Source organism: Varanus komodoensis, unplaced genomic scaffold (assembly GCF_004798865.1).
Source record: "Varanus komodoensis strain SLA01 unplaced genomic scaffold, ASM479886v1 scaffold3, whole genome shotgun sequence".
NCBI classification, from domain to species: domain Eukaryota; kingdom Metazoa; phylum Chordata; class Lepidosauria; order Squamata; family Varanidae; genus Varanus; species Varanus komodoensis.
This window is the reverse complement of record NW_025335761.1, coordinates 22,003,598-22,075,686: the sequence shown is the minus strand read 5'-3', so window position 1 is coordinate 22,075,686 and position 72,089 is coordinate 22,003,598. Positions and strand designations below refer to the sequence as shown.

The following is a 72,089-nucleotide window of genomic DNA, read 5'->3' as shown; positions in this document are numbered from 1 at the left end:
GACATCCAGCTCAGTTTTCTTTAGCAATCTGAAAGCAATAGTTGTGGTCCTGAAGCAGTGTTTAGAAGCCTTGCTAGAGGACTAACAGACCCACACTGAATTTGGAAAAAAATGGGATCCATGTCTACAGCAGCATGGGCAAATGTTTATTTAACTAGGTTTTTTTTTTTTTAATTTTTAGCCGAGAATGCACTGAGGTTTTATTGAGGTTATATGGTACTGGGGGTTTATTGTATTGGGGTTTTAATGTATGGCTAACTTTTTTGATGTTGTGAGCCGCCCTGAGGCTTATTGCGATGGGGCAGCATAGAAATGTGCTAAATAAATAAATAAATAAATGTTGGAAGCAGGTTTACCTAGGCAGAGGTCCCTGGTCTTCTGAGCTATATTCCACATCTTAATACAAGCCCTTTAACTTGTTGGATTTACATTCAAAAGGGTCTGAATGTTTGAATTTGGGACATGATAATGTATGAGTATATGGTTTGTCCTGGCTTGCTTGTGTGTGTCTGAAGCTGCTTGACCGCATCATCCTTTTAGAATGCATCTGAATTTTGCATGATCTGTGCAGTCAGATTCTGTTGAATGCATGATTCTTTTTAGCATCTAAGGTTTGCACTAGGTTAAAGAAAAGTAAATAGATGTAGGAGATGGTTAGGGGCTTTCTGCTGTTTTGTCCAAAAGTTACAATGACTCATGGCATCTTAAGGAACCATAAATTTACTGTAAACTAATAAATTTTCATGGACATGTGACCATGTATAGAATGTTTTTGATGTTGCTTTTCATGTAACGAGAATAGCACTTGCCAAAATAAAATTACAGGAGCCCTATCATATCTGATGCCCTTGGACTAGCTATTTTTTCCCATATCTGTTAATCCTCCTGCTGTCTCCCTTGAATCTTTCAGCATCCTGCTCAAAACAAAACACCAAGATGCAGCTTAGGATCAGGATACCTGAGACATTACCTTCTTCCTTACCAACCTGTCTGGTCACTGGGCGACATTCTCCTGGTGGGTCTCCTGAAACAGAGAGGAAAAGCGTGAGTGCCTGGAGGGTAAATTTTAAGTGCACAATATTTGGAACATTACAAAGTTATTTTCCTGAAAGCAAACAAGAGGTCAATTAGCTTGCCTTCTAAATCAATTAAATTATACTAAATTTTACAATGCAGAGATATGTGCATATGCAGTGCTTTTTTTGTAAAAAAAAAAAAAAGTGCCGGAACTCACGTCGCCGCCGGCAGTAAGCACTCAGTGCGCAACCACACACACCAATCTCAAGTCGAGCAGCATCCCAAGCCGGGGTGGCGGCGTGGACACAAAAGCAGCCTGCAGGCACGATGTTAATGATGTTTGCTGCTGACCTGCTACGCTGACAGGTGATTCAAAATCACTTCGTAAAATCCATTGGAAAAAAAGGTGCCGGAATGCCATTCCGATGCGTTCTATGACAAAAAAAGCCCTGTGCATATGTAACTTAGCGTATAAGAATTTGTGCAGTTTTTTGTCCTATTGGCTTGAGCCTCATATCTTTTAGCTACCTAGTATCTCAGTGTTCCCAAAGATGTGTCTCTGGCTTATCTAGAATCACGGGTAGATGGTTACGCTCACTCTACCTGCCGGTGATGAGGAGGAAAAGTTCATGATTCCTACTTCATCAAAAATAGGTGTTTAAAAGGGAAAAACTCAAGTGAAAATTGTTCTGAAAGCACTTGGAAGGAGATAGGATACAAGTGAAATTATTCCAAGTTGCAGAGACTGGATCAGTCAAATCCAAACAATATGCCAACAAAACAATGAGCCACAAACCAGAAATATTCAATGTATATGCCAATCCCCAAGAAAGAAGATGCAAAGTAGTACAGCAACCATTGCACTAATTTCCCTTGCAAGCAAAGTGATGCTTAGGGTGTTGCAACAAAGAATTTTACCCTACATGGAGCAAGAAATGCCTGATGTTCAGGCTGGAGTCTAAAAAGGAACAAGCACTCGAGATCAAATTGTAAATATATGTTAGCTGCTGGAGCACACCATAGAATTTCAAAAGAAGATCAGTCCATGTTTTATAAACTAAAGCAAAGTCTTTGACTGTGTCAAATTCAATGAGAAGCTATGGATGATCTTTGAACAAATGGGTGTACCTCAGCACTTGATTGTCCTGATGTGTAATGTAAATAATGGATGAGAAGCTACAGAAAGGACAGCATATGGAGATACATAATGGTTTCCTATAGGCAAAAGCATCAGACAAAGATGTATTTTATCTCCCAATCTGTTCAATCTGTATGCAGAACAGTTCATAAGGAAAGCTGGTTTAGGATCAGAAGGAACTAGAAAGATCATCCAGTGCAAGGATGCTTTACTGGAGACCAAGGCTGAGATCATCCACACTATTGCATTCCTAGTTACTGTATATGGGTGTGAAAGCTGACAGGAAGAAAATGAATGCATTGAAACATGTTGTTGGAGGAGAACCTTATGAATACCCTGTTTCTTATGACAGAAAGATGGATCCTAGATCAAATCAAGCCAGAACGTTCCCTGGAAGCAAAACTGAAGAAACTGAAGCAATCATAGATTGGATGCATCATGAGACTTACTGGAGAATACAATAATGGTAGGTCAATTTGAAGGCAGAAGAGGAAGGCCAAATATGAGCCTTGAGTTTATAAGAAATGAGCAGGGTTATAAAAGACAGAACTATTGGAGGGTATGCATTCAAAGGGTCTCCATAAGCTGGAGACAATGGCAGATAACAGCAATAAAATTATTGAAAAAAATGAATTATGTTTTGAACTTCCTATATCAAGGACCAGCTGAAGCTACCAAATGTTTTCAGGAATAAAGAAAAGAAAAAAGATTTTGGCATCAGTTTGATACTGTAATTGACAAATTCCGAAGCATACATGATTTAAATAGGCAGTTTTATTGCTATGGTTAGAAGTGGATGTGTGTGTGAGGGAATATGTGTGTGGATAAAATATACACAGACACACTTATTCATATGCACATATATAAGACCAATCGTTTGTTCTGGAGTGAAATATGAGGCCTGGGTTCAAATCGACGATCTCTGTTTTGTCTAGATTTCTTCAAACACAGAGTCTCCTCAAAGAAAGCCCTTTATTTCTCTAGAGCAGTTCCTCATGGCAAAATGGGGCTGTATTCCAATTATCTGCAGTAAGCTACACTGCATGGGATATATTTAGATGGCCTTTCAAATTAACTTTTCCAGGGTTGCCCACTAGTGCTATTTCTTAGTGGTTTTAAGCTGGCCTTCTGACTATTTGCCTTATAATTTTATGTTGTATCTTCAATTCTATACCCTAGGAGAATTCTGATTCAACAGTGAGCCACAAATCATCCAAATCTGATGTGGGCATAAAATAGATCTCCGCAGGGCTTTTTTTGTCATAGAACGCACCACCTTTTTTCCATGGATTTTAGGAAGTGATTTTGAAGTAGCAGATGAGCAGCAAACATCATTAACATAGTGCCGGCAGGCTGCTATTGTGTCTGTTATCTGCTATTTGATAGTGAGAGATAGCTGCTTGGGACTGCTGGCTTGGGATTGGTGTGTGTGCTTACTGCCACTTTGTTTTTTTGTTTTTGTTTTTTACAAAAAAAGCATTGGCTCGCCGGGTATTTTAAACTTCAGCTGTTAGTATTTTTGACCACTAATAAAGCAGGGGAGCTAAATTCCAACCCTACCCACTCCACTATGGGTGGATGGGTATGCTAAGTCCCATTAGCTCCATTGCTTTGTTTCTATTAGTAATTAATGCCACATAGTTAATGATTCATTGCTTAACCCAAGCTGGTGTCCTCAAATGTTCTGGACTACAACTCCCAGCATACCTGACCACAGGCTATTCTAACTGAGGGTTGCTGAACTTCAAAACATCTGAAGGTCACAAGTCTGGGGAAGCTGATTTGGCCAACTACAATATTTTTAGCATCACTTAGGGTAGATGAATTCAAAATAAAATAAAATTGTTCCTAAAGTAAAAATAAGCAACTAAACAGGATGCATGTAGACAATCCGTTAGTTTAAAGGTATATCTTAACATATATGCACTTTTTCAGCTGCTTGCTATATTTGTATATGCTGTGGAAGGTAGCAAGAGTGGATTTTTTTTTCATGAGCTGCAGTCTTCATAGTTTTACAGTCTAACTTGTGGTTACTACAGGCCTTGTTTGTAAACCAATTTGAAACTTTTTGGAATCCCCCTTTGTGAGTTCCTTGTGCTTTCTCTAGGGCCTCAAATAGAATATTAATCACAAGCGCACAACATCTGTCTGCAATCTGTACGAATCAGAGCTTAAGTTTGGGGAATCTGCAGCAATGAATGACAATATTATTATGACTTGAATTAGGGACTGGTGCCAAGATGAAGAACATGAAAACAAGTTTGAATAAAGTGCAGTTGAAAACATTACTGTAAATTCACAAAAGCCCGGTTCATATCTAACATGGGAATGCTTCCAACCAGGCACACATTTACAAGCATAACATTTGAACTGGACCAATTATGTATACACCCAGTAGTTCTTGTGATCATGGCAGATTTTTTTCCTACCTCTTACAGCAGGGGTAGGCAACCTTTTAAGGCCATAGGCATATTTGGCAATTTGACAACACCACAAAATGGTTACTGTGGGAGACTTGGCTAGTCACCAAGGACAAGTACCCTTCCCCAAAGCTTGAGTACAAAGCAGAGATCTAGCCTCAACACACTAAACCACTCCTTTGAACCCACACTTTTCAGCCCCAGCAGAAACTGAAAGCACAGCTGTCATGACAAAAATGAACAAGAAGGGTAGGGCACCTTGGCAAGTACCAAGAAAGGTGCTGGGAGGGACACTGGTGCATATGGAGACCATGTTGCCTTTCCCAACTTAACAGTAACCAGCATCTTTGTAACAAAGTAGGATCATCCATACTGAAACATGACCACAGAGATTACTTATCATCATTAGATTACAGAGTGCTATAAGCAAATAGTGGGGAAAATCATGTGGTGTCATGACAAAGACATAAGGAATACATTTAATCAACAATCTCAGATGTGCTAAGGAAGTAAGTTAGCCCATGCCTGAGCGTGTCCCTGTGAAAAAACTGTCCAAAAAATCCTTTTAAAAGGCACTGTAATGGATCACACTCTTCCATCTTCCCAAGCACCAAGAGTCTTGGAAATGCATGGAAAAATTGGGGAGCCTAGGATCTATCAGAGATCCCTGTGCTTCTCAGTGGGGTTTAAATCTCTCCAATCCTTTCTCATGAGCAAATATTACTTACATATTTACTTCAAACTGACAGCTGTCAAGACAAAGCAAAGTACTATGTTCCACCCTCCACACACATGTGGAGCCTCTCTGGGTCAATAACTCATAGTTGGTATCCCCAAGGGCATTACAAAGGTAAAACATTCCACTTTCCCTCTTGTGGAAACATGCACAACTGCATCTCTAGAACTGCCCAGTTCTATTTAAAAAATAACAAAACTATTTGTAAACTTTTGATATGCCATAAAAGAGGGGGGTTGCAAATCACTGTCAGTTTCTCCAGTGTACCACTTGGGTAACTGAAAGGGCTATTAGTGGCTACCAAATGGAGAACATGAAAAAGGATCTTAAAAAGGTAAAAGACAGAGGGAAACCATGGCAAGTCAAAATGGACCTGGATCACAACAGAGCAGGGAGCAAACCAATAACGAATGTCCCACCATACCACTTGCATGTCACTGGAGCTGCTGGTACAGGCATGTGCTCAGATGAACTCAGCAAATGTGACAAGAAGTTTCTTTGCTCACAGCTAACAATGGAGACCCCCTCTTGGATGCACACCTTAATGTGCTGAGAGGGTTTGGGAGTGTCAGAGAAGCCATGCTCAATACCACCAGGAGGCCAGCCTGTCTTACTAGGCTAGTCTCTTATCAGGGTCACCCAAGGCACAAAGCAAAGACACTAGGGTAAGATGCACCCATCCTCTTCAGGAGTAATGGTCACATCAGCAGCAGAGAAGGAATGATGTGGATAGAGAAACTTCTGAAGGATGGTTACTGGGCAGGAGCAGTAGTTGAAGGTGACACAGGTGAGGGATCTTTCACAGGCAATGGCAGTTATGCACAAGTTAAGTCTGGTAAGTACGGCAGAAGAAAGCTATGGAAAACCCTTTCTGCATTTTCTTACATTGAAAACCCTATGACGAAAACAATCCAAAATGAAACAAGAGATAGTGTCAGAAGATGAGACTCTCAGGTAGGAGGGCACTCAGCTAGCTACAGGGAAAGGGCAAAGGACAAGTATGAGTAGGCACTAGATTAAAAGAAAAAGGAAGTCTAGTGGTTAACATGCACAGAGGTGAATGGAAAGTTCAGTGCTACACAATGCATAACACTGGAACATGGACCATGAGAAGTATGAATCAAGGCGAACTGGAAACCATAAAGAAAGAAATGGAATGGTTAAACATCACAGTACTTGATGTAAGTGAACTACATTGGATTGGAATGGGACATTTTTAGTTAGATGAACACAAAAGTGTTTCATTCCAGAAATGACAAACTCAGAAGAAATAAAGTTGCTGTAACACTGAGGCAAGATGTTGTGCAAAGTATTATATTATACCGATCATATCAAGTATAAATCATATCAATCAGAATTCTCAGAAAACCTAACAACATAACTATAACTCGTCTGCACTCCAATAACAGATGCTGAAGAAGAAATTGGAGACTTTTATGCAGGTGTTCAAGAGGAAACTGATAACACAGCAAAACAAGGCATGCTCATCATCATAGGTGACTGGAATCCCTTCTCCCCACTTGAACAACATTCCCTGCATCTACCCTTCTGAAACTTTTCAGATTACTTCCATAGTGCCACCTGTTTGGTGCATATTATTTTCATACAAATAGCTCATCAAAAACACCAGGTGGGAGAGAGTTAAGTGACTCTTCCTCCCCCCACACACAACTCCTGCTACACAAAAAAAAAATCTGCATGGATCTGTCTGAAATTGAGCCATACACCATAAGGGTGTATGGTGGCTGCCAATCTGATGTCAAAAACTGTCAAAAACAAGAAGCTTTTAATCTGCCACTTCACTGAAGCTTCTGCTGCAGGATTCTATGCAGATTAAAATCAGCTTATTTCCATCCCCCCCCCCCAAGATGGCTTCTTTCTCTGCCTTTTTATGAGTCACAGAACCACAAGGTGGTGCTGCAATATAGTGGGATTGCAGACATCTCATTCCTATTCTGCCATTTCCAGATAATTACTTTCCTTGCTCTTAAAAGAGCTGCAGAAATCTTGGAAAGTGCAAGAAAGACCCTGGAGGACAATGTCCCACAAAGCAACCACAAGATATCGTGACTGAGGAATCATGAGTGCATAATAAATGCCTCATGTAGAGAAGTTTTTAATGATTTCTCCTTTATAGTCAATAGGAAAATGTAGAACGTTTTGGACTCTCCAAAGCAAGGTTTTGATTCAAAAAATGTTGAGTCTAAAAAGGTGGCCCTCAAAACAGTTTGGGAAGAATTGATGTCCTTTCCAAAGGGCTGAAATGGGGTCCAAACCAAACCTTGTCTTATGTGCACATTTATAGTAAGTAGGTTTAGGAATGCAACATCCATTTATTAACTAACTCCAGCCTGCCCTGCTGCTTCCCACATTTTCAAGCATAACCATGGTTGAAAGAGGCAAGGAGGAGATAGATGGTCACACAAAATCATAAGAGAGGCTTTTTTAGAATTGGTGTTTCTAGCTACAATAGATTTTCAAACTGTTATGGAAAACATCTCAAATAGTTTTCTAAAAAAGGAGATGCCACTTTGGAATACAGAAGATTCTCTTCTGTCTTTAGTGGACAACATGTCTTATTTAAAAGGGAGGCAAGGAAGAAAGTGAAATAGAGACTATCTGAGCAAAAGATACTGAAGTACAATCCTAGTGTGAATAATTGAAGTGGAATCTGGAATGCACACCACATTATCGGGGACTTTTGGAGACTGAATCTAATCGGAAGAACGGACTGTTACCTGAGAGGTAATGGAGAAGTCGTTGGTCCAAAGCTTTGCGTCTCAGCCCACTGTAGAACAGTGCCACGAGGGATGGGGGGAGAGCAACAGAGGGAAGTCCTCGAGGGAGGAGGCACCTTCACTCAATGCACAAAGTGCAATGGATCTGAAAACCAGGCACCAGTCCAAAGGCTAAATACAATCGCATGAAGCAATTGTTCAGTGATGCCAAGGGCAGCCAAGAGCTGGCCTCTGTGGACAAAATGCCAAGATTTCAATAGCAGAGATGCCAAAGAAGATCACAATCCCATGCTGACCTGGTTTGCATGTCAGGGTAGCAAATTGCTAATTAAACCACAGTTTGTTGGGATTGCACACTTCCACCCTTCTGAATACATAACCTTCAATTGCTGCTTGATGAGTGAATCCTGGCACCATGGTTAATTGTGGATTAGACAACCCAAAATTATATTATAGTCAGTGTCTTCCTCTGGCACAGATGCACAATCTGATAGCCAGTGTGACATAGTAGTCAAGAGTGCTAGACTGGGACTCAGGAGATTTGGGTTCTAGTTGCCATTCAGCTATGAAGCCCACTGGGTGACTTTGAAACAGTCACAGACTCTTAGCCTAACCTACCTTGTAGGTTAGTTGTCATTGTGAGGACAGAGTGAAGAGGAGGAGAAACTTGTAACCTATCTTGGGTTCTTTGCTAGAAGAAGAAAAGCAGGATATAAATACAATGCAATAATAGTATCTGTTATTTGGCTAACCCACAATAAACCAATTGTGTTTGGACATTATAAAGGAACCATCCATGGATTGAAGGTTGCATATGCAAAATTGTGGTGGCATGCACCATGACAAGATTTGCCACCATTATGTGTGAACCAGCTCATAAGTGCTTGAAGAGCTGTTCCCAGATGGCCTGCTAGACCACACTTTGAAACATTGTGATGTTGCTGTAGGGAGATCAGCAAGATCACTGAATGTCACAGAACAGGTATCTTAGGTCCAGTTCACACATTTTAATTAATTTGACTTCTATGGAGATTCTGGGGTACTTTTGTGCCCCTGGCATGTTTTATTTTTAAAAATTTACAAGGTAGGAAGCTGAAATTTGGGGATATTTTAGGGTAGGCACTTTATGACAATGTCCTAGAAAAAAGAGTCAGTAGTATTACTTATATGTAAATTACAGTACACAATGTGAGCTGGGAGGAAGTTAAAGAGACATTGTAGACTCCATGAAACAAAAGTTGTTGCTGAAAAGGATGTAGCATATGATCCACAGACATGACATTTAGACACCAAAGTAGTGATCCTCTAATTAGGCACTTTGGGAAACACCAGTTTCCAAATCCCCAAATATCCCCATGAGGCCAGAAGTGTTTAGGTTCTGGCCCAGCTAGATCCTTGATCAATCACTCCATTTTTACTGGGCTTCTCGATGAGTATTTGCACGTTTCTCCTTCTGTGGGCCTGCTCCATAAAGATACTAACTCAGGGATGCTCTGAACCTGATAACATGTTCCAGACCCAATTGATGTGTATCATTCATCTGATTCAACAATATTTCAACTGCAGTCTTGCCAAGTGTTCTTCAAATGGCCACATGATACCTTCACCATATCTGTCATCATTTCAGCTGGATGTCCTAATCAGCTATATGTAATAATGTAAACCTATCCAGATATTCATGTGATGCAGATCTCTCAGTGTGATTTTTCCTTGATGTAAGTATTTTTGATGTGCATGAAAATGTTGATACATTTGTTGGTGCTGTTGACTGTGGACTATACCTCGCACAAACCTCACTTTTTGAATCACTTAAAAGGAAATGCATGATGTGTCTCTTCGAGCAATGGTCATGAGAAATTTGGTTTCATTTTGGAAAACAAAGGATGAAAAATAAATTTACTCCTATTACTATGTAGATCCATTTACTTTCCCCAAGTAAATATGTATGAAGATGGCAATAGGAAGGAGTGGACAGTCACCAGAAATGGAGAGACAAGGATCACTGTAGCTAGAAATGTCAGTCAAAAGCTGTTAACTGATATTTCAGCATCTGTAGTACTCTGTTCTGTAAGGAGTAGATGGTTTATTCAGTGGCTTCTCAATAACAAATGTCAGTTGTAAACCTTTCTAGGGTGCACATCACGCTCGTATTGGAGCTCTGTCTCAACTGTCTGAAAGCCAGTAACAGAAAACGGCCACTTGATCTTAGCTTTGTAAAATCTAATCTCATCTATCTATCACATGCTTTGCTGGGTGGTACCTGACCGCCTTAACAGAAATTACACAAAGTCAACAACCTTCTTGGAAGAGGCTTTGTGTGTTAAAGTATTATTTACCCCAGTAAATAATGTCACCCTAATTAGAATTACAATAGCTGTCTGCTTCATTTAACGAAAAGGATACCCAGACAGGTATCTTTTGTTTCATCCATATGCATTCCTAGCGAGTCACAGAGGAACCTAGTGCACAATATAACAAGCGTGTATGTCTGTCCATCCTATATTGTGCTCATACAACTAGTAATAAGTAACTGTGTAAACATCCTGGCATGGTAGTATTCAGTTGCTGAGGCAGCAGGTGTTATTTACATTGCTGGCATATCATCAACCTAAATAAGTCCTCAGTGATTAAAGAAATACACCTCATCTCCATATTGAATGGAGAACAAAGAGCAATGGTTGCTTTGGCTCTTGGGAATGCTGAACTTTAGTTCTGAGATCCAATGTGCTCCTTCTATATGTGGAGCATGTACTAAGGCAAAGACATAGCTATGTTGGTACTGCCAGTAGACATGGGTAAAGGGGAAGCAGGGGAGTTCTGAATGCTGGTGCTCATCTTCACAGTCAACACAGACAAGAGATGAGAATCTTCCCAGGCTTTCCCAATACTTCCTCCATCTGTTCAGGGAGAGGAACTGGTATATTCACACAAGGCTTTGTTAATACTAGGAGTCCACCCTCTGGAAGCGTCATAAGTGTGTCCAGGATTGCTGCCTAGGACCTGTAGATGTTGGTGGGACTGACAACACAGTACCTACTCAGAGGTAAGTCACATTGAGCTGCTTATTTCCAGTTTTCACTTTCAAATATCATATATACTGGCGTATAAGTAAACCCTTAGAACTGAAAATTAGCAAAGCAAAAACTGGAGGTTGTCTTATATTTCCAGCATATAACAAACACCAGATAAACAGCCCAAAATATCTACCTTGTCTTATACGCTTCTATATACCAGCCTTATACACTAGTGTTTTTGGTAGATACGTTTAGGATTGTAACCCCTCTTTAAGATTTCATGGGAAAGGAAAGCAGCTGTCACTTCCCACAAAGAGAGAGAGAAACACACACACACACACACACACAGAGACTCAATTTAAAAAGCACCTTAAGAATTCATTAATACCACAGGAATCTCCATTCAGAGACTTTCACATTGAACAGTATCACCTTTGTGCAGGAGGAGAAAAGTTATGGAAAATCATCAACTGCACCATTACCTGCATTCAATAGGAGCATCAAGTGTGCATCTTTCACTGTTTGAAGCATTTTCCCTCTTGGGTAGCACTCCTCTGGCCTAAATGTGGCATAAAGCCTCCCAATGAAGAAGCCTGTTTCTACTCAAAATTTCCCCTTGTTGGCTTTGAGTGGCCATCCTTGGATCCTTACAGGTTAAGCCAGGCTTGCAAACAACCACTTGTCTGGTCATTTGACTCACACTAGTGAGTTAGAAATGACTCTTGAGTGATCACTGAGCATTATTGGTATTCCCTTGTGCCTGGATAGATGCTAAACATCCTCTGCTCGCTAGCCTCTCTCTTCAGATATCTTTTGACCCTTTGTCCTATAACCTACTAACCAAGGTGAACTCTCCTTTAGGTTACTCTAACTTCTTGATTCGGTGAATGGGGCGGCATAAAAATATTTCAATAAATAAATAAATAAATTCTTTCTGCCTCTGAAACAAAGGAAGTTTTACCTACTTAAGAGCTTGCATGTTGCTTTTGTTGCAGAATACTTCTTACTTTTTGTTTTTGGCTTTTGGTGATAACAGAATTGAATTAATACATCTCATGTAGGGCCAGCTAAAGAGGCCTGGAGCCAACACTCCATTAGCTCAAGTCACACTAAACTAACAGCACCTGCAATTAACAGGGGATCATGTGACTAAGTCATATAAATAAATTAAGGGGACAGAGCCCTCCTTAAGAGCCTTGTCACCTTTTAGCCATTCATGCATACCTTAATCACACTGGGCTAACACCACCTGCCTGGGAACAAAATGAGCAATTAATTAAACAAATGTACAGTAACAGAGTAACTATCTGCAGAGTGGGAAAGCTTCCCAGAGCTGTATCACTTAACTGGGGCCAGTGTTGAAAAGAAGAATTGGGGAGGGAGAAGCTCAATGGATTATGTGTCTGTCCATCATAAATAAGGTAAATTTCAATTACATGTATGTGCTCTTGCAGTTTGTACTCGGCTTGTATGCATGTGTGTATATGTGTAGTTTGTGTATGATTGGTGATCATTATTCAATTATCTCTACAAGTCGTTATAGTTTTCTGCTATCAAAAATACTATTCTGTGCCAATTGACTACTACTTCGTCCTAATCCCTGCTAGTTAGGGTGATGAACAATTCTTGATAAGTAACTATTGCTTGTATTTTGGGGACAGTCAAATTAGAAGAGATTGCAAGCATTTAATTAATGATTCAATCAATTAATGTAACAGCCCCTTAATTGGTGGATTGTATGCTATTGGAATTCCCTGAGTTGCACCACTGTGAAATCCAAACTGAGCTCAGTGATTTCAGATAAGGCACAAGCATGCAAAGAGCAAAATGCTGCAAACTCAGTGGACTGTGATGCTTGATAGTCTTCCAAAATCTCCAGTTACTGTGCTTTCCTTTAAGTAAAAGTTACTGTCTAGAGTAACACTTTTTGTTTGCTATTACCAAACTGCCAGATATTTGGTGGAAGAGAAAATAGTAAAAATCTTTGTCATATGAAAGATGCCCAAAACCAAACTACCGCACTTCCTTAGACTACATTCTCCCCAACTACTTACATTGACAATCTGTGTTTGGAGCCGAAAGTATACTAACATAATACTCTTCTGTTCCAGATTGAGGAACATCTATTGAGTGATGATGGTGCAAGATGGGAGAACCTCTTCCTTTGTCCCTTTTCAACCCAGGTTCAGAGCCTCACTGAGACATGCAGCTGACTGGATAACCATCGGTAGTCATTCTCACTTAGTTTAAACCACCTCACAAAGCTTTTGAGGGGATAAACTGGAGGAAAGAACCATGCATATTGCTTTGAGGTCCATGGAAAGAAGTGAGATATAGATGTAGCTAATGTATGCACCAAAAAAAATCAGAAAAAAATCAGTCTCTGCTTTATACATAACAGCAGAGGCTTTGACTATGTAAATCACAAGAAGCTATGGATTGTTCTGAAAGAAATAGGTGTGCCTGAGCACTTGATTGTCCTGATGCAGAACCTATATCATGGACAAAGAGCTACTGTGAGGACAGAGAAACAGAATGGTTTCCCATAGGCAAAAGAATCGGACAAGGGCATAATTTATCTTCCTATCAGTTGAACCAGTACTTAGAAAATATTGTAGGGAAAGCTGGATTAGTATCAGAAGGAGTGAAATTTAGCAGAAGACACATCAATAAGATATGCAGAGGATACCATATTACTGGCAGAAAGCAGCAATGAATCAGAATGACTTCAGATGAAGTTGAAAGAAAGTGCCAAAGCAGAACTGCTACTGAATATTAAGAATATGCCAATCAGGTCCACAGAAGAATTGCAGAGCTTTCCTGTAAATAATGATGAAACTGAAATTGTGAAAGATTTCACATACTTCAGCTCAGTCATGAATTCAAGGGGGACTATAGCCAAAAAATTAGAAGAAGTCTGAAACTTTGGTTGGAAGGGTGGCAGTGAAGGAACAAGAAAAGATCATCAAGTATAAGAGAGCTGTCATGAACAGGCCATTTTGGAGGGCTTCCATTCATAGGGTTGTCCACATAAAACAGAAAACAAATGCGCTATGAAACATGGACCATGGGGTAATTTGCACTATACCCAAACAGTGCCTCCTGATGGCTTTTACTTCTAGCCTATCAAAAATTCTGTGTGGACACTGGACACATTTTGCAGTTCAACGCTTTCATTTCAACTGATCTTACATACTGTGAATTGTTGTTGACTATTCATTAAAAATGTTTCTGTTATTTGAAGTCACTCTCAGAGATACCCAGTAGATTTAATGAACAAGTTTTAATGTATGTATGGGCATTTGAAGAACTACAGCACATATATTAACTTTATTTCCAGAACAGAAACTCAAGGTGGCTAGTAAAAACAACACCACATAACTCTTAACAACAATCTATCACTTTCCATGCACTTTTAAAGCCCATATTTAGCATAACAATCCAAAAAAGAATGACAATTCTTTATTGCAGGAATTTAAAAAATGAAACAATACTTTAAAATCAAAAGATCACTTGAAAACTCCCTCTGTGGCTTTTTTAACCAAATTTTTACCACCTGCCAAAAATGACACAGTGTTGGGACTTGACAAATCTCAACAGGCAAGGAATTTGCAGTAGGTGCAGCTATATAAAAAGCCCTAGCCCTACAGCATAGTCATAGTATTGAAGTATCTCAGATGACAGACAGATCATTAAGAAAAGGTCTTTAAAATATGGCCTCACCATACTACCCCCTTTCCCCTGTTAAAAAGGTACCAATCCACACTACTGCTTCACCAATTCACTTGGCTGACATGATACCAGAGGGCAAGGGTGTCACAATGAACATGAAAATGTGGTCAGTAAAGAGCTACCTGTTTTTCTTCAAAACATAGTACATACTCCTAGCTATTTAATAATTGCCTATGGGATTCAAGAGAAGTATTCAGTCGTCTCGATGTACTCTTTATTCTGGATTGGCTCCATTCATATCCAACAAGAGAACTACACAGCGTGAGCTTTGAAAACAACATAAAGCTTCCCTCTTCAGGAAAGTGGCAGGAGCATTTCCAACAACAACAAAACCTGTATTCTAACAGCAGCACCTAGTGGACAAAATGAAAGGAAAGCGGCGGCTCCACCACACCAGACGCCTCAGCCGTATTTCCTATGGACTGCTGGGTTTTGCTACATGCCTCCTGTTTTTGCAATGATTGTTACGTCCTTATGTTTACACGCCTGCCCAATTTCATTTTCTTTCTGGCTCATATTTTCCAAGAGAAGTTTGGAACAGCCAATTTTAAATGGACAAGTACAATATCTCACTGGAGAAGCCAGAGGAAAGACACTCTGCTACAGAAAACCTGGGCAGGTGAGTGGCTTTTCCTCACCTCACCCCAGGAGGAGCTATTGACCAGAGACTGAATAACAGCTGCTGTTATATGCCTACCCTCTGCTTCCTTCTCAGAAAGAAGAGTTATCTTACCCTTTTTCCTCAAAGGAAGCCATGATTGCTTAAATGATCCTTTGGGCTGAAAGTCAGTGATGAATCTCCTGAGTCCCAGTCCAGGACTCCACTACTATTGTCTAGACTGATGGAAGCTGTAGGCCCAAACATCACCAACTGCTGAGCTAAGGGAAGGATACACAGGCTTCTACCACCCCCAACCCCATTAAACAAACGAACGAACCAAGGGGCCTTAGGCAGTTCTTTTTTATTGTTGATGTTGTGACAGGTCCCATGTTCAGTCCCTGACTGGGGAAGAACTTGATCTGAAAGCCTGGAGCCTGTTGCAAGTCAATGTGCTAAGCTTGTTGGGTGAATAAGGCATGGAGATTTTCTGAGAAAAAGTCTACCGATCTTAAAAGTTAATAAATAAAATTTATATGTTATGTGTAAGGTATTTTAAAGGAAAAAAAGCATTTGTTATAAAATTCTTCCAACAGAATATTTTGTCAGAAATTCTTAATGCATCCATACGTGATATATATATTTGATTTCTTCTGAAAACTTATTACATTTATTTAAGGTGCAATCTTATGCGTGGGTACAAAGGAAAAGAAGTTCTAGCAGCTGAGATTGGTAGGTCTTTTTCCTGTCTAACCATGCATGGGATTGCGCTTTGATAGTCTATAAGGCGTGCCTACCGGATCTGACTGTGCTACTGGCCCAGGGCAGCTACTTTTACCCGACATTATTACCCATCCTCACGCAACCCTATATCCTTCCGAGGCGGGGACCTCAATTCCACTGTTTTCAGAAGCTGCTAAAAACACGTGATTCGTTCGCTGGGGCGGTACGCAGCTGGCCGCACCGCTTAAAATCCGTGCCAAAGGCTCTTGAGTCTCTAGCAATAAGATTTACAGCACAATTTTACCTAGGTAGCCGCCACGTAAGTTCTTTAGGGCTGCAGCCCTATGCATACCTTCCTGGGAGCATACACAACTGAACATAGTAGGACTTCCTCATGAAGAAACGCGTGTAGAATTATACTGTAAAACGAATACCGTCCCGCCCACTTACTGCTATGCCGCATGGCAAAAAAAAAACTACAATTCCCGTCATGCTCAGGGGGGCTTTGCGCTTGCAGACCATCCAATCGGAAGTGACCAATAAGGCCTAATGAGCCGTTGGGGGCTGGCGGCGGTTAAAATTTGAACATGGATAGAGGACAGAGTCACTGAAGAGGTTGGTGAGTATTCGGTTGGGCTTCGGCTATGCGCGTGCTGGCATGGCGAGTAAACCCGGGGCGCGAAGAGGGCACGGCGGCTCTGCTTGCCTGGCTCGCGACGGCCTCCAGGAGAGGGGTGTGGGGTAGCTGTGGGGCTTTTCTATGAGGAAGGAACCCAAACGTGGGTGACTCCAGCTTTCTTTCCTTCCATTTCCTAGCTGGGAGTCCCCGACTCCCAGTTTCTTTAGCGTCGAAGTCCCCGATGCTCTTGGCTTCGTGAGACTTGGAAGGAAATATCGAAATCTTTGCTGTAATAAGCACAGTTCGCAGGTCGGACAAGCCAGTAGTAGTGCTGTTTTTCAAAAAGGTTAAGAACGTACTCTTTCTTCCCTTACACTTTAACCCTTTGCAATGTTACACAGAAGTACACAATTAGGCCCTGTGGAATCTTTTGTTAAACTAATAAGTGAAAATGCTGTCAGGCTCTTTTTTCCTACCTTTCTGTGTTGGTTCTAGACTGAAGAACAGGCTTCTTTGAATACCTGTTCTCATTCCACATATGTAACAGCCATAATTGTTGTAATCTCTCCTCTGTTCTAGTGTTCATGGTCTTGGAGTGGCACAGCCAAGCATCCCTGCAACATAGCAATTTGAACAGATTATCATGTCTTTGGATGCAAATGAGTGGGAGTTGAGCAAAGAGAATGTGCAGCCTCTAAGACAGGGGCGAGTGATGGCTACACTGCAGGAAGCCTTGGCTCAGCAAGATGTTTCCATCCATACAGCCATCCAGCAGCAGAAACGGTATCATTACTTTATATATCCTTTGCAGTCTCTTGCCGTAATTAAACGTGCATTGTGTTTCTAACATTTACACAAATAGAATTACTGCAAGTCTGTTGATGTTCGGTAGTGAATTGAGATGTGAATGATAGACATGCATGCTTCTACAACTGTAGCTACATGTCTGGAAAACCTGATAGAACTGGTCATTCCTAGGGTGGTTTTTCCATCCACAAGCTTTTAAATGCATATTATTATCCTTCATAGTTAATGCAGGTGTGCAGCAGTTCTGTTATTCATAGAGTTTCCTTAAAATAACATGTAAGTTACATGAGCTTTCATATAGGTATAAGTTCAAATACTAGAACTCAGCTAGTTAATATGTGATAGTATACAATAATATCTATGTAAGTGGATCCCTTGAGCATAAGGAGCTGTCTTATTTCATTAGCTAGATGGACCAGTGGTTTCCAACTGACAGAGAATTTCCAGAGTCTTAAGAAGCAAATTGGTCTTTCCTAGCCCTGCTGCCTGCAGGCAGGACTGGGATGTTGGGGACAGAACTTGGAATTGTCTGCATTCTAAGTATGTGCCTTGCCACTTACCTGTAGTTAGTCTTACAAAAGCTCGATGGGGAGAAAAGGAACAGCAGTACGTTAAAGTACAATTGATGAGACACCACCCAAAAGATGTTTCTTCCTCAAAAATATTCTGTAGTATAGGGTGGCAACTATTATAAAAATAGAATCTTTCCCTCGCAAAAGGAGTTTTCCATATAAAATGTTGTCAGTTGTGTATTATATATGTTTTCTGTTGTCTCAGCTGAAAAAAAAATTCTGATGCAGATTTACAAATAACATCTAGAAATTTAATTTCAGGGAATTTGAATCTGAAATCCGCTTTTACAGTGGAGATGATCCACTGGATGTCTGGGACAGGTAAGCTTTATTCTTACAAATGCGAACATGGATAATACTTGGTCACAAATCTAGAGTGCTCATAATAGTTGTGGTAATTCTAGGTATATTAAATGGACAGAGCAGACTTTTCCTCAAGGTGGTAAAGAGAGCAACATCTCTGTTGTGTTGGAAAGAGCTGTTAAAGCACTGAATGAGCAGCAAAGATATTACCAAGATCCACGGTACCTCAGCCTCTGGCTTAAATTTGTGAGTATTTTCTAAAGTCTTTTGCATTTCACCCCACTGCACATTGAGCTTTCTTCAGATGGGCTGTTAATAGATTGCCTTATGCTATGAGCATCAGGATTATTCTTGAAGTGTATACTGTACTTCAGTATACACAAAACAAAAGTGTGTATAGTCAAAGCTATGGTTTTCCAAGGTGCAATGTATGGCTGTGAAAGCTGGACCATACGGAGGCTGAGCACCAAAGAATTGAGGCCTTTGAATTGTGCTGGAGAAGACTCCTGCAAGTCCCTTGGATTGCAAGGAGATCAAACCAGTCAGTCTTAGAGGAGATCAACCCTGACTGCTCTTTAGAAGGCCAGGTACTGAAGATGAAACTCAAATACTTTGGCCACCTAATGAGAAGGAAGGACTCCCTGGAGAAGAGCCTGATGCTGGGAACAATAGATGGCAAAATAAGAAGGGGATGGCAGAGGGTGAGGTGGCTAGACGGAGTCACTGAAGCAGTCAGTGTGAGTTTAAGTGGACTCTGGGGGATGGTGGAGGACAGGAAGGCCTGGAGGAATGTTGTCCATGGGGTCGCGATAGGTTGGACACGACTTCGTGACTAGCAACAGCAACAACATACTGTACTTCATCATGAAGTACGTGGGAGCAATTCACAGCTGCATTTTTCCACCCAACAATGTATAAATGGATTATCATGGAGCAACACTACAATGCAAGATTGGTGGTATGCAGATATATCTCTTCAGCAGTTTCTGCTCATAGTGGTAATTCATGCTAAAATCATTGCAAAAATGTCACATGTGGAATTAAGTTCAGTCTTCCTCCTAGAGAGATGATACTCTGTCCTCTTGAACCATTCCACTGTATCACTTGAGCATTTGGATTTATTTATTTTTTAGACTGAACTTACTTTTAAGAGTGTTCATCTTTGCTTTGTCTATGAAACGTTGAACTATTGTTCATCATCCCTGATGACAACAGTCCTGTGAGGCAGGCCACATATTAAATAACAACTTTCACATCAGTTTCATAAGCATGATTAGGTGTTTAAAAATGGTATAACATGAGCTTCTGTAGTATACTTCCAAACATTTAACTGAGATTATCCTTGACATGGATTTAAAAAACTATTGAAGGATAATGAAACTAAGCATAGCATTTAATTGCAACTGATTAGGAAAAAAAAAATCTGACAATGGTATTTGAACAAATTTTATTGTTTATTATATAAGGAGTTCTTAAATTTAAAAAGTATTTGCTAAGCACTATTTCAAGGCATTTTTTCTTTTGTCTCACATAAGAGGAAAGGCCTACTATAATGTAAGAATAATGTAATAACTAAGTTTATCTTGCTTTGGGAATATTTTTAAACATAAGCAAATTAAACCACAAAAACATACAATGAATTAACTAAGGAGTGATCTTTTCCCAGGGCAGCATCTGTGGGCAATAGGGTTGTTGAAGCTTCCAAGTCAGAGACATTAGAGCTGAGAAAGAGAATTCTGGCTTCACTCCACCCCCACTTGCAACCAGTGCAGAGGAACTGTGCTGGCTATTCTCCAAAGCCAAGAAATCCATTTCAGAGGAGAGATCAGGGATGCCAGAACACAAAATATTCTGAAGCTGCTTCACCCTCCTTCTCTCACTATCCCCTTCCAAGATCTTCTAGCTATATGGTGAAAAGGTCTAGCTAGTGACAGGAAGGGACAGGAAGACAAAACTGCCTTCCCTGCTCTTTCTACTTTGCATTGGATACTGTAAGACTCAGAGTTGGTGTGCCTGTAAGGTCCTGAGTAGAAGTGTACTCTAAGATTTCTCCAAGTGGAAAACAGATCTAGTCTTTGCTTCCCCTTTTCAATCTTAATACCCTGATTTCAGATCTATTTTGCAGACTTGTGGAGTAGGATATCCATCTAATGAAGCATATGTTATCACTTTGTAACACTGATTGCAAATTCTCAAATTGTTACATAGTGCATAGGAGAGAGATGCTGTGGCCCATACACAAAGTTGTGTGGGTGGGGGGATAAGATATTTCTGCTGTACCTCTTTCTCTCCATTGGATGCACATAGGCCTTTGGAAATGGCATATTGCCCTTACCAAGGTTAAAGATGCTATCAAAATTACAGTTCCTGTAACAGGATAAAAATTCCTGTGAGCTATGTAAAACTTTTTAAGCTTTGCAGAATAGAGTTTCAGTCAGAAATAGTGCAACATCTAGGTAGCACATGAAATAGCAACTACAACAGAGAAGAAGTAGATGTAATGCCCTTGCCATCTTGAAATGTTGGTGTGGAAATTATGGGCAGGAACTTTCCAAGCAGGTCATTAGAGCAGAGCAAGACAGAAAAAGAAGCACCTGGCCTGGTTTCTAGGGAGAGGCTTTTCAAGAACTGAAGACTCATGTTTTCCTAGATAGACATTTAAATTGAAAAAATGGATTTCATTCACATGCATGAGGGCATTATAATACTCATTGGTTCATCTACTTAGATCCTTTCAGGGGGCTGAGAGAACAAAGGAGGATGGGCAATTAGTTTGTAATGCTATCATTAATGTGTACATAATCAGGGCAAAAAGGAAACTGTGGGCTGGTTAGATCAAATTGAATCATATATTTCTCATGTTTTGATGAAGGGGAACTTGTTTTTGAGCACACATAAGAACGAGGACTGTTTCATAGCAGTTTTCAATGGTATATGCTAATCACTGAACAGCGACGGATAACTAGCTTATTAAACAGTTTATCCACCCACATCCAAACTGATCTCTGAGGCTATGAGGGCTAGAAATAACTTTATAAATGTGCTTATGATACATAATTATTTCAAAGAATTCTATTGGGGCTAAACACTGCAGTTGATCCTTAAAAGAACATGTACTTTTTTCCTTTCTGATATAACAAATTCTTCTTTTTTGCAGGGGAACTGTTGTAGTGAACCTTTGGACCTGTATAGTTATTTGCACAGTCAGGCAATAGGCACATCACTAGCACAACTCTATATCACCTGGGCAGAGGAACTTGAGGCAAGAGGAAATTACAAGAAAGCTGACTCGGTATTTCAGGATGGAATCATGTGCAAAGCTGAGCCATTGGATAAACTACTGTCCCATCACAGGTAGTTTACTTCAAGAGAGATAATGGGTTAGATTTAGGAATAAAGAGGAATTCTGCTTATTAAGTAGGGCTCCTCCACTCCAATTACAGTCCTCAGACCTTCCACCAAGAGTTGGTCTTGTGGGTTAATTCACTTTATGAATGAGTCATGGTGGGCTAAACAAGGTGCAGAATTGGGAAGAATTCAGTAAACATGTCTTAAGTGAGGGACAAACATTTTCACTTATGCAAAACTACTCTATTTCCAGACTATGATCTGTGCAAAAAGTCAGTGATATACTTTACATAATGGAGGTCTTGCTATTTCTATATTTAGGCAGTTCCAGGCCCGTGTGTCTCGGCAGGTCTTGGAAGATCTAGAGGCTGATGTTGATGAGGAGGAGCAGTTGGGCGGTCCTGCTTCTGAACCCCAAAGAACCACATTGGCAGAACTGAAAGGGAGAGGAAAGAAAATAGTGAAAGCCCCAATTAATCGTGTAGGAAATGCTATAAAGTGTAAGTTGAGTTTGGCTGCATCAGAATCCTGATTGATCTCATACATAATGGTGGACATAATGGTGTAATATATTCTTCTAGTGCCGTGCCAAGGGCAGAGACTTCAAAATCTATCATCTCAGCAAGCATCAAATCGCCCAACTTTTGCTGTATTTGATGAAAACAAAGTTGCAGATTGTAGAACAGAGCTTCCAGCACTTGTACCACAGCCATGGGTGGTAGCTCCAGTGGCAAAAGCTAAGGAGAATGAATTAAAGGCAGGACCTTGGACCATGGGCAGGGTAAGAAGAAATGGCAAATCTGCTTTCAGCACTTGGAACACATACTGCCTGGTAGGCAGTCTTCATGTGCTAAAAAAGGTTTTACTATGGGTGTGTGGTGGTCATGCACTCCTTACTAACATTTATCTTAGGCTGAATCTTAACTAAATCTCTTCCATTGACTGTTACACAATGCAAAATTTCAAGGTGCTTAATCAAACACTTTCTTCTTTAACCACGTGACATTCAAATTGCTCTAGCAGTACTTGCACACAGCAACTAGCTAACATATTTAATGTTCGCACTAATGGAAGTCCCCTTGACTTCCTTAGCACTTGTATAACTCAACACTTGTACAGGTGTGGAGAACCTTTTCTAGCCCAAAGGATAGATACGAGTAGCCCCTGGTAATCAGGAGGCTTCACACTAGCAGTGGGTGTGGCTATCCCCTTTCTCCTCCCATCACACAATTTTCAGGTTACTTATCCACACCACTCTCTTTTGGTCCAGTCTCCACACCTTAAATGCTAAGTGTTACTGTTCTTTGAAGGTTCCACAGTGACCACCATGGAAAGTCACACAACTGCACACACTAGCAGCCAGAAAGCTTGCTGTTTAGGATAGAGTGAGAAGTCATGATCCTGATTTCAGACTAACTGATTCTACACTGGCTCTGAAAAGGTTCTATATTTTATGAACAAATACAGACATTTCAGTCCCTTGCAGTGATGTTCTTTAGATTGGCTAAAGAGAAAACATCAGGCTGCCTGATGGAACATCTAAGTAAGGCACGCAGGTGTGATATGTAAAGATTCTGATTCTGTTTTTCTTTTAGCGTCCCCGGAGCAATGCAGATTCTGGTTCTGTGGCTCCAGTTGTGACTCCCAGTTTTACTCCATATGTTGAAGAATCTGCACAGCAACAAGCCATGTAAGTTTTTTCCCCTCACTTGATCTATTGTATAACTGGACAAGTTTAAAAAAACAACAACAGTAAATCTCTGCAATAGCAATGAGCTTCCAAGCTGCATTGATAGTTCTGTTTCTTCTGGGTAAAATGTTTGCAGCTTTGGGACCTCTAAATACGTCACTGAAGTTTTGTTCCACTGATTAAGACAAATATCATCCCTATGGAAAAATGCCTTGCCTGAAGAAAAAACAAGTTTTTCATCTTTGTGTAATAGTAATTGAAAATCTCAAAGAACTAAGGTACTCTTACCAGTTTCTAATCAAGAAAGAAATGCTGAGGTTTATTACTAATAATTTCACTCTCCAGTTCATAAGAGTGTCACAGATATCCAGTAAACATAATTTTACTCAACAGTAATTGGGAATGGTACATGAAAAGTGAAGGTTTTGGCTCAATATTAACTCTTACCTAAACTGAGCATTCAAAAATTATTACTCTTATCTTTTAGCATATATTTGTATGTGGTGTTCTTCCCATGTTTTAGGTAGCAATTTTGGCAGAAAGTTGGATGCCTATGTATTTAAGAAACCAGTTTTCAGATTGGATAATGCTACAATACGCTTGACAATACAGTTGGATTCTGCTACATTCATAGCTATTTTTACTATATTGATGCACTTTCTGATTATATGGCTCCTTCCCCATTGCTATTATGCTTTAACCATTGCTTAACAAATAGCCCTTGCCTGGAATGACTTTCTGGTTCCGTTGAACTGGATTTGTGAGAGAAACTTTATAAATAACTTCCCAGTGGTTTGGGGTTTTTTTGCAGTGCTAGTAACAACTGGAAGGCTTAAATAACAAAATTGAGATCACATTGAACATTAGCTTGCACAAATATAAAATAGGCTAAGTGATGTAAAGTATTTCACTTGAAAATACTGCTGCCTTTATAGCAGAAGTGCAATACTAACCCCTTCGGACAGCTGTTCAAGTGTGTTTAGATTAGGACAGAAGTACCCTTTGGCAAGGTGGGGCCCATATGCTGCAGGGACCCCAGTACACTCACAGACAATCTACCTCCAGCTGTTATTTGGCCCCAAAATGGGATGATGCAGAAGTGGAGTAGAGTTGGCCATGAGTGCAAGGAGATTCCAGAATTTGGCCCTTTATTTATGCTGACCTGAGGCTGAAGTAGATATTTTCCTTTTCAATGGAAACAGTAAGATGTATTTTAAAAAACCACTCAGTGATGAAGAGGTTTTCAACCCTGTGCAGCATGAGCTTAACAGCTTTGTAGGGGCAGATTCCTTGTTCTTCCTATTGCTTACATATACAACCTTCTCTATGATTTTCTTTACAATCTTTTAGTCATCTGTAAAGAAATGGCATTTAATTTTAATTTAATAAAACATTTTTATCCTGTCTTTCACTAAACGTCTCAAGATGGCATACAGAATATAAAATCAACAACAATAAAAATACAATCTATAATACAGTAGATAATAATAGATTATAAATACAATCAGTACTAAGAGGATACCATCAAATTAAACTGATAATAAGCAAAAGAGAATAAATCACAATCATAATAAAATAAATAAATAAAAATAGATAAAATAATTAAAATGCAACTTTTAACTTAAAGATCTAAAAACTCTAATTCTTAAAATTAGGGTTAAATATTTTAAACCCTAAAAAAATTAGGGTTTTTACCTGGCACCGAAAGGAATATAAGCACGGCGCCAGGCAAACCTCTCTGGGGAGCGCATTCCACAGTCTGGGCACCACTGCACAAAAGGCCCTCCTCCGGGTAGATATCCTCTTTACCTCCTTCAAGGAGGGTTCCTGGAGCAGGGCCTCTCTTGCAGATCTTAAGGGGCGTGAGGGCATATATGGAAGAAGATGTTTCTTCAGGTATCCTGGTCCCAAGCCATTTAATTTGGAAATTTATTATGTTGTATATATTTTTAAAGTGTCTCTTTCTGATGTTAGATGCCTGTTCCTAATAACTTAATCACCCATACTTTGGCCAATTTGTATTCTTGTTCTATATCTGTTTCCTTAGGACTCCTTGTAAAATAGAGCCTAGCATCAACTGTGTCTTAAGTGCCAGAAAGCCTGGGAAAGAGGAAGATCCATTACATCGTGTGCAAAGCCATCAGCAAGATGGTCAGGAAAAGAAAGAACAGCCTATGTATTGTAAAGATAAGGTATATGCTGGAGTGGAAGAGTTTTCTTTGGAGGAGATCAGAGCTGAGATCTACAGAAAGCAAGCAAAGAAGAAAAGAGAAGGTATCTGCTGGAAGTGGGTAGATTTAGAAATAACAAAAATGTCCAGTATTGCTTAGTGTCAGTCAGAATTAGAAAAGTGTTAGAGAATGCATTTACAATTTACAAAGCCTGCCATAGGCAATGCCATGTGAATTTAAGAAGAAAGCGGTTGAAAAGCACTTCTGGATTATGCTGTGAATGAAGCAGATTCTCGGCTTTCATCAGAAAATAGCACATCTCTTCAAAGAATTGTATTCCTATAAAAGCATAGAAGAGCCAAGCAGAATATGCTTATACTTTTTTATTTAAAAAGTATTTATTTATTTTTTATGCAAAAGTGGTATGGTTAAGCTTGTTATACCTGGGGGAGTCAGAAGGTAGAAAGAGATGAATATTCAAGGAAGACAATGGGGGTGACATGCCTTCTCATGCACATCCATTAATCTAGAGTATTCTTCTAGACTGAAAATACATATTGGTTCATTTGACATAATTACCCTGTGACTGTAGACTTATCATAATAGATGTTAATTGATCTAGTTCTGTTTCAGAGTAGAAATGAAAATAGCAGCCATATGATGAGTTCTGATCTGTAAGATGTAGTTGAAATTAGTGTCATAATACTGACTAAATTGAAATCATGGAGTTTCTTCTACCAGCTTCAGCTGATGGCTCAGCTACATCCCCATCTGGATAGATATAACCTGCTATCAGTTATCTCTGCTTTTTTCCTCCCCCCCGATTTATATCCTGCCTTTTTCCTACAAAGGGCTCAAGGCAGCTTACATCATTCTCTCCTCCATCTTATCCCCACAACAACAACCCTGTGAGGTAGGTTGGGTTGAGAGTCTGTGACTGACCCAAAGTCACCCAGTTGGCTCCATGGCTGAGCAGGACTAGAACCCAGATCATCTGAGTTCCAGTCCCATGCTCTTAACCACTACACCACACTGGCTCTCAAAGCTTTTGCTTTGAATTGACAATCCAGATATACTACATTCCTGGGTTGTTTTGTGACCTGCAAACCCAAAAACTGTATAGAGGTTAAACTTATATTTAAATCCTGACATGCTACTATTATTAAGCATTGGTTGAGTACATCACATGCATTATCTCTATAATCCTTGCAACAATCCTAACAATCTGTACTAATCTAAGGCACTTCAGCTCCTATCAATCCAGCCAGGTGGCTCCATGGCTGAGTGGGGACTAGAACCCTGATCGCCCGAGTCCCAGTCCCATGCTCTTAACCACTACACTACACTTTGGTAATCTTGAAGATACTGCAATGCAATCTATGTGGGGCTGCCCTTTCAGAAACTGAAACTTCTGCAAAATATGACAGCCAGATTATTAACAGGGACCAAATGATTAGATCATATAACATCAGTTTTGGCCTGATTGCACTGGATACCTGTATGCTTCCAGCCTTGATTCAAGGTGCTTGTATTCACCAATAAAACCCTACCTAGCTTGGGACAACAGTATCTGAGGGAATGCCTCTCCCAACCACAATCTACTCAAACACTACTATAAAGATCTGGGACCTACCTCTAAGAGAGGTTCAGTTGGTGGCCCTCCAGTTATGGAATAAGCTTCCTACTTGATAAGCTCTGTTAGCTGCTTAAAGACATCTTTAAGATTTATTTTGTATATTTTATTGTAACCTTTTATGTTTCAAATTTGGTTTTAAATTTTTGTATGGTTTTAATGATGCTTATAATTAATATTTTGCATTATATTTGAATTGTTGTAAACCTCCAAGAGAATGTTTTATTTTGGCAGTACAGAAATTAAAACTACAGAAACATACTGCAGCTGGACTGGGGAGGGACTTGATATGGGGCTACGTCTTTTGGAAGGGGCCCCTTGTTTTTCTAATATTATGCAGTCTTCTTCTCTCCCCAGAAGGTGACTTGGGATTGTATTTTCTTCTAGCTACATCTCTGCTGTGAATGATATATGATACTTTATTGCCTTCATTTTCCTACAGAGGAACTAGAGACCATAGCACAGAAGAAAGCTGAATTACAAAGAAAAATTGAGGAGATGGAAAAAGTTGAGAGAAAACAGCAAGGAAATGATAAGCAAAGCTCATGTGTGCAGGTAATATTACACCCTGGCTTCAGACAGGTTATTTGCTTATGTAAAACTCCTTCATAGTGGGAAAGGAACTTCTAATGCATATGCTATGACATTTGAAGCTTGATTTGTAACCAATTTTCTTTCCTCAATTATAGCAGCAAGTAGTGGAACAGGAGCCTGTGGCTATGTTTTCTGATATGGCTGAGGATCTGAAACCTGTGACCAAAAGGCAGCATGCACTGATGGATACTGAAGCACTGACTGAAGGATTTCTTTCAAGCTGTTTTGCTTTGAAAAGGTGAGGGAGAAGATACTTTTTCAAATGATATCCCTGATTGCTTTACTGATAAAACAAACCATTTAGTTTTTTTTTTAATCTTGTTTACTTGAAGATTTTTCAGATTGGGAGGGATGGCTTAATATATTGATCTGGGATCTGTTTATCATTGTTAGCAGAACACTGTTTAAATCATTCCAATTCTTTATTTATAGCAATTCTGAACTTGACAGAAATGCTCAATGCGAGAAGTCAAGCTATACCGGTAAGTTCCACTCATAGCTTCTGTCATCAGGAAAGCCTTTCAAGTCTCACTCAGATAAATCTTTTAAACCCAGTTGGAGAGGCATTGTTGCAAAAACCTTGTTAGATGGGTAAAAAAAACCTGACCTCAATAACTATGTAGAGGGTTAGGCTTTTGTTCTTTAGATCTTGGTCTTTTTCAAAGATAATTTCACAGCTGAATAGAACCTGATGATTATCTAATAAGTACTTGTCTTGACCATGTAGCTTGTTCAGTACATTTGGTATGCATGCTTTATGAGCTTGTATTTTTTTAGAAAAGGCAAACTCTATTTGAGAATTACATTAGGAAATGACTTAAAATTACAAGTATCATAATAGTTTGCCATGAATCACCTTGAGCACTAATATTAGTGGTAAGGTGAGATGCAAATGTAATAACTATGAACTAATGGTGTCATAAGACTTGGAATATTTTGTGTTCAATTCTCATTGTTCCATATCAAAAAGCAGGAAAAACTGTAACCAAATTAATCTAAGGGCATCTTTCCTATGAGAAAGATTTAAAACAATTAAGAGAACCCATAATATAACTTAAAGTGTATGCATTATATAAAGAAGTGGATAGAATATTTCCTCCATATCATAATACAAGACCTTAAGTCAGCCAGCAAAATCATCCCGAAAGTGCTTCATGCAATGCATATTTAAATTATGAGCTCCACTGCTTTTATGTTCTTGGGCAAGAGCTTACTGTTGTATTTGCTCCAGATAATTAAGTATTACAAACCCAGGTTCAGTGGGGTAATTGTCCAATTCTCAAGACTCTTGATGAAAAAGGTCTAGGAGGACCATTTCAGCCTTTTAGAAATGGTGGGTTGGGCATTGGGGAGAAACAATAGGTAATCTAGGAAGTCACCAAATGATGGAGGAAGGGGGCATGCTGCATTTGAACCTCAGGTATGTGGATGTGACTATGTGACTGAGGTTCAGCACCCCTGCCCTAAAATGCAGGATGGTGCCTACAGTTCATCCCCTTTAGTTTCACATTTTCTGGGTTGCATGCATGCCATCATTTAAAAACTAAAATTAGGCATTAGGTTAAATTTAGGTTTGTTTGATCCACTGTGCCTGAATTTGCACATTCGAATCATTGTTTGATGTTGGATAGACAAAGGCTGAGGGATTGTGCTGAGCATAGTCCATGGGAAATTATGAGCTTGCTGCTGTTACATGTGAATGGGGCCAGTGAATGGTCATCCAATAAGGCTGACTAAGTGGGAATTTGAGCCTAAGTTTTTTTCAGTTCTAGTCTAACCTCTACACTGTACTGTGTTGCTGGAGGGGCTGACACTGCGTTCATGAGTTTATAGCTGTTGTATGGAAAACATTTAAGTGACTCATGTGGTTCAAGTTGTCTGCTTTTATCTTTGCTGTAATAGCAGGAGTTTTTGGTGAGGAGAGGAATATGTAATAGAATAGAATAGAATATGTAATTCTTGGAGAGGAATATGTAATAGTTGGTTAGTGGATGTGAACATGAGACACCAGAATTTTGATGATGCCTTTATAATGTACTCAAAGTATCTGTTCTCAAATCTAAAGTTTACTAATTTTCTTTTTCAGATTCTGTGATCCCCCTTGCAATAGATTCTGTGCCTTTTTCTATTTTTGATGAGTCATCTGCTTTAGAAAATGAGCATACTAGGTAAATATAAATAAAATAACTCCTATGCAGGAGAAAGAGAGCACTCAATTTTATTTTTAAAATACCTCATCAAGGAAACTGTCCTAGATTCAAATCAGTTTTGCTGTCTTTGTAGTCCCAGATCTCAACTTTGTTTCACATGTCCCTGTTTTTCCTCTTGCTCAGACTAACCTTTAATATATTTTAAAATACTTGATAAATAGTATTTCTATGGCAGGTTTGTAATCCTGTACCATAAGAAACAGGCCAATGCTGTGAAATGTATTGAATGAAGTATATTATTAGAAATCAATGAATGCATATATTTCTCACCTTTTAGTCTTTCTACAGGCCCTTCACTAGTACATGCCAAATTTCCTCTTGTGGTTCGCAAACCTTCAGAAAGTATTACTGCCAAGGAAAACATACCTCCTGAATATTCTGTAAGTATTTTTAGCATTGTGTTGCAGATATCTTGATATAGAATATGCAAGCTTGAGGATAAAAATCAGCAATGATCTTTTGTCTCCAAGTATTAATATGCTCAACAAAATGATGTATAGATGGCAGGGAGCTCCAACAGTTCATTGGCTCCCTGCTCCTTATATGTGAATATGTATACTGAAAAACATTAGGTTACACTTAATCTATGAGAGAACTCCTAAGATATATTCTAAGATATGGCAAAAAGTTTGGCTTGCTTTTTTGTTGTTGTTAAAGAAAATGGTTCTACAATTTGGGATATTCCATGTTTTAATGATAAATGTTCCTGTTCGAGTATTGATTAATTATAAAATTAATAGCTGGAATCTCCAGCTATGCCATAGAGTTCCACAGGGATCCATTTTGTCCCCTGTGCTATTTAACATCTACATGAAACCGCTGGGAGAGGTCATTAGGTGTGGGCTGCGGAATCATCAGTACGCTGATGATACCCAGTTCTACTTCTCGTTCTCAACCAATCCAGGTGAGGCAGTGACTGTACTGATCTGGTGCCTGGCCAAGGTAATGGGCAGGATGAGGGCCAATAAACTGAAGCTCAATCCAGACAAGATGGAGGTCCTGTTGGTAGGTGGGTCGGGCTTGGGGGTGGGGGACCTCAACCTTGTCCTGAATGGGGTTGCACTCCCTCTTAGGGACAAGGTTCACAGCTTGGGAATGCTCCTCTATCCAGAGCTATCTTTGGAAGCTCAAGTAACAGCAGTGGTGAGGAGCGCTTTCCTTCAGCTTCGGCTGATTCATCAGCTGTGTCCCTTCCTGGAGAAGATTACCTGGCGACAGTGACACACGCATTGGTTACTTCCCGATTAGACTTCTGTAATGTGCTCTACATGGGGCTGCCCTTGAAGACGGTTCGGATACTTCAGATGGTGCAAAATAGAGCTGCCAGGTTGCTGACGGGGACTGGGTGTTGTGCTCACATAACTCCAGTCCTCCATCAGCTTCACTGGCTCCCCATTGAAGTCCAGGCCCAATTCAAGGTGCTGGTTATGACCTATAAAGCCCTTAATGGCTTGGGACCTGTTACCTAAAGGAGCGCTTGCGTCCATATATGCCCTCCTGCCCCTTGAGATTGGCGGCAGAGGCCCTTCTCCAGGAACCCTCCGTGAAAGATAGTAGGAGGGTGAGTACTCGGAGGAGGGCTTTCTCTGCGGTGGCGCCCAACTTATGGAACGTGCTCCCCAAAGAGGTCTGCCTGGTGCCGCCGTCATTTGCTTTTCGGTGCCAGGCCAAGACCTTTTTATTTAAACGTTATTTTAATTGTTAACTTTATTTATTTTAATAATTTCTCGGCAGAATGTCTCCTATATTTTATGTAATTGTATCATATTTATTTGTGTTTGGAAGCCACCCCGAGGCTTATGCGAATGGGGTGGCATATAAGTTCTCCAAATAATAATAATAAAATAATAAATAAATAATAAAGTTCTTACTACTAGGTGGTAGTGCCAACTTTGTTGTTTGTAGTCTGTTTAGTTGTGAAAATGCTGGTTTTTGTAATATATTGTACTATACTATGTGCCACTATAGGTAACACCAACCTAGATGGGTAATACTTGGTTATTTTTTTGTTTCCCACACAAACTCACTTTGTCCCATCTAGGCTAATGAAAAGCTCTGGAGAACTTTAAAGTTTGCTCGCTGTTTCATGACACTTTGGTCCTAATAAAGGTGTTAGCCAGTTATGGATTTTGTAGTACTTATTCTTTTTTTATTTGTGAAGGCATAATTCATGTCATATAACATAAAAACAAATGATGTTCTTTATGAATCTCCAGATAGCTGTGATACCAAGCATAACCATAATATCTGCTACTCATGCTTGTGCTTGATTATATAAAAGTAAAAAGTTTATAATTGTAGCCAAAATTCAGAACATAAATCAATTTTGATGAGCTTCCAAACTTTTCAGCAAACTGAATTTTGCAAAACAATACATAATTACAAATCTGAAAGACAGCAATGCCCATCATGGATCCAGGTCAGAGGTTATTCCTCAGGAGCCCTCTTTGAAGGAGATCAGAAGAGTGCCTTTCTGGAAAAGGGCCTTTCTGTTGTGGTGCCCTAGCTTTGGAACATGCTTCCCAGGGAGGTGCCCCTGGCACTGATGCTTCAGTTTGGCACCAAGCCAAAACCTTTTTATTTTCCTGGTATTTTAAGGTTTGAGATTTTAATATTGGGTTTTATCAAATTTATATATTATTGTGTACTGACTTTTTTTCTAACATTTCTATGCTGCCCCCATTGCAACAAAGCCTCAGGGTGGCTCACAAAGAATGCATAAAAACATACATCAATAATAATAATATAACAATTACAAAACATTTAAAAACCCCTGGTGCATTCTCGGCTAAAAAATTTAAAATCCTAATTAATTCAATAATTTAACAATTAAAATAAGTTTTATTATTATTATTATTATTATTATTATTATTATAACATTTCTATGCCGCCCTTTGCCGAAACCTTGGGGCGGCTTACAACAGATAAAATACATTGAATTAAATTAAAAGGACTTTGCCTGGTGCCGAAAAACAAATAACGACGGTGCCAGGCAGACCTCTCTGGGGAGCGCATTCCATAGATGGGGCGCCACCGCAGAGAAAGCCCTCCTCCGGGTACTCACCCTCCTAATATCATTCACAGAGGGTTCCTGGAGAAGGGCATCTGTTGCTGATCTCAAGGGGCAGGAGGGCATATATGGGCGCAAGCATTCCTTTAGATATCCAGGTCCCAAGCCGATTATTATTATTATTATTATTATTATTATTATTATTATTATTATTATTATTATTATTATTATTATAACATTTCTATGCCGCCCCTTGCCGAAACCTCGGAGCGGCTTACACCATGATAAAATACATTGAAATACAATAGTACATAATAAATTACCATTAAATTACCAATAGTACATAATAAATTACCGTTTAGGTCATTAGGAGGTGTGGGCTGCGGAATCATCAGTACGCTGATGATACCCAGTTCTACTTCTCGTTCTCAACCAATCCAGGTGAGGCAGTGACTGTACTGATCTGGTGCCTGGCCAAGGTAATAGGCGGGATGAGGGCCAATAAACTGAAGCTCAATCCAGACAAGATGGAGGTCCTGTTGGTAGGCAGGTCGGGCTTCGGGGTGGGGGACCTCAACCTTGTCCTGAATGGGGTTGCACTCCCTCTTAGGGACAAGGTTCACAGCTTGGGAATGCTCCTCTATCCAGAGCTATCTTTGGAAGCTCAAGTAACAGCAGTGGCGAGGAGCGCTTTAGGGCTTTATAGGTCATAACCAACACCTTGAATTGGGCCCAGACTTCAATCAGGAGCCAGTGGAGCTGACCGAGAACTGGGGTTATATGAAAACAACGCCATCCTTGTTTGTATTGCCATCCTGAGACCCCTGTAAAGGACAGGATAAAAATGCTTTAAATAATAAATAAATTGGTGATGGCTGTGCTAATCTATTTCTGTCTTTTCTAGGAGCCACTCTATGGAACTGAACCCTTGAGTGAAGATGCAATTGTTACAGGCTCATATAAAAACAAAACTCTCTGTTCTAATCCTGAAGACACGTGTGACTTTGCTAGGACTGCCCACCTGGCATCCACCCCTTTCCATGGCATGGTAGAACAGAGAAATCAGCCTGATGGCAAACCAAAGGAAGAACTTCCAGAATCAAAGACAATATCTCTGAGCCAGCAAACAGTTGTGAGTGAGGAGCAGTATGCTGAGGCACTCATTGTGAAAAAACTGAGGTAACTGAAAAGAGCTGAGTTCAGAATTTTTAGGATTTTATCTAGGGTAGGATACAGCTCTGTCTTACACCATACACTAGGAATTGTATCACAATTCAGTGTTTTCCTGGTGTTCTGCATTTTATTCTTTTTACCTAACATTTTGAAAGCAGGGCAGCAAACTCTCATGACACTTGACATGTCATGAAAACTCAATATCTTTATCATTAATGGTGGCAAGTGCATGTTGGGATGCCCCTTTTTTGTTAAAAAGAAATCTTTGCCTGTACAAAATATTCCTGATGGAGACATGTCCTGTCCACATCTACAGTTTTGAGGGCTTTAGTAATCTGTGCTCTAGAGGTTAGAATATTAAACTAGGGCTGAGAAGACTGAGGTTCCAATCCCCACTCAGCCATCAAACTCACTGATGACCTTGGGCCACTCACTGTCTTTCAACATAACCTACTCCACAAAGTATTGTTAGGATAACACAGATGTCAGATAAGAGCATATCATTAACATGGGGAGGAATAAAAATCCAATGAATATGAGAGGATCAAGCAGCATTAATATCAACAGGTGCTGGTATTGTCATGTTGAGATGGAGAAAAGTAGAACTGGAAAGCTCAAGTATTTGGGGGAACCATAGGTTTTTTGGTTTTCTTAGTCCTCTAGCAATCTGATGCTATGGTTTTAGTAATTTACTTTATTAGATTTATATCATGCCTTTTTTTCTTTTTTGAAGAACTCACCGTTCTCTGATGAACTCATTCTCACCTGCTGCATTCAATCTTATCCCCACAACTATTTATTCATTCATTCATTCATTCATTCATTCATTCATTTAAAACCTTTCTTTACCATCCCATACTTAGGCATCTCAGGACAGTTTACAACAAATTAATTCTAAAAATAGAAATAAAAATAACAGTTGCCCAGCATTCAATGTTAAAATATAAACCACTAACTAAAACAAGTTAACAATCAAAATGCTGGGAGAAAAAAAATGTTTTCACCTGATTCCAAAAGGAAAGAAGCATTGGTGCCAGGTGGACCTCTGGGGAGCGTGTTCCACAATCGGCACCACCACAGAGAAGGCCTTCCTCTGAGTAGTCATCTTCTTGATCTCTTCCAAGGACAGCTCCCAGAGGAGGGCCTCTGGCTCAGATTTCAAGGGGTGGGAGGGCACATAGGCAAGAATTCACTGTGCACCCTGTACTTTAGGGGGAGTGCAACCCCGTCCAGAACAGGGCAGATGTCAGTCACCTGTAGGACTGAACCACATCCCCACAGGACCTCCCTCTTAGCTGGATTGAGCCTCAGTTTATTGGCCCTCATCCAGCCCATTACCCCAACCAGGCACCAGTTAAGGACAGCCACTGCCTCACCTGGACTAGATGTAAAAGAGCTGGGTGTCATCAGCATACTGGTGACTCTGCAGCCCAAACAGCCGGATGACTTCTCCCAGCGGTTTCATGTAGATGTTAAAAAGCATGGGGGATAAAATGGAAAGCTGCGGAACTCCATGGCAAATTTGCCATGGTGCAGAGCCATAATTCCCCAGCACCACCTTCTGGATTTGGCCAGTCAGGTAGGAGTGGAACCACTGCAAAGCAATGCCTCCAACTCCTAACTCGGCCAATCTATCCAGAAGAATACCATGGTCAATGGTACTGAAAGCTGTTGAGAGGTCCAGGAAAATCAACAGGGATGCACTCCCCCTGTCCCTCTTTCTGCAGTTTCTCCCTCAACTACAGCCTGTGATGGGCCCAAAGTCACCCAGTTGGCTCCATGGCTGAGTGGGGACTAGAACCCAGACTTGAGTTTTTAACCACTATACCACACTGGCACTTTAGCAGGGGCAGCACAAATAGTGACATGCTGTTGAGCCTGAACTCAAATTCTAGTGAGCAGGAAAGATCTGGTTGCTTCTGTCCTATTTCACAGGCAATCTCCCATTCTTAGAATGTGTTGAATTTCACTGTTGGCTTATGTGACTCCAGGGCAGCCAAAAAGCTAATGGGATGTCCCATAAAAGGATAGGATGGGAACTGATCCATCCTTATTAGTGGCATGCAGTTGTTACTGTACAAGCAGTTTCTGACAGTACACCTTCCAGAAAGGCTGTGGTTCGTCAGTAAGAAGAAATAAGTGAAAGGTCTTGAGCACTTCAGAAACTAAGCTTATGGCGTATTAATGATGCAGAGAACCTACTCTGTTTTGATGCTACTTTGCCTCCAGGATTCTACCAGCAATGAGGTAGAGAGGAGAGGGATATGTACATGAGCCCAGGACTCATTCTCAGTCTTATCACAAATAGAATTGGGGCTAGCAAGCAACTGAACAGGTTCTGAACGGGACAACTATGTAATAACATTGCAAGACCTACTAAGGAATTCTGTCAAAGTGGAATTAGTGCATTTCTAAAATCTTTTTTCTGCCAAACACTTAATCTTTTCCATTCAGTAAAACAATCAGATTTAAAATAGTAGTTCTAAGAATTGTGAAAGGATGCCTTAGCGCATCAGATGCAAAAATCTTCTATTTTTCTAAATTATCTTTAGTCCAATTATGGAGGCAAGTCAGGAAGATACCAGATCTTCTGCATCTTCAGGTTCCCCTACACAAATCTCCACCGTGAAATTCCAACAAATTCCAGAGAAGCTGGAATTGGTTCATAGCTGTACGGATGAAATCATCAGTGATGTTGAAAGTGCTTCTAGTGAGTATGCAATAGACAATGTCTTTTCTTATTCCAGGTTCTATTATACATGCCCTGTGAATGTAAATTTGGCAGTGTCTTGTTAAACTCAAGAAATATTTTACCTTAACAGTTAACATTTTCAGGTTCAGTAAGGGATGTTTTGTACAGTTTTGCCAAAAGCCAGTTTAAGTTAGTGAAAGAGCAACAATCTCTGGTACTCTCTGATATTCCTTGGCAATAGAAAACTGACATACTATGTGAAAAATATTTACATTACTAATTTGAACTACAATAGTATATTGCAACATAAGATGAATATTAATATCTGGAAAAAGCAGTCAGATTGCTCTTTTAATCTTTTATTGGTTTATGTTTGTATGGTTTTATTGTCTTACTGGTTTGATGTCCAATTTGGGATTACTTTATAATGGGAAGTATGTTACAAATTTCATAAATGCCCATAAGGATCATAGCAGTGTTAGAACTTGTAACTGGCAGACTTGTTACTTTCTTGTTTTTAGTTGATTCTCCTGAATTATTGAAGAATGCTGAGCAACGCAAACAGCTTTTGCAACCTCTTCCAGACTTATTGACAAATTCTGCTGACTTTAAACTGGAGGCTCAGCCTATGCCTTGGATAGAACTAGAAAAAGAAGTGCATCTTGGTAAGGGTCCTCTGTTGTTTTTGGGTCCTTCTTAATAACTTTGGGGCATGCCAAAACTTGTGAGTTAATTCACAAGCTCTTGAAAGCTTGAAAGCTTTCTCTTGAAAGCTCTGTTAAGCTACATTTGTAATTTTCCTCCTAGTTAATCTTGCTTCAGCTCATTATGGCTGCTGAGCAGAAGGCAGAATGGTTGTCAGCAAGTTTTATAGTACAGTGGTTCCTTGGCTCATGAACTTAATCCGTTCCAGGACTCTGGTCGTGATCCAAATTGCTTGTGAGCAAAGTTAAATTTCCCTATAAGTTTCAATGTAAATAAGGTTAATCCGTTCTGTAACTATTTTTTTTAATCAGAAAAATATGAAGCAAAATGACAAAGACCATCAAAGATCGTGGCCATCTCCCCCGCCCCCAGCACAAACACAATCGCGCCCGTCATCCCTGCATGCGCCCATCATCCCGGCACGCTGGGGTGGGAGGAGATAGTGTGATTGCGGGTGCACTGGGGGAGGGAGAGACGGGCGCACTGGGGGGAGAGACAGGAGTGATCGTGCTGGTGGGGGGAAATGGCCGAGATCACGGTTGCGCTCCTGCAAGAAAGACAGATGCGATCTCAGCCATCTCCCCGCCGCCCACAGCACGATTGCGCCATCTCTTCATTCAAGGGGGTGGGGAGATGGCCGCGATCTCAGTTGCCACCCAATGCGGAGTTTGCAACCTGAATATAAAATTTTATGAAATTTTTGTTTGCAACCTGATTTGGTCATGAACTGAGGCATTCGTGAGCCAAGGTACCACTGTACTGTAAATGTTGCCTGAATTGAACCTAGCTGGTGATACCCTGGATCATTCCCATTTCTCTTGAATTTGTGCTCTTTTATGCAGTATGACAAACTGAATTGCTAAAGCTGATAAAGGCATTTTAATAGAAGTGATGGAATGTCACAATCAAAATAGATCTTGGATTCCAATGGTTGGCATAGTCTAGTTTAAGACAGTTTCTGTCCAAATAAGAGACACAAAGAAATTCCTTCAACTCTTCATGTGGCTAGAAGTAAAGTGGATAGCAACTTAGGTTACAGTCTTTTAAGTCTAGGAATGCATCCAATTCTGTCTGCTGGCAGGATGATATCCACTAACAAAATAATATTCTCCCTCTCCCTCCTACAGTTCCCCTTGCCCCCGTGGAAAAGTTTTGAGGCAAGAGAGGGAAATATTGGATCACTGTGGGACAGTGAATGATTTAAATGTACACATCAGCAAAAATAGATTTCAGGTTTAAGTAGCCATCTCTAGAGGCTTTTCTGGCCATGAGTCCTTATTTGTGAGTATTTTAAACTGAATCCTATTCTGACAGGGGATGACGTTTACTCTATCACTCGAGAGTATTGCATCAGTGGGGATGACAAAATGTTCTCTGCTGTACCAGCCAACTTTGCACATGATGTCTCAAAAGCATTTTTAATAAAGGTAAATGAGTGTCCTGTTTGTCCATCCTTTAGTATTCTCCATGGTACCTTTTTTGCACCTTTTATCAAATCCTTTCAGCGATCCAGTTCACAGAACAGGATAATCTGATGTGGGTTAATTTACTCTCAAGGTGCCGTGGTATATGCCAGGTGCAATTAATCACATAACCCTACAACAGATTGTGGTTTATGGGAGTGTGTTTTAATTCTTAGGGAACTGCTATATCTGGGTTTACATGACAACTTTCATCTGGGGGTTGCAAATTGATAATGGCAGCTGGCATATACTGCAGCCCCTTAAGGGTAAATTAATTCACTATGGACTGTGATGTCATGCTAACTGACCTTTTTCTCTTTCATTTATATTGGGTCCTCTTGCTTAGGTTCTGAACAATAATTTACCAAAATCCCCAAGTGATTTTCAAGTTAAGAACAAAAGTACACAATTTTAAAACATCACAATTTAAGAACCCTAAAAATTGAACAATGTAAAAAGCTGAAAAGAACATCAAAAGACTATAAAACATAACTGAGCTAAAGAGCAAGGATGAAAAATCAAATTCAGTTAAAAGCATTAGGATATTAAATTATTTGAATCTGGTGCCTAGAATTGAAAAGAGTTGGTGCTGTATTTGGCAAATAATTCAGTATCTAGGGCCCACCTTAGAGGCCATCTTCTTGCCTATGCGGTATAAGGGTTAGACTGTTCAACTGGGAGATCAGGGTTCATGTCCTCACTTGGACATGTCTTGGTGACTTTTCAGCTTAACCTATTTTGCAGGGTTGTTGAGAAAATAAAAAGGAAAGAAGGATCATTTATGCTTCCTTGGGCTGCTTAGAACAAAAGTCATCATATAAATAAGTGAATGAATTTTCCCTGTTTTTTCACCTGCTTTTAATTTTTATGATGTTTTGCATTGATGTTTATTTTTAATTATATTACACAGCAGAACCCCTGCATCCACAGGGATTGTTCCAAGACCCCCAGTGGATAGCTGAAACCTTGGATAGTAGAAAGCACTACATAGTACATGTACATATCTGTGATAAAGTTTAATTTCTAATTTAGCCACAATAAGACATTGCACTGCAAGCCTAGAAAGCGTCAACTGTGTCAGAAGGGCTGCCAACCTTCCCGCAACCTCACTGCTTCCAAATCTTTGTGTGTCAGCCATTATGAAGCCTCAGCTCGTTCCTCTTCTCTCCTGCCCCAACAATGGTCCTCTTCCCAGGTGTCTGTCCCCCACCGCTCCACATGGGAGCTGCTACCATCGTCGCTCTCACCCCCACCCAATCAATGCATATACGAGACTCCAAGATTGTCAGACTCCAGTCAGCCACAGTTAGGCAAGAACATGGCTGCCGAGTCAGGGGACATGGCGGTTCTGCTGTAATAGCTGTTTGGATTTTTATAAGATAATCACTTCATAGTATTACATTTTGAATAGTGCCTCCAATGCTGTTGATGCCTTACTGGCATACAGTGCAAATGTTTTCAGGAGGGAAAAATCATGTCTTAGCTGGATTAAATGAATTGAGCTTTTATTCTTTATTCATTCAGGTAGGAGTTTATTCATCTCCTTTGATGAAGATGTTCAGTGTTCCCTATATGAGAAATCACAGGATAAGTTTGAGAGCTCCTGCTTTCCTTGATTTGTCTCCCTTTTTGTATCCTTTTTCTAGCTCCCACTGCAGAAATCTTTGAAGTCTCTGAAAATAACCATGTTGGTTTGTGTGATGGTGAAATCCTAACTGTAGTTCGCCTTTTTTGTGTAGGTGCACTCAGAATCTGTGCCATGGGACTTTTACATTTTGCTGCAACTACAAGCGCGTCTAGATGCTGCATTCGATCAGAACTTCAGTGAAAACTGCACTTGTTTCTTATATCACAATGGTTGTGTGACTCTGCATAAGGAGATAAACTGCATTACTCTCCAGGTCAGTATGGACAGCCTAAATATGAAAGGTAACAATAAATTTAGAAAAGGGTTGGAAAACGTTGGTTCCACTTCTCTGTGTGGTATTTTTGTACATATATAGCTGGGTGAAGCTATATAAATACATAAAGTGTTATAATAATAATAATAATAATATATGATGATGAACTAGACAGTGCATTGGCACTGCTAGAAGCCATCCTCTGAAGGCTAGTGATTATAAGGATTGTGGTCCCCAGTTCCTGCTGTAATTAGAATGAAGTTACTTGCAATAATTGTGCATTTTTTCCCTATTCTTCATAAAGTGCCATATATTATTATTATTATTATTATTATTATTATTATTATTATTATTATTATTATTATTACATTTCTATGCCGCCCCTTGCCGAAACCTCGGGGCGGCTTACAACACAATAAAATACATTGAAATATGACTGCCTGGTGACGGTGACACACGCGCTGGTGACTTCCCGCCTAGACTTCTGTAACGTGCTTTACGTGGGGCTTCCCCTGAAGACAGTCCGAACACTTCAATTGATGCAAAATAGAGCTGCCAGGTTGCTGACGGGGATGGGGTGTTATGCTCACATGACTCCAGTCCTCCATCAGCTTCACTGGCTGCCCATTGAAGCCCGGGCCCAATTCAAGGTGTTGATTATGACCTATAAAGCCCTCAACGGCTTGAGTCCTGGCTTCCTGAACGAGCGCTTACGTCGTATATGCCCGACCGCCCTTTGAGATCTGCGGGAGAGTCCCTTCTCTGGGAACCCTCCATGAAAGAAATTAGGAGAGTAAGTACTCAGAGAAGGGCTTTCTCTGTGGTGGCGCCCAACCTATGGAATTCACTCCCCAAAGAGGTCCGCCTGGCACCGTCGTTACTGGTTTTTCAGCGCCAGGTAAAGACCTTTTTATTTAAACATCATTTTAATTGTTAAAACATATGATCTGGCCAGGGCAACTTCTTCTTCCTTCTCTTTTCTCCTCCTATATTTTTATTTACTTATTTTATCCTGATAATTTTAATTTTATATTTGTAACTGTAATTTATAAGTGTATTTTTTGTATTTTTGTATTTAATGGTAATTTATTATGTTCTATTGTATTTCAATGTATTTTATTGTATTTGGATGTCACAATATGGTAATACTGATGCCCAATACAATTCTCCATGCAGTAAAGGTAGTGCAATTTTGCACAGATAGAAGAAGCAGGATTTATACCTGTGGATCAGTCCCAGGGTGCCAATGGTGCATGTGGAGCCTTGTTCTCATTCTCTGAATCTCCTGAGATTTCCCAAGCTTGATGTCTCATACTCAAGTGTGGCCATAATGAACCTCGATTGTACTTCAGTGCAATACTGCAAAGTACAAGCAATAACCTAATCCATCATAGGAACATTAGGTGTGTTTGTTCAGATTAGGGTCCATTAAGTGCAATATTCTGTTTATACAGTGTCCAATAGCTGCCTTTCAAAACTTAGAAATAGGACATGAATGCAACAGCACGGTGCAGTTCACATTCCCCAGCAACTGGTGTCTGTAGGCTTACTGCAGCTGATATTGGAGGTAACATATAGCAATCAAAGGACCAATCAGTGCTCCCATATATAGCAATCAGGACTAGTGGCTGTTGAAAGCCTTATCTTCTATGAATACTAGTAACTGAAAGATGAATTGATGCTATTCAGGCATTGAACCACAGAGCTAGAATTTCTAGAGTTGTTGGCTAATGCAGTGCCACTGATACTTAGAAATGTACAATATTGGTAATATTGAAGCCATGAGGAGTGTTTTCTTTTTCCTAGGAGGTGGGACAGAAACTTTGGGAAAATTTAAATATAAGACCTACTTTATTATCAGACATAAACTGCTACTTTTATAACAAACACATATAGTTCAGCATATCAAATGAAACCTACAAAGTACATTTATTTCCTTTTAAGGGTTGAATGGACACTTTTCAACATCTTCTACCTTTTTGACACTCAAGTATTCAACTAGACTAAAAAAGGAGTTATTAATTCTCCCTCACTTTTTGTGCTCCTTTTCAGAGCACTCACTCTTTACTATACTTCAGCAGATCTGTGCAAATCTCCTTGACAGATTTTAAAATTTCTTTGAGAAGGGGCTAAATGTGATGGAGTGCATGGGACCCCATTGAGGGGTGCAGATACAACTGATGCAGGGGCCTCTTTGCTCCATCCTGTTCAGCCATGCTCTCAAGGTTTTTTTTTTAATTTTATTTTAAACTATCAAGATGAACCTCACAAATTTAAAGGGTGGAAAAGCCTGCCATGGCTTATTCACAAGATGGTTTAGCCTGACACCTCCACTGCTGCCTGTGCTCTCTATTCTCATTCCCAGAGATTCTCCCAGTGGTGCTTTTCCCTTGCCCCTGCTAGCAGCAGCAACACAGTAATTTATCAGGTTTGCTGGGTTGTGTCTGGGTAAGCCCTTGAAGGGTTCATAGGTGGCCCACAGGGCTAGAAAGGTTATGTACCCCTGATTTAATCAATCCATTCAGCATCTTGATTATCTAAATACAAAAAGAGCTTTCTTTAATTGTTTGATCACTTATCTGAGCAAAAATGTTTGAATTCTAATATATACTACGTACTTAACATTTTCTACATATGAATAGAGTCTCCCTATACAGCTATGAACAATTACACTGGGCTGGAGTGGTATGGCTCTGTAGTTGCTTATGTTTGTCTTTTCTCCTCAGGATATGATCCAGAGTTGTAAAGTTATTCCACAGGAAGTAGTCATGCTAATTGCTGACAATCTCCTAGAGGTGATCGAGAAACTGCATAAGGCAGAGATAGTTCTTGGGAATCTGGATCCAGCAACATTGTTCTTAGGAGACAGGTTGGCCTTTCCAGTAACCCACAAATATTTTGCATTTTCATTTACATTTCCAAAGTTGTCCTAAGTTGTTGCAAGTCATATTTTTGAGCACAGAATATGTTCTTAAGCCTCACAGGCAGCTTATTGACTCAACTGATCCTTCTGTGACTGTCACTAGTATTGATTATAAGCCTCTACCTATACAGTATCTTACACAGCTAGTCCTGGATATTGTCTTTGGAAATGCAGGAATTGTAGAAGAAATGGTGCAATATTTATTTATGCCAAGAGAAGGGGAAATTCTGTTTATTCCTCTATCTGTAAATGATTGCAGGGCAGTTTGCACATCCCAACAACAACATGAGTTATTCAACCAACAGAAAGGTTTCAGTTTACGTGCATGCTTTTTTGAATACATAACCCCCTCTCAAGAATGGTGTGTTAACCTAGTAAACATTGGTTGTACAAAGATTAACCAACCCTTGAATAATGTGTGGTCTCTTCTGTAACACATACCCCATGTTTGCCAGGTTCACACAGTGCAGTGACCTTAATTGGTTGCATTGCCTGTGGCTGCCGCAGCTCCCTGTGGGTATAGGTAAGGCATGAACAGAAGGTCTTGGATTTCAGTTCTCAAAAGTCCTTGCCCAAATGGGCAATGTTTGTTTGTTTGTTTATTTAAAGCTTTTAAAGACTATCCCATTAATGGTGTCTCGGGACAGTTTACAACAATATTTAGGAATACTGGGAGCTGAAGTCCAAAACATTTGGAGATCTACTTTCATTCCACCCCGGGTGTAGAGTAGTCTTCTTGAAGTCGGTGCTATGCTAGCTGGGTATGATAGGAGTTAGAATTCAGCACAGATGTAGAGCAACAAGTTGGGGAAGTAGGAACATATGCACTAGCAGATCCACTGTCAAGCCTTAGGCACTGTTGTAAGGATGCAAATTTGTATGTAAAACTGAAAAGTAGAGGCAATAGCCTTAGATTTTCTCCCATAAATGCACAATTTCAGAACTTGTGCAGACACACCACACAAAAAGATGGGTTTGCCTCCTTTTTCCAAGGATGCATCCTGACTGGTACAAAAGAATTCCAACAATGATAAGCTAACTTATCTAATTCATGAACTCCTGTTTCTGGAGTCTTTTCAGGCTATTTGGAGCTGAAAAAGACTAACAGGTTATATATACAATCAGACTTTGGGTTTACATGACACAACAGTCCACTATGAGCAGCCAGCCATGGTAGGCTGACATGGTTTCAGCTCTAACTATCCTGGAAAAAACAACAACTATTGAACTGGCCACTTACAAGGAATTCATTTTCTGACTGTGGTGAGCTTTCAATGTATTGTAAAGATAAATATAGTCTATTTGCATGTTTGGAAATAAAGCAAGCAATATCTAAACTTATGTATATGTGGACACATTCAAATATTAGAAGTTATAAGTTACAGTTTCTGAAGCAGTATGTAACGTGCAATTGGTAAGTAACCTTGCAATACTATGTAAATTTTCCAAAGGTGATTACTTGTGATGCTGTACCACTTATACCTCTATGGTTCTGCTATTACTAGTAGTTAGACCTGCTCTGCTGTTGCAAAATCTAGAGTCTTGGTTCATACAATACAACAACCCACACTGAAGTATATTGTGTTTTATGAACCCAACCACACTAGCAAACCATACTTTACTAACCAAGAGAATCCATAGCTTGCTGTTGTGCTAACAAACTATGGTTCACAACCCAGCTGGGTTCACACAACACAGCAACGCACAGTTTAGTGATGATCCAAATACAACTAATTTTAATTCTTGAGTGAGGGTTGTCATGTGTGAACCCAGCTGGTGTCTTGTTGGTTAGTCTTTCAAATCCAATCTATTATGACTACTGTTTGCATTTCCTGGGTCTAACAGTAGTGCAGTACTGTGGAGACTGCAGGCAAGTGCTCATATTTTTCCACCTGAGAATGATTCATTTTAATACTTCTGCTGCTTCAGTAGCAGTACCAGTCTTTAAGGCAAACGCTAGAGGGAGACAGCAATATACCTAAGTGCAAATTCAATGTAACACTCAACCTAATTGTGTCTGCCAATATTTCCTTAGAATTTGCAACCCATTTGTCGAGGTTGAAACTACCAGGGCTCTGAAGATAGTGGATTTTTCCCACAGCCTAGACCTGCAAATACAGCAAGCAGTGAATTCACTGAAGAACTTTCCAGTAGCTCAGACCCAGTATGGGCAGCAGATCCTTAATGAAAAATCTCTTCCTTACCAGGTGAAAAAGTATTGCTTATTGGATAATATTACATATGGCCTTGGCTAGGACTGCCTGGCCTCATGAAACATCATTTTGTAGCAGGCATGTAGTTTGGGTCTTTGGTGCTGCTTCCATTTAAAAATACCCCAGTCTGTATTTTCTGCTGACTGAAGGAAATAGGTAGCATAAAAGTACAGCTGTTTCCTTTTCATATCCAGCTAGCTACTATAATGCTGGTATCCTAATATTTCCAACAGCCATTCTCCACCCCGCACACTCTGCCCCTTGAATTATTTACTAGAAAACGCCAGTAGAAATGTCAAAGAAGTAGGTGTGGTATTTTTGGGGTGGACTGCACTTCTAAAATGCTTGTTAGCAGCTGATTTTGGTGATGAAGAAAGTCAGACTGTAGAGGATGACAATATGAAGACTGATAAATTCTTTCATGGTTTCAGGTGGACTTGCTTGGCATTGCAAACATAGTCCATCTGATGTTGTTTGGAGAGCATATGCAAGTACATCAAGAAAAAGGCTACTGGAAAACTAATGGAGACTTATCCCAGTAAGTATTAGAAATAGAAGTAAAGATAATTTTAACTGTTCTACTTCTCATTTATTGACTAGTTTAGATTTTCAGCTATGGGGATGATACCATTACAAATAGCATGCATTTTTATATTAGATCTCCATGCATTCAGTTGTTCAACCGTGAGAGCAAATTTTTAATCCTTGCCCCTTTGGGTTTGAGAGTTGTTCACTTTTTATGTTTGGGGTTTAGTGCTTTACTGCAGCACTCTAACCTCAGAGCCAGGAGACAGAGCTTGTGTGGAAAGAATTCACATGCTGCCTTTCAGCTTGGGAATGCAACCTTGGAGAGTGGAGAAAACATTTCGGTGGGTGAGGAGCAGAAGACACTGGAGAAGCCAGGCTATGAACTGTCCTGAGGCTTTTCCACCTTCCTTCTCTTATCCTCCAAAACACTCTTGCTAGTCAGGTAGATAGGCCTATGTAGTGAAATGTCAGGTGGGAGGACAGTGGGACAAAGATTGTTTCTGCTGCTCTTCTCATCCTGTATATTAGTAAGCCTCTGAGTTTGGGGGCGTATGAACACTGAGAGTTACAGTCATAGGACTGTGCCCTAAATGTTCTTTTTCTTAGTAACAGGTACAAAAGTGTAAGGCGCCTTTAACATCAGTATCAAAAATGACACTATATTAAAGTTGTAGTAATATGTTCAATTATTAAAATTAATGGATTAATTGGATAAAATTCAAATTATAAAGCATATTTAATAGTTTTGATAGTCATAATTAAAATAATACCTAAAATCTGACCCTTTACAATGTGACACAATCCTTATTTAGGATATATTGTTTGCCCAGGTATATTTTCTTGACACTGTGAAAGAGCTCTGTTAATTTATTTCTAGAAGACATGACAAAACATGAATAGGCTTCCTAATTTATACAGTAGCATTTCCCCCCGATCCATTAGTCTATCATGTCAAAATGAACTCTAAATGTGACAGTCCAATTTTTAAAAATATCTGGAAAAAACTGAATTGAAAATGGATAGAAACATAGGTGTTAGGAACACTTATAATTCACACTTTCTTGTTCTGTGCTGCAAAGTGGTGGCAGTGCTGACAGCTCTTGATAGAGGAAAAGGGATTCCACTGAGGTCGTGTAACTAAAGCTTCAACATGCTTTTATGCTTGATTTTATTCCAGAGTTAATTCTTATTGATAACACATTGAAAAAAACCCATGAAGCATGCCCACATCTACATTTCAAAGTAGAGATTGTGCAGCCTCTTCAGCCTGGAGAGGCTGAAGTTCCCCCTTTGCCTTGCAGTTGCCCAAGCAAATTCCAAGTGCTCTGGGCAGTATCATTTGGTTGAGACTATAATAATCTTCAGTGTTGAGAATAGTGTCACCCAGCTGGGAGGAAAGCCTCAGAGCTTACCAACCTTGACCAAGACAGTGCCTCTGTTCTCTCTCCTAGCTCGTTGATCAGGTGCCTCCAAAGCCACATTTCTGGTTATGGGGGCATCTTGTTCATGCCTTCATTCTAAGACTGGTGGACAGCCTGGCTCAGCTTCAGCATCTGTGACTCTCAGGCCAGTGTCCTTTCATTTTGGCTGCATTACTTCCCCGAGACTTTTGGAAGAAGTGCCTAAGAGTTGTGCAGTGCCTTACTTAAGGAAGCTGCCTTACACTGAGTTAGACCCATGGCTATCGAGCCTAGTATTGTTGACAGTGACTGGCAGCAGCTCCAGGTTTTCAGGCAGAAAATGTTCTAGCTCTTGAGACTGTAAGGGTTGAACCTGGCCCCTTTTTTGTTCAGTGAATGTGTTCTGCAGTTGAGCTGCAGCTTCACCCAAATCCTTTTTCTAGTCCTGTTCTCTCTCAGTCAAGCCTCACCCACAAGGTGACTCTGAGGAGGAAGGGCAGGATAAAACGTTAATAACATATTCTGCTAACCTTTCAAACTTCCCACTGTTGCAACAGTAATCATTCTCAGAAGGACTGAGGGTTGGAAGGAAAGCAATTGCTGTGGTGGCAGGGGGAGGTGGAACATGCTGAAGGTCACCAATTGGCAATCTTTGCTTTTCAGCATATACTTCAGGGGCAGGATGGCTGATCAGCGAGTAAGAAAGAAACAACTCAGTAGAATATTTCTCAAGCAATTGTGAGCATCTAGAATTAGACATACACTTTGGATGTCAGGAATATTAAGCTTTCAAAAGTGTAATAGGATATGCATTTTATTCTGTTTTTTTTTCAAAGAGGGCTGTGAGATCTATAATCTATAGCATCCCTTGCTATAACTTGTAAATTTCCTGCTGCTGCTTCTATAAAATCTTGAAAAATAGAAGTGAAAGTGTCCTTGCCATGGGAGCCGTAATAAAATGGTCTGGAAAGAGTGCCTGAACATGAAAATTGAGGTTAAGGATTAGATTACAGTGGAACAGCAACTATGGTAAAGCTTGGATAGCTGTGGAAGAGCTATGGAAATAGATCTGATGTGGATAAAACTGGAGAGCTGTGCAGTCAGAATTAATATTGGACTAGGCAGGGAAATCCTACTTAAGTATGAAGCTGTCTGGATGGATTTCTTGAGCAACTCACTAGCTCTTAGGCAAACTGACATAATAAAGTTCTGATAATATGGGATAATGGGATAATCTGATTCATATGTAATGACAACTCATGAGTTGTCATGCATAAGCAAGAGAGGAAGAATCCACAATAGTTGGTTGTGTCATGCAAACCAGATCATGTCTCTGTGTTGCATGTTGGGATTACCATTGACAAAGTTCTAATTACTGCTTGCCTCAGTTAAATATGCTGAACAGTTTTGTGGAGCCTGGTTTCTCATTCTTGGATGTTAGATACAACAATAAGCTATTCCATACAACTGCTTCAAATTTGTGGCTTCCTTTCTTCAGTCCTTTCTCTGAGAGAGGCATGCCAAAAGAATTAAAAGCTTGCTGGAAAATAGCCCAATGAGTGACACTTGCCCATCTATTTACACTCCTGTTTTTAGGATATTTGCTTTTATTATCAGCTTTAGTAAAATCAAGGGGGCATTGAGTCGACACAGATTGATCCCTGACCTTTCCTGACAAGTCCTGTTTGAGTGAATGAAACCTTTTCCAGTGCACTTTTCCAGTTCTCAGAAAGATTATCTGTCGCACTTCATGCATTTTAAAGAACAGGATGAAGTTGCCTTTTTATAGCCATTTTAACAGATCAGCTTAAAATAGATAGTTTTGCATCAGCAGCAATACTTCATGGAGCTGGCTCATGCTGTGGGTGTGATGGGTTTTTCAGGGAGCAGTATGCTTATGGTGATTAGAAGGTTCAGAATACTGAAGAAAAGATGTCTTTGCCAAAAGGTTTGTGTGTACAGGAACTGCTTGTTCCTGTTCTCAAAATTATTGTTAAGTTACACAAATGGAAGGTTTCCAGTAGACAAACAAATTTGACTAAGGTGTTTCAGTTGACACTTGATTCTGCCTAGGCAAGCCCAGTTCCCTGAAATACAAATACTAAACATATTTGCACTACATAAAGTTTGTAGTTGCTTAAATTATTAGAATGTTAGTTCCCACATGTTTTATCTGTGGCCTTTTGATGATGAGGGAGGCTTCCTTGAGAGGAAGTGAAAGAATGCTTTAGGTGCACAAAAGAAAAAGCAAAGCAAAACATGCAGCCCTGCTCAAGTTCAAAATGGCTTTTCTGTATGATGGTTTCTTTGGAATCCTATCCTCACCCTTCATCTTCAACAGCTCACCTGGTAACTGTAGAAATGGAATTCCATGGATTGGCGAGGATATAAAGATCTCCTATCCTCTTTTCATCTGTCCCTTAGCTTCCCAGTTGACTGTGAAGAAGGGATAGTCCTGTCATTCTCTGACAGTTCACTTGCTAAAAGGCATGTTTTTGTTTTAAACTAGGCAGAGTCACACATTTCCATGTTGGCTGTAGAGGAAAAACTTTTTTTCTTTGTGCTAGCATGAGAATGCAGACCGCTAGCATCTTAACAAATTAGTTTAAAAAGCAGTTTAGGAGCATCTGTGGGTTTATTTAGGAGGCAGTGTTAATATGCCTTCTGAAAGTTCCAGTGCTGTTTCAATACTTTTATGTTCTAAGGAACAGTAGTTTGCTTAAGCAGGAAAGCTCTAGGCTGAGTAAGCTGGGAGTGACTCAAATGAACTCTGTTGGATATTTGTGAAGTTGCATATTACACAAGAGCATTTAAATGGTTGGATGGACCACAAAATATTGTATTTTGTATGTTAAAAAGAATTAGCCAAATCTTTAATATACTATCATCAGACAAGAAAGGAAGGCTCTTACTCAAAATGTAATACCTGTAGTATTAGTTTGTTTTCTGTAATGGTCCCCAGTTTTTTCTAATATATGCTTTGGATATATTATGAAATATTAGTAAGTGTAAAATTCAAAAACCTTGGTAAAATGAATGTATTCACCTAATTGGTGAATCTGAATTTAGTTGCAATAATTGAAGGGCTACAGTTAGTTGCAAGCGTGTATGGCTGTTCTCCACACAACCTCATAATTTGGTTTTCAGTCAGTGAAATTAATTAAGGTATATACTCTGGGCAATTAAAAATCACTGCTGAAAGGTGCATTGCTAAAGTTGCAGAGGAGATATGCTCCTTCGAGCTGTCTGACTTGCCAGTTGCCGTTTGGGTAAACAAACCAAATGCAGCCGTATGTGGTTGCAAAAGAAACTGCAAAGAGTGCACAAGTTTTTCAAAGTCTATGAGCTGCAGCCAGCTACCCTACATTTAGTCCTAGGTGATCCGAAGAGCTTTTACTCTGGCTTTAACATGGGATGTGCCTATCCAGTTCTTCAAAGTTTTCTTTTCATCATTAAGTTGGTAATCTTTTGTTTGTAGTCAGTAAATCCCAAATGTGCATACCCAATCATAGTTAACCATCAAATTAACCATAACTCTGCTCTGAATCCAAAAAGTTCATGCTTATAGTCAAATTTCTAGTGTATGAAACCTGCCAACTTTAAAGATAGTTTTTCACCTAGTGAATGGAATGCTTCAACATAAAATGTTCAAGTGAACCTGATAATCATATTTGACCATAGCAGATGTTTTAGTAGCTTGTGCATATACTTGACGCCTGTCATTTCCTATTTATCTGTTTTATTTTTAATTCTGTGAGTTGATGTGGGATATAAATATAGTGAATCTATATTCAATTGGGGTCTCAAATTGTTTGGTTTTGGAAAAATGAGAGATTACAACTTAAGCATTCTGAAACATCCATATGTATGAAATTCTCAATGTGCTGCATTCCTATTTGTTCTTAGGTTTGTTGACAGTGATTTGTGGAGTAAATTCTTTGAAAGAATTTTGAATGCAAATGATAAGTCTACTGTGCTTCTGGGAGAACTGAGAGAGGAACTGAATAGCACATTTGACAGTTCTTTCCCTGAACGCCTCTGTGATTCCTTGACAAACTTGGAAGACATCCTTCATGTTAGAAATGTATTCTGAACCAGGGAAAGAATTCATCTGGTTTTGCACCATTTTTCTGTCCTCCCACAGCCACCCCCAAAGCAAGCAAAAAAAGCTCATGCTTGCTTCTGTTTCACTGTGTAAAACCGTTGAAATCGCTTCCTCAGTTATTTTTACATTACTTGTTAAAAAAATCACTGCTGATACTTTATGTACAGTTTCTGTCCCCTGAAAAATCTCTTTGTACCATTAAAACCTGCTTGTGTATAGTTTTTCAAATATCTTCACTGCTTGTTTTCATCATCCTTGCATTGTTACAAATTTGTAAATTTGCCTTATCCTTTTCTTGTAATCACTGTTGAATAAAACTGTTTTGTGACCACCTATATTCTGCCACCTTATTTATATCTTGCTTTTTTTTCTGTCAAGGAATTCAAGGTGGCTTGTGTAATTCTCTTCTTGCTCTCAATCTTATCCTCACAACAGCAACTACCCTGTGAGGTATGTTGGGCTGAGAGTCTGTGACTAACCCAGAGTCACCCTGTGAGTTCCATGGCTGAGTGGGCGCTAGACCCAGATCTCCTTTGTCCCAGTCTCACATTCTTAACCACTATACCACACAGGCTCTCAGAATTTGCCAATGATTACTTGGGCTATTGGTATTGAGCAACTTATGATGGATGAAAGTGTTCTTATTTTCCTGGTTACTTCTGCAGCAATTAGGTTGCCAGTTCCTTTTGAATATGCAAAAGAACTGAATATGTCTCTGGGCTATATGAGGAAAGAACTCAAATATCAGGTATTGGGGCCAATGTAGATTTAATGTTATAAGGGAATTAGAAATTATGGGGTTAGCATTTATGCTATGGCAATGGATATGGTGGGAGTAGTTCTTTGCCCAAGGCATAATACTGATCATGTCCATGAATATGGTTCAATAAGATATAGTTATTTTAATGCTTACATTTCACAATTCCATTATTCCAAATTCCTTTTTTAATTTAATTTTGCAGTAACTTAAGGTGTCCTGCAGTGATGATCCAAAATATTTTGGATTTCTTCCCTCAACTCTTTTTAAACTGAAATGGGCTTATTTGGTGTTTAAGATTGGGTATAAGTTCAATTCTTTTATTAGGCACAATGTTTAATGATAACTGTGATTGTGACTAAACTATGTGCCCCTTGCATATTACATCATCACATTGTTAGTAGAAGGAAGGCTTTGCACTCAGGGAACAGGTATTAATTCAGAATATGCACAGTAGCTACTGCTTCAAAACAATTTTGCTGAACTAAAGATCACACTACAAAATGCTTCATTTCTTTTGTCAGTTGGCCACTAAACTTTACTGAGTAAAGTTTGTTGTTTAGAATCTGCATTTATATAAGGTATATTCTGATTTGGTCTAACTTCCAAAGAAGAAATGAGCCAAAGTTCTAATATTTCTCAACACACTGTTAAGTTAAAGGTACTATGTTAAATCCTCTTTTGGATCCACATTATTCAACCTGAGGGCCATTTGGTTTTACCAAAACAATATAGCTGAAGCAATATAAAATATAAACCCAACTACTCTTTGAAATAAATGAAGTTATTCAAGGTACAGTGCAGCACACCCACAGTGAGAATTTTTAAATACATATAGTTAATATCACAATCATTGATGCAAAGTTTCTTGATAAGTGATAAAGTGGCTTGAAACTTTGAGCACCTGTTGAAAAAATCTGCAAGCACCAGATTGGGGAGCAGGACAAGAAGAGTGAGATTGCAGGCGAGGGGAAGAAAGCATCGCTCTAAAAATGTGTCTTCAGGAATGGAACAAAAATACAAATGTGCCCTCAGGTTCAAAAAAAGTCACCTATTTCTGTATTAGCACATCTCTACTGTCATTTGGAATACCAAACCAGGCTAGTATCCAAAATATATCCATTTTACTGACCTATTTTCAGTATGACATTTAAAGCTGATTGGGATGAAGTCTTTTTCTTGATAGGCTCACAAGTTGTGATGTGCTGCATTAATCTCATGATATGGATATCTCCACTGCTGCTCTACATTGGAGTGGTAGTTGAGTCAGTAACCAGGTATGGGGAGGAAATTCATCTGATTTACATTTTAATGTAAACTTAGAAATTCTGTACTTTCAGATCAATGTGTAAATACAAGTACCCATTGTAACATGCATGTCTTCAAATTTTGAAATGCAATTAGAAATGAAAATTTTTAGGGAGTCATGCACACAATTATGTGAATTAGTAAAAATAATGTCCCAAAATCTGCATATTTTTGTAAAAATTAGAAAAATGTGCATAAAGATGCATGCAATTTTTGATCTGGACTTTTTCAATACATTCTCAGACTGATGCAGGAATGGAATGAACCAAACTTAAGACTGGGAAAAACTGAGACTAGAAACCAAAACTGAGATCTGTCCAGTAGGAAGTAGGTGCCCAGAGATGTGTTCTAACAGCTGCTGATTCAAGAGTAGAATCCTGTATGAGTAATTGGGTGCATATGTGTGAGCTGCCACAATGTAGAAAATGCACAGTAGGCATACTCACGTGTATCTCTTTATGACATCCTGTTTGGTGGTAAGGCCACAATAAAGAGATGTACAGACATGTAGATTGAATGGATTGAATGAGTTCAAATCTCCAGGTGCCAATGAACTCCATCCTAGATTTATGAACAAGCTCGTTGAATAATTCTCAGAACTACTGTCTAGTCTCTTTGAGAAATCATGGAGAACAGGAGAAGTGCCAGATGACTGGAAAAGGTCTAACATTGTCCCTATCTTCAAGAAAGGAAAATAAGAATCTGAGAACTACAGATCAGTCAGTCTGATATCAATCCCTGGGAAAATTTTGAAGCAGGTCATAAAGCAGTCAGTCTTCAAACACCTTGAAAACAATACAGTCATTACTAGAAGTCAACATGGATTTCTCAAGAACAAATCCTGCCAGACTAAGCTGATTTTCATTTTTTGATTGGGTAACCTCCCTGATGGACTGTGGGAATGCTGTGGACATAATCTATCTAGACTTTAGCAAAGCCTTTGAGGAAGTGCCTCCATGATCTCCTGATTAGCCAAGTTCTGCACCTAGGAAAAAAGAAACCAAATGCACTACTACTGGATGGGGGACATTTGACTCAACAATACTGCAAGGAAGAGGAACTTGAAATTGTTGCAGATCACAAGCGGAATATGAGTCAACAATGTGATGTGGCTGCAAAAAGGACAAATACTCTTTTAGGGCACATTAATAAAAGTATCACTTCCAAATTCCATGATGTACTAGTTCCATTTTACTCAGAACTAGTTAGGCCTCAGCAGGAGTACTGTGTCTAGTTCTTGGTAACACAGTTGAAGAAAGATGCAAACAAGCTGGAAAGGGTTCAGAGTATCAAGGATCTAGGGACTGGAAACAAAGCCGTATGAAGTGAGATTGAAAGAACTACACAGGTTTGGTCTCGAGAAGAGAAGACTGAGAGGAGATGTTGATAGTGCCCTGCAAGTACTTGAAAGGTTGCCACAAAAAGGAAGAACAGGATCTCTTCTCTGCCATTCCAGAGTGCAGGACACAGAATGATGGGCTCAAATTACAGGAAGTCAGATTCTGACTGAACATCAGAAAGAGCTTCTTCACTGTCTGAGCAGTACGACAAGGGGACCAATGACTGAAGGAGGCTGTGGGTTCTCCAGTACTAGAGGCATTCAAGATGCAACTGGACAATTATCTGAGAGGGATGGTTTAACTGAAGGAGGTAAAGAGGGTGTATACCCAGAGGAGGGCCTTCTCTGCAGTGGCACCCAGATTATGGAATGTGCTCCCCAGAGAGGTTCACCTGGCACCAACTTTATACTCTTTGGCACCATATAAAAACCTTTTTATTCAATCATCATTTTAAGAATTAAAGATTTTAGCTGTTTTAGATCTAGGCACATTTTCTTTCTTAGTTTTGTTAGACTTGAATGTTATTCATTGATCTGTCATTTATTTTTTAATTATTGTATTAACATTATTTATTATTATTGATTATTTATTATCAACTATTGTAAGTCATCCTGGGACATTTTATCGGGAAGGATGGGATAGAAATGTTTAAAATAAATAATAAATTTGGAGTCTAGCATTGAGTGGAGTGTTGGACCTAATGGCCTCTGGCCCCTTCCAACTCTACTATTCTGTGATTCTATGTCAAAATAGACCACCTGTAACCTGTTAAATTGTACATGCCCAGAAGAGTATTCTTCTACCAGGCCATCTTATATAATGGTTTCTTTTTGGCTGACACAACTGGCCCAAAGTATGCCTCTGGGGGCACTTTCACTATCTAGTAATAAATCCAGGTTTGCCACAAGATATACATTAGACAGGGTGTTGAAGCCAGTCCCCACTCCCTGATGAACATGCCTGGATGCATATGTTTCACAACCCTTTGGAAGGGAAAACTCCCTGAACTCCACAAGAGAGCTACTCATCTTCTTAAGTAGTTTTTGAAGATAGTAGGTAAAGCAAAATATGGCATACACTTAACTACAATCCCATTTAATTGCTGGATCATAGCCACTCATTGCTAATCAATCACCCTCTGTATCTAAGCACTATCTGTGCAAAACCAAGATTCACATCTAGCTGTCAAAGGCTTTTGGCTGAAAAATGATGACAAATTAGCAAAATCTAATTTATCTTCCATAAATTGCCTGCTTACACCTGCATGCCATTCCACTAAATAAGGCTGAACAGTCAGGTTCTCATGTATTGGCTCAATCTAGTTTTTCTCTATATTGCCTTGGGAACTTTTTTAGTGGAAGGATGAGTAATACATTTTTAAAGATAAATGCTGTATTATACTGTCTAGAAACAAACATATTTTACAGTTAACTTTTTAACAATAATTTTACAGTTGGCATCATTTTCAGAATTATTTTGATTGAACTATGTTCATTGGTAGAGGGAAAAATCCTTCAAATGTTACACAGATGGCTTAAATCTTGTTAGCTCATAAATTATGAATACTTGAAAAAATACCTTTTTGCCACTACCCCTGCAAAACCATTCTGTCCTTGCCTGTGTAAAAAGTTTGACATTTCCATATCTGTCTCTAGTGTTGTATCTAATTTCCCTAATAATAAATATTCTAGAATAGCCTTTGGCTAAATTCTAGTGTTGGATGTGCAGTGCTAGCTGCTATACAGCACTATGAAAAATCTCCCAACGGTGCCTGCATGGATTAACACTTTAGTGGGTTTGGCACAGTTGTTTTTCAGTCAGTTCCCTAACTTATATTATGCGCTACTGAAGTTTAAAATATCAGTTAGCCTTAGGCAGCGAGCACTAGAGGATTACACAGCACGGGCCGATACTGTCTCACGGCAGACTGTACTTAGCTAATGCTGTTCTGGGAAAGGGCTGTTGGAGATCATATACTCAGAAGACTTCCGTCTCCCACTTTGGCTTCCACATGAGCTGAACGCTCTGTGCAAATTACTCATATTTGATTGGGGTTCCCTACAGGGCTCAGTTATGTCACCATCTGATGTTCTTTGTTCTTAGTCCTGACCACTACTGGAGGGGCCCCAGTGAAGCAGATGCACCATTCATGTTTGGATCATTGGGTCAATGCCAGGAATTCTGATGATATGGGGCTGCAGGCCCCATCTCAGCAGCTGCTTGCTGAGAACAAAAATTCCAAGGTAGACGTTGCTACATGAGAACCCTTTAAACAGAAGCACATCTGCATATTGAGCTATAAACCTGACCAATTCTGTTTCCAGTTTCAGTAGCACTGGTATGCTGTGCAGTACACACAATGTTCAAATTTTCCTCATCTCACCCTATATTAGAAGGTGTCTTTTATATGGGACCTATCCAGTAGTCTGTAGTTTCCCTCAGCTGCTTGATGTTAGTAGGCATCAGGAGGAGAATTGAGTCATTACAATTAAACCCACAACAAACTGTGACTCGCCTAAAAAGAAACCACACACACAGGCTCTGTTAATGCACCCAAGTCATTTGTAGTATACCTATGGCCGTTTGCAGCTACACTACGAGAAAAACAAGGAAAGCCTGATCGAGCAAATCATGAGACCACAACAAGGAAAATATATTACAGACTGTGCTGTCTGCAAAGAAACATGCAATTTCCAAGATAAACCTTAATCTGGCACCAGGATGATGAAACCTTTAAGCTTTTAATAGAGGTGTCAGAATTTTGTGCTTGTTCAATGTTTTTCTTCCCCTTCTTCCCCTTCTCTCACATGTGGTCCCTCATCCAGTGAAGAAGCTGTAGTCCTCTTGTGAAAACTTTTATGTGTAGTTGATATGAAAGTGGGATATGTAAAAATGTGCTGCTCGACAGGATACCATACACCATGTTGTTTTTGCAATGCAGAGTGGGAAGATAGTTCCATGAGACAGAACAAAAGATCAATGGCTGCCATTATAGATTTATGGGCAATAGTCAAAGGAGTTGTCTATGCTCCCAAGAAATCAAATGTGGTCAGAAATGGGAAGAGTTGGGCCCATGGGACTGCCCCTCCCAAATGGATGCCCCAGAAGCTCTTGAAATAAATTGTTTCTTAATTTTTTTGCAATGTAATACTACATATATGAAAAAACAGTTTTATATTTCCTTTGAAACTTGCAGTAAAAACAAGTTTCCTTTCAAACTTGCAGTGACTCTTTCTCCATACCTGTTGGCATTACTATAATGGCTTAGCTCTTCCTAGCTTTGGTATACATGGGAGCCTTGATATCAAGAATGTTCATCTTGTTAATCCATTTTTATGGATCCATTTAATCATCACCATCATCATCATCCATTTAATAATAATAATTTAAAATCCTGTAGAAATAATAATCTGTAGATTTCTTCATATCAAGATTAAGCTTTCTGCCGCACTAAGACAGTTTGCTCCCCTTCATGGATCACTGCTTTGTCATGGCAAAGGGGCTTGTTTAGCTCAATGAAGCTATGAGCTATGCCATGCAGGGCCACCCCAAATGGACAGGTCATAGCAGAAAGCTCTGACAAAACATGATCCACTGGAGAAGGAAATGGCAACCCACTCCAGTATCTTTGCCATGAAAACCCCATGGACAGTACCAAAAGGCAAAAAGATATGATGCCGGAAGATGAGCCCCTCAGGTCAGAAGGTGTCCAATATGCCACTGGGGCTAGTACTAGTAGCACCAGAAAGAATGAAGCGACTGGGTCAAAGCCGTAAGGACACTCAGTTGCAGATGTATCTGGTGGTGAAAGGAAAGTTCGATGCTATAAAAATCTATACTCCATAGGAACCTGGAATGTAAGATCCATGAATCAAGGCAAGCTGGATGTGGTCAAACAAGAGATGACAGGACTGAACATCGACATCTTAGGAATCAGTAAACTAAAATGGACAGGAACGGGTGAATTTAATTCAGATGACCATCAGGTATACTGCTGCAGGAAAGAACCCCTCAGAAGAAATGGAGTAGCCTTCCTAGTCAATAAAAGAGTAGGAAAAGCAGTACTGGGATACAATCTCCAAAATGAAAGAATGATCTCAGTTCGAATTCAAGGCAAACCATTCAACATCACAGTAGTCCAAGTCTATGCCCCAACCACTGGGGCTGAAGAGGCTGAAGTTGACCGGTTCTATGAAGGGCTACAACACCTTCTAGAATTAACACCAAAAAATGATGTCCTTATCATCATGGGGGATTGGAATGCTAAAGTAGGAAGCCAAAAGATAACCAGAATAACAGGCAAGTTTGGCCTTGGAGTACAAAATGAAGCAGGGCACAGGCTGGTAGAATTTTGTCAAGAGAATATGATGGTCATAGCAAACACTCTTTTCCAACAACCCAAGAGACGACTCTACACATGGACATCACCAGACGGTCAACACAGAAATCAGATTGACTATGTGCTCTGCAGCCAAAGATGGAGAAGCTCTATACGGTCAGTAAAAACAAGACCAGGAGCTGACTGTGGCTCAGGCTTCAATTTAGGCTTAAATTGAAGAAAGTAGGGGAAAGCACTAGGCCACTCAGGTATGACCTAAATCATATCCCTGATGAATACACAGTAGAGGTGACAAATAGATTTAAGGAATTAGATCTCATAGATGGAGTGCCTGAAGAACTATGGATGGAAGTTCGCAACATTGTTCAAGAGGTAGCAACTAAAACCATCCCAAAGGGAAAAAAATCAAGAAAGCAAAATGGCTGTCTGAGGAAGCTTTCCAAATAGCTGAGGAAAAAAGGGAAGCGAAAGGCAAGGGAGAAAGAGAAAGATACACCCAACTGAATGCAGAATTCCAGAGAATAGCTAGAAGAGATAAGAATGCCTTCTTAAATTAACAGTGAGATCTCTTCAAGAAAATTGGAGATATGATATCTTTTTCATGCAAAGATGGGCATGATAAAGGATCCAAATGATAAAGGACCAAAACCTCACAGAGGCAGAAGAGATTAAGAAGAGATGGCAAGATTACACAGAAGAACTATACAAGAAAGAGCTTAACGTCCCCGATAACCACAATGGGGTGGTCACTGACCTCTAGCCAGACATCCTGGAATGTGAAGTCAAATGGGCCTTAGGAAGTCTGAGCAACTAGTGAAGGTGACAGCATTCCAGCTGAGCTATTCAAAATCTTAAAAGACGATGCAGTAAAAGTGCTACACTCAATATGCCACCAAATTTGGAAAACTCAACAGTCGCCACAGGATTGGAAAAGGCCAGTTTGCATTCCAATTCCAAAGAAGGGCAATGCCAAAGAATGTTCAAACTACCACACCATTGCACTCATTTCACATGCCAGCAAATTATGCTCAAAATCCTACAAGCTAGGCTGCAGCAGTATGTGGAACGAGAACTACCAGAAGTACAGGCAGGATTTTGAAGAGGCAGAGGAACTAGAGATCAAATTGCCAACATATGCTGGATCATGGAGAAAGCTAGGGAGTTCCAGAAAAACATCTGCTTCTGCTTCATTGACTATGCTAAAGCGTTTGATTGTGTGGATCACAACAAACTGTGGCAAGTTCTTAAAGAGATGGGGGTACCAGACCATCTTATTTGTCTCTTGAGAAACCTATATGCGGGTCAAGAAGCAACAGTGAGAACTGGGCACGGAACCACTGATTGGTTCAAAATTGAGAAAGGAGTTTGGCAAGGCTGTATACTGTCACCCTGCCTATTTAACTTATATGCAGAGCACATCATGAGAAAGGCGGGGCTAGATGAATCACAAGTTGGGATTAAGATTGCTGGGAGAAATATCAACAACCTCAGATATGCAGATGATACCACTGTAATGGCAGAAAGTGAAGAGGAACTAAAGAGCCTCTTGATGCGGGTGAAGGAGGAGAGCGCAAAAGTTGGCTTGAAACACAACATTAAGAAAACTAATTTCATGGCATCTGGTCCTCTCACTTCCTGGCAAATAGATGGGGAAGAGATGGAGGTAGTGACAGATTTTATTTTCCAGGGCTCCAAAATCACCACAGATGGGGACTGCAGCCAAGAAATTAAAAGATGCTTGCTCCTGGGGAGGAAAGCTATGGCAAATCTAGACAGCATACTAAAAATCAGAGACATCACCCTGCTGACAAAAGTGCGTATAGTCAAGGCTATGGTTTTCCCAGTTGCAATGTAGGGCTGTGAATGTTGGACCATAAGGAAGGCTGGAGAAGAGCCTAATGCTGGGAATGATTGAGGGCAAAAGAAGAAGGGGACGGCAGAGAATGAGGTGGCTAGATGGAGTTCACCTCATTCACCTGAAGCATTCGGCGTGAGCTTAGGTGGACTCTGGGGGATGGTGGAGGACAGGAAGGCCTAGAGGAATGTTGTCCATGGGGTTGCGATGGATCGGACACGACTTTGTGACTAACAACAACAAAGATAGTTTGCTACTGAAAAACTATGGAAATGCTCTTTTCCTTATGTAAGTGTATTTCTTGTAAGTACTATAGGTATGTAGGTCACTACAGACCTGAGTGGTTTAATACTCATTCCCTCTTCACAAAAGAACTGTGGTTTCTAGCATGCTGGTAGTAGCAGGCAACTTTCTCTTATAGAATTCCCATCACTTCTCTAAATCCCAATATGTATAGCTTCTATATAATCTGAAGTGTCTGATCCTGTTTAATCTTGAAAGCTAAGCAGAGTCAGATCTGAATGGGTGACCTGAGCATATGATTCTATGATTAGTGTTGTAAACCACCCCAGAGAGCTCTGGCTATAGGCTATATAGAAATGATGTTGTTGTTTCCATAATTCCCTTTTGGGTGGGGTGAGCCAATATAGTTCAACTGGTATTATACTGACATAAGCTTGCTTGTTGTTGCTATCAAGTCACTTCAGACTTATGCTGACCCTGTGAATGAGTGTCCTCCAAAATATCCTGTCTTTGACAATGCTGCTCAACAATGTGGCCTCCTTGATGGAATCAATTCATCTCCTGGTTGGTCTTCCTCTTCTTCTTCTGCCTTGACTTTCCAGAATGATTGTTTTCTCCAGTGAATTTTGTCTTCTCATAATGTACCCAAACTACAACACCTTCAGTTTTGTACATTTCTTATTGCAGCCCTGGAAGTGTATTGATTGATTTTATTAGTTTATAATTGTCTTAAGTTCTCTCCTGTTAAGGCCTGTATTGTGCCACATTTTCTCTATGAGATGAATTGCATTTCTTTTTAATTTCTATTTGTAAATTAAAAGATATTGCTTGGACATTTTGTTGGATAGAAAGTGGCCTATTATTCTTGTAAATTATGTATTTGTTTTTCACTGCCCAGTGAGCTTTGGCTATTGGGCAGTGCAGCAATAAAATCAACAACAACAACAAGAGTAATAACAATAATATGTTAAGAGTATAGGGTAGCCCACAAATGATGCTAGCTAGAGCTGATGGAGCTTCTGGTTCACCACTTCACAAGGATACCAGATTGGGGAAGTCCATAATAACATATCTGGCTATAGTGAGAATAGTGGTTTTCTAAGGAGGTGTACAGTAGAACAAGTGCCTTCTCTGGTAGTTAAGATTTAAGGGTGCGATCCCATGCATGTTTACACAGTTAAAACACCCACAACTCCTGGCAATCCCAGCCACATGCGTGGGACTGACTGTACCCTGAGGAGTTAAGGGCACCACCCATCCATGAAGAGGAGCTACGTTCCTTAACCAGCCATCCATAGTTACACCAATACTTCAAATAGACATGCTTGTACAAGACAAGCTTTTGGTGTTTTCTGGCCAAAGCCTTTGAGGATCTTTTCCCTGGATTTCAGCCAAACAAATATAGGCAGAATTTGGTCTGCCAGTTGCTTTCCTTTCCGCTTTACCATCTCATTGCAATATCATAGGTGGTACTTCACTGAAAAATGCACTTGCAATGTGTGCGCACGCACACATGTACACACACATATTGTGCAAATGATCTGAAAGACTAAAGGTGCACCCCTGTGGCCTCCCAACATCAATTGGGAGGCCAAAGGATTATTCAGAGGCTCGGCTCTGAGATCCAGAGATCTTGGGGGCTGACACTTTGAAGATCCCTACCCTGCTGCCCTTGCAGCTGGGAGATTGGCTGTCTGCCCCAGGCTTGTGACTGGGCTTTGGAGAGGGCAAAATGGGGAAGGAGAGGAGGTTGAGGCAGCACCCCAGCCTCCTTCCCTCCCACTCCCTCTGCTTTACCTGAAAATGGCTGCCTAGTCAAAATATTAGGCATGAGCTGCAGTGCTGGAAAAGATTGTGCATCATGCACCTTGTTTCATGCATAGGAAGCACATAAGCCTCTGAGTTCAGAGGCTCAAATGCAGTGATGGGGGTGGGGTGGAATTGGATTACTCCCGAAAACATTTCTTCTAGCATAAGGTTTTGTAGAAGCTGTCCATTTCCTCAGATGTAGAACTATCTATATACATGTTGTGCGAATACAGTTATGTAAACTGTAGTATCAGAAGAAGCTGCAGTGTAACCAGTAGAGACAGTGATGATTAGTTAGTTAGTTAATTAATTAATTTTATACGTATAGGTTCTGAATAAAAAACAACATTGCAATAGCTAGTTAAAACAAACTACCAGTAATAGAACAGATCTTACAGACAATGAATTGTTAAAACCAGAACTCAACATGTCTACAAAGAGGACAGTTTTTGCCTGGGGCTGAAATGTGCCAGTGATGGTGCCTGGAGGACCTCTCTAGGAAGCCCATTCCAAAGGTGAGGGGCAGCCACCAAGAAGGCCCTTCTAATTGCCATCCCTTTCACTTCCTATAGTGATGGCTCTTTCAGAAGGACGTCATGCCCATATCTCAATGGGAGGGTAGGTGAATAATGGAAAAAGTGGTCTTTCAAGTAACCAGGTCCCCAACTGTTTAGAGCTCTATATGTTAAAACAAGCACTTTAAAGTAGGCCTGGGCTCCAACTGGAAACCAGTGCAATCTATAAAGAATAGGCATTATATGGACTCAGAGTTGCCATTCACAAAAGGTTGTTGAACAATAGCAAATGTCATCACAATGGTGAGCTGATTAAGATATGTAATGTATTTTTTAAACAAATCCTTTGTCATTCAGACTATTGAAAATAGTTGATGAATTAATGAATGGTGCTTCAGCAATTTTGTACTGATGCTTATCTTGGAAATGTCTTTGTTCTTAAGAATAGTGAATGGGAGGGAGGTGTCCCCAGGGTTTTTTCAACAATGCCATTCTTAATGGCAGATACGGTTCCATTTATTGTTTTGCATAGAGAAACTGGAAGCAGGGCGCTGCTGGAAATGATGTTCAGGACTAGTGGGCTATATGCCATTTACGCAACACTGGTTATCGCTCATGATTTCATTTTGCTTACAATCCATATGAGCCATCATGTTTATACAAAACAACTAATCTCATTGTTTTGAAAGCTTCTCTAGAGTCACAGTTGTCAATCTTTTCTGTCTTGTGAGACTTCCCATGTTGCCTCCAATAAACCTAAAGACTTCCCCAGCTATTCCAGCTTCCTTAGAAATTGAATCCAGGATTGTCTTCAGGCAGAAAGCTCAGTTCCAGCCTTGCTTGCAGAAGATTCCCATAGTAGATCATAACTGACTGCTTTCAAACAAATTTCACTATGAGTTGAGTGTGGGCTTTCATTGAACCATGAGTTGTTGTTGAAATGTGGGTTATCATGTTGTTTGAACCCAACAAAGAAAGCAAGTTGTAGTGAATAACCCATTGTTCACAATTCCACAATAAACCATAGGTTTTCTTTAGAAGTTTTTCATAGTTAACAAGCCATGGCTTGTTACAGCAGTTGGGTTCAGGCAACATAACAACTCATGGTTTAACAACAATCCACAATTTAATAGCAACCCACACTCAGCCCCTACTCAACCCTTGAGCAGCTGTTATCACGTTGTCTGAACTCAGTCAATGGGTAGAAGGCAGAGAGTCAACTATAGGAGAAACGAGTTAAGATGTTAAGATGGGAATGGGGTAGAAAGGGACACTTATGCTACAGATATTTAGTATCATAAGAACATAAGAAGACTCATGTGTGATTATCCCAATGGTCCAATTGTTTGTTTATTTATTACATTGATACACCCCTCACATGGCTCAGGGCTCTATATTCCAGCAATTTATTCACTCAGGGGCAAACCTGCTGCCCACAGGATCTCAAAAGCAGAACATGGGTGCAACAGCACCTCCTGACCAAATTCTTCAGCAACTGTATACATAGGTATACTGCCTCTGATACAGCCGTCAGGACTAGCAGTTATTTTAGAGCCTTCCCCTCCTGAATTTCTCCAATCTCCCTTTAAAGCAGGGGGCCAGTTGAAAGGTGGCAGTGGTGGGCGTGGGCTGCCAAGGTGGTGCTGGCGGAGGGTGAGGGCCGGTGAGGGGGTGGGCACGTGTGGTGAGGCAGAGGCTTGCTCGCACGGAGATCATTTTCTCCAAGCGAGTCCAAAATGATCTCTGCGCTAGCAAGCCGCCACCTCGCTGCGCGCATGTGCGCGCAGGCACACACAAGGCAAGTCCACAACTTTTGAGGCAGGCCGGATAAATGGGCACGGCAAATTTTGAGAACCCATGCTTCAAAGCAATCCAAACTGGTGGCCATCCGTACTTCTGGTGGAAGTGAATTTTATAGTTTAACTATGTGCTGTATAAAAATTCCTTCCTTTTATCATTCTTGAATCTCACAGCAATCAGCTTCATGGGTTGACCCTGCATACTGCTATTATGGGAGAGGGAAACAAGCTTTCCCTATCCATTTTCCCCACACCACGTGTAATTCTGAAGAGCTGTTTCATAAAATAGATACCTCCCCTTGTCTGATGACTGCTTTAGGAGAAGCATAGATCTAAACAGTGGTAGGCCAATGAATGCAGCATTCTGGATGCTCTGCTAAGGTATGTATATAAGCAAAATACCAACTTTGCTATTTAGGGATTCAGTCAAAATCAGCTCTGAGTGGATGAGCTGAAGGCTGCCGTATATACATCGGATGATGCCTGAAACCTGACAGCATTTCAGCAGCTCAGAGCCTTCCTTGACAAGTGAATGAAGTTCATTGCTAAGACAAGGCTGATGAGAACGGCTGCCAGCCAGCCAGCCCGCCCACCCACCCTTCCCCTGTGCCAGCACAGAAAGAGGTGGTGGTGGGGAAAGCTGCTGTTTATACATAGCTCTGTTCTGCTTGTATGTGTAAATCCAGTGCTTTCTGTGCTAATGGCATCATCCCCTTCCCCATGGCAACTTCCTACGAGGTCAAAATTACCAGGCAACACTGAGCAAATGTAATGCTCTGAAATGAACAAGTCGATTCATTGTTTAATTGAGAAATAAAATGGGGTGGGGGTGGGGGAAAGGTGTGGGCGGAGCCTGGCAATGAGCCACTGCCAGCTCTGGAAAGGTTGGTTCTATAATTACTTTTTCAAAAACCAAAACAAAACACCCAAGCACCTCATTTTCTGATCTCCATCTCTGCCTGTTTCTCACACTGCTTTAAATAACCATCCTTGTCAAAATGAGGAAGTGGGCCGTGGATTTGCACTAATCTCAGTGCGGCTGGACAGAAGATGGGCAGGTGACTAAGCAGAAGATTCAAGAATGATTCACTCATGAGTTATTTCTCTCTCCTCTCTTCTTTGTCCTCTTCCTCCTCCTCCACTCTCCAGTTCGAATTTGTTGACCTGCAATTTCATTCCTCACTTTCAGGCCCTGATGAACATCAATTGGAATTTATTGTTTCCAGCCAGTCATGCAACTGTGCATTTATGGATATGGAGGTAATGAAATGAAATGTAAACCTCCGTGGCAGACATTTTCTTTTGAGAAAGGTTTTGCTTCTACATTTCTTCCAGAAAAGTAGAAGGGCTCCGACACTTGGCATTATTGTAAACACTAAGTTGGGGAGGAGGAAGTTTGTTTTTTGGCAACTCTACCGGTTTTAATTTGAACAGGAAAACAAATTATTCCAGTGGAAAACTTTCTGTTATTTCAGGGTGAAATCTTATGTGTATTCAGATGAGAAAACAAACATTCCTGCAGGCCCCATCATGCCCCAGCCAGCCTTGCTAGCTGGGGAATGCTGGGAATTGTAGAACCCTTTTTTCAGCCTAAAGATTCATTGGATGGCACTTTAATTTCATATTTCCCTGCCACCCTTTATGCCCACTTGATTCTTGTTGGAAGACTATGACTGAAATATCTCTCTTGGGAAGGTATTGAGCTGTTTTAAGCTTTCCATTACTAAAGGTGCAATCCTACACGTTTAAACAGAAAATGTCCTACAACACCCAGCATCCCCGAGCTGAGGCATGCTGGGAGTTGCAGGAGGTTTTTCTATCCAAACTAGATTGGATTGAGCCCTGAAAGGAGCAGGGGAGGTTTGCTGACTTGCACTTTGTTTCAGGGGCTGTGTGAGATATTCGAGGCAGCCCTGTTGAAGGAAGGCAATGTGACAAAGCTACGTGACCCCATCCCATAGCTCTGCGCTGACAATAATATAGATACTATGGGCCCTGCATTGTGTTATGCAAGAGTGCATGAGAGAGCATTTCGGGAAGATAAAGATATTCTTATCTTGGGTCACACAAACCAAGGTGAGCAGCTTAGCTGAGGCAGGAGCTCTTGTCCACAACTCTGTTTCAGCAATTTGCACAATGATTAAGTTTCCTTAATTATGCCCTTCTTTGTCTGTCAGGCCCACAGGCCCATATAAGCCAGTGGTACTTTGTCATTTCAAGATTTCGCTGTCAAGATTTGTAGCAGGGAGGGGGAGCTCTGGCAGTACACATTCACATTCAGAGCTGCCTCCCCCACCTGGCTGGGAATGATGGGAGCTGTAGTCCAATATAACTTGGGGGAACCAGGCTGGGGAAAGCTTGCCCTAATCTTTGCTTTTCCAATAGGCCTTGCCCTCTCAGGCCTGATCTCATCCTTTCAGCTTGATGAGATTACGCTATTGGCAGACAATAAATAAAGGTTCACTTAGGCAATCGTGGTGATGCAGGCAGAATCTTTCCTCTGCCATATGAAATCTAGGCAGAAAGTACAACCGTCTCATGAGACAGCCAGGAGCTGAAGTGTCATGCTGGCCTGATCCTTCCTGACGTCTGAGGATACTTCCTTGTATTTCCCCCCCAACACCTGCCTGGGTGTGGGGGTGTCTGACATTTTCCTATGCTCCTCCACTGCAGCTGGCAAGTTGGCACACGGGAAGTGCGAGCAAGGAAGCATCTGCGAGGAAGATCTCTCTCTCTCTCTCTCTCTCTCTCTCTCTCTCTCTCTCTCTCTCTCTCTCTCTCTCTCTCAATCTCTCTCTCAATCTCTCTCTCTCACTCTCTCTGCGTAATGTTGAACCAGAATCTTCCTGAAGCTCAAGAGATGAAATTGTGGGGAATTTTTGCCTGAAGCAAGGGATGTTTCCCTCCTCTTCAGACAAGCAGCAGCCTGCAGTCAGAGAGTGAGCAAGGAATGATTTCAGTTTCCAGAAGAGGCAGAACAACTAGCGGCTGTGCGTTTTCACGGTAAGTGTTCCCTCTTCCACATACAATTTTGCCCAGGGGTGCTCCCTCTGGACTTTGTGGTCTTACAGGACAGGTGTGTGTCATGGGGGGCGCCATAACTTAACCTGCTTCAGGGTATGGTAAGGCAGCTCTGCTGAGCTTGGGGACCCACCTGCTCTTTCTGCTGAGAGGGCCCCAGACTACTGCCCCAACGATCCTGCCCTGATCGCACCACAGAAGTAGACTGGTCCTGGTGTGAACTCTGCCTTCATTTCCCTAGAGTAGCTGAGGAGCTGTTTGGGAGAGTGGGGGCTGGGAAATAGAAGCTGTCAAGTCAGAGCCAGAGCTGTGCTACAGTCTGACACTCCTTAGACAAAGAATTTAAATCAGCCAATGGGAGCCTTTATTTCAAACCTAAAACTACCAATGAGTGGAGGAAAGAGGTGAGACTTTTAACCCTAGAAAACCTGCCCTAGGCTTGACCAAAACACAAGAGATGTGATCTGGATTATTTATGCCCTTAATTCAAAGGATCCAGAGACTATATGAATGAAAGCCATAGAAAGATAAGGAATGTGATCTAGAAATTTGATAAATTCAAGAAATGGAGATCTCTCTCTCTCTCTCTCTCTCTCTCTCTCTCTCTCTCTCTCTCTCTCTGTGTGTGTGTGCGCGCGCGCACGCGCACGCATTTCTGTCCAATTAAGTTGTGCAATGAAGATGGTCCCTAACCCTTGTGGACTTGAAAATTCTTGCTCTTCCTTTGTGATTTTACGTATCAAGGGAATACAGTCCTCAAACATTAATGTCTGGAGAATCTTAACCTTTGTAAACCACCCAGAGAGATTTTCCCATCAAGGGATGTAGCAATGTAATAAATGGAAAGAATCAATTAGTTCAGTTAAGCACTGCCTATATTATTCAGGACTATTCAGTACCAGGATGCTGGATGTAGGAGGTGGAATGAGGAGCTATTTCTTATAATTAATTTTGGGGGATGCTCTGCTTATGAATACTCACCTGGGAAGAGAGAGTCATTTCAAATTCCTGAAATGAATTAGAAATGCCCCAAATTGGTCAAACAAATAGAAAATAAATTTCTGAGAATGTGTCCTGGAATAATTTTTATGAATGTAAAACAATCTCTTTGGAATATCTACCAATATAAACCCTAGCTGTTAGAATATGTGGGCTTATTGGATGCAGTGGAACAAATTATAGGTGAGATCTATTCTGCTGGAAGCTGCTATCCATATTTACTTGATTTATGCACATACTTAATTTCTGAGCTACTAATGGTTACAAATATGTTCCATCTTACTCTCTGACAAGTGATTTATGCCTTCATACAGCAGAGCTACTCTGATGTAAGAAAGCTGCTCTGTTTAGTGCAGGCACAAAGTAGAAGCGTCCCAAAGCAGGTATATCCTGCCACACCGATATCCTCTAGTTCCACTTTCTTGTGTATCCATTGCTTGGGGTGGCTTTGATTTGACTTGCACAACAAAGTGGCTTACTTAGGAACTTATATCATTACTACTTTGTGAAATGAATTTGGAAATTTGACATTGGTAAAATTTAGGGGCTGAAATTATCATTATTATTTTCATTTCTATACCACCCAATAGACAAAGCTCTCTAGGCAGCTTACAACAGTTCAGAAATGTTGAATGGCCACATATTTTGTATCTAATCTGTCAAGCACTTGTGTATTCTCAGGATAGTGTTTGTCTATCCTGAGGTTCATAATTTTAAAAAGTATATTGTGAAATTATGTCTCCCATCCCATCCCATCCTACCTCCTACCCTAACAAAAGGTATCTGTTGAGCTAGTTGTGTTTATTAAGAGATTTGAAGCTGACAGAAAATATCTGTTCTTATTTTCCAAATATGGCAGGATATATTGCTTCTTCCCTTGTTTTTGTCCTCTGAGTGAGAGTGAGAACACAGGTGGTTGTGGTTGTGGTTGTGGGGGAACATTGCCTGCAGCAGAAGCTGCGGGCACACCCTTTGATATGTAGAGTGAGCAGAGTCCAATTCCTGTCTGCTTGCTGGTGCCCACCTGAAGTTGTTGCTTCAGAAAAAAAGGTGCACTGCTCTTAATTGATCATGATACAAACCTCCTTTGGACCAACATAATTTGGAGTGTAAATAGAAGGGCTTCAGATCTTGGGCACTGCAGGTGTGTAATCCAGCAACAAATACATCTCAATAAAATACAAAAGAGGTAGATGCTCTGGAGAGACATCACCCATCTTTATTGTCTGACAGAGGGATTCTGGACAAATGCATATACAGTCTTCCCCAGTCTGTCTCTAGGGGACTTGGACTTCATTTCCCATCAGCTTCAGCCAGCATGGCTAGTTGCAGGAGTTGCCATCCAAAGTATTTGGAGAGCACAAGGTAGGGGAAGACTGCTGAACAATATCAACTTGGTTAAAAAACTTACCACCATAATGCCACTTCCAGTTATTTATTATTATTGTGATTTTTGTTGAAGGTTACATTTTCCCCTTCACACTTCCAAAACAACAGACCATTCATTGACAAAAGTACTTTATTCTTTAATGCATTTCCAGTAAGCACAACCACAAAGAATGAGTCTCTGAGCATGCAAGAGAGATTTCATTGAACCAGATCTAGCAACTATTTCCAACCATCCTGCTGGTTGGTTGGTAAGCTGGTTACCTGAAGGAGCGCTTACGTCCATATATGCCCAGCCGCCCCCTGAGATCAGCGGATGAGGCCCTCCTACGGGAGCCCTCAGTGAAGGAAATTAGGAGGGTGGTTACTCGGAGGAGGGCTTTCTCAGCGGTGGCACCTAAGTTATGGAATGCGCTCCCCAGAGAGGTCTGCCTGGCGCCGTCGTTATTTGTTTTTCGGCGCCAGACGAAGACCTTTTTATTTAAGCAGAATTTTAAATGGTAATATTATTGAATTTTATTTGGCCAGGGCGGCTTATTTTA

The 72,089-nt window shown here is 40.3% G+C and overlaps 1 protein-coding gene across 1 annotated transcript; it reads left to right on the top strand.

The window, feature by feature from the left end:
* Nucleotides 1–16,665: 16,665 nt before the first annotated feature.
* BUB1B (BUB1 mitotic checkpoint serine/threonine kinase B) lies at nucleotides 16,666–52,511 on the top strand. The gene is made up of 23 exons (XM_044437137.1): nucleotides 16,666–16,735; nucleotides 17,315–17,518; nucleotides 18,376–18,435; nucleotides 18,519–18,663; nucleotides 21,575–21,771; nucleotides 22,087–22,265; nucleotides 22,347–22,546; nucleotides 23,361–23,455; nucleotides 25,503–25,729; nucleotides 27,702–27,814; nucleotides 27,949–28,091; nucleotides 28,286–28,335; nucleotides 29,940–30,021; nucleotides 30,341–30,443; nucleotides 33,978–34,252; nucleotides 36,799–36,956; nucleotides 37,460–37,603; nucleotides 38,958–39,070; nucleotides 40,846–41,007; nucleotides 43,734–43,876; nucleotides 45,966–46,137; nucleotides 46,575–46,681; nucleotides 51,978–52,511. Exons 2-23 carry the CDS (start codon nucleotides 17,379–17,381, stop codon nucleotides 52,162–52,164), a joined length of 3,195 nt encoding a protein of 1,064 aa, XP_044293072.1. The 5' UTR covers nucleotides 16,666–16,735; nucleotides 17,315–17,378; the 3' UTR covers nucleotides 52,165–52,511.
* Nucleotides 52,512–72,089: the final 19,578 nt, after the last annotated feature.

What these genes read in the sequence shown, in the direction of transcription:
- BUB1B (XM_044437137.1), top strand. Translation starts at nt 17,379, where the DNA reads ATGTCTTTGGATGCAAATGAGTGGGAGTTGAGCAAAGAGAATGTGCAG. An exon ending in TAAACTGCATTACTCTCCAG is followed by an intron (nt 41,008 to 43,733) that starts GTCAGTATGGAC and finishes TTTTCTCCTCAG; the next exon opens with GATATGATCCAGAGTTGTAA. An exon ending in ACTAATGGAGACTTATCCCA is followed by an intron (nt 46,682 to 51,977) that starts GTAAGTATTAGA and finishes ATTTGTTCTTAG; the next exon opens with GTTTGTTGACAGTGATTTGT.